This window comes from Lissotriton vulgaris, chromosome 1_1 (genome assembly GCF_964263255.1).
Source record: "Lissotriton vulgaris chromosome 1_1, aLisVul1.2, whole genome shotgun sequence".
In the NCBI taxonomy this organism is placed as follows: Eukaryota; Metazoa; Chordata; class Amphibia; order Caudata; family Salamandridae; genus Lissotriton; species Lissotriton vulgaris.
In genome coordinates this window covers 353,307,753-353,379,841 of record NC_141685.1, presented here as the reverse complement: position 1 = coordinate 353,379,841, position 72,089 = coordinate 353,307,753, and positions in this window count along the sequence as shown.

Genomic DNA, 72,089 nt, shown 5'->3' with positions numbered 1-72,089 from the left:
GAATCCCTTTATGTATATTGCTTAATAATTATTTATCGCTCCTCATCCATTATCACCATTGAACATCCAAGGGTGCTAGAGGACTATTATCCTTACTCTTTTCACCAGTGTAATCTATGTCAATGCACCATCTCCAATAGCACCCTTTGTTCTGCCTTCCATTTGGCATCCTTGTCAACATGGAACTGGTGTATAATTGCCCATAACCTTTTCCTTCACACTACCTCTTTTGCCTTTTCTTTAGCATTCTTCTTCATCCACAAGGTGGCTCTGGCAACATATAATCATACATAAGCCCCCATTGAGGTCAGCTTCTTTACCGGAAGAGAACACAATCATCTGTAGCCTTTATGGGGCACTTATGAGGAGAGTTTGCCGTAATCTTGGATTAAAGCAATGAAACAGCGAACACTCTAGCCTTTTGTGCCACTTAAACATGAACCGCCTTTTTGGCACTCATTCATCTGGCTATCTCTTCCGAGCTCTCTCAGCTATAGGGGGTATCTCTGGGCCCCCTTTAGCATTTGGCACTTTGATTTGAGAAGCTTTTTTTGCTGAATTCTGGACCTGAAAGCATAACTTCTGACTGCACTCTTCCGTGGACGAGTTAGCGGCTACACTAGTATATACTTCTCTCTTTATAGAATGGGTCTCTGCTACAGTGTTCCTTCTTTATTTGTCACCAGAATCCCATCTGCATGTTTACCCTGCAATCTTCCCTAACCATTAATTCCACTTGATAATCCATTAACAGGTGCGTTACTTGCAAAATCTCTGCAAGATAGTAGCTGAGCTGTCTTTTATGAGATGCCTGTGGTTTCATTGAGGTCACTCGCTGGTTCTCCTCCGTTGCGTACTAAAATGGTGGGGATCTTCTCCTAGCTATTTTTATGGTACTTGCTGGAGTTCATAATTGTTGGTATACATTCTTTTCTTCTGATCCAGGAGCCGCTAATCCGCTCTTCCTGCATGCCCAACTACACTAGATTTTCTGGAAGGAGTACACGTATCTAGTGGGGACACATTTCCACCTGTTGACACCCAAAGGATCAGGAGGCATTATAAGGTCTTTCTGATACCTTGTGCAATCTTCTGTACAAATGTCACATCCATTGCTCTGCTGGCGTGATGTTACTGCTGATGTTACCCCTAATGTCACTGGCGGACTGTGATTGTAATGATCATCGCTGATGGGGAATGGGTGGGAGCTGAGACCAGTGTTTTTCTGTTTGATGAAGTAGCACAGCTATTTGTTCTTGTTTTCTTATTGGTAGGTTTTGGCTTCCTTGTATCTATGACTAATCTGGGTTTTGTCATTGATGCTGATGTTAGGGTGTGCTCATGGGTGGTGCATGCTATGCCCCTATTTAAGGCGCATTCGCGGAATGCATCCATGTCGTTGCACTTCAAGTGACCCAGTCTCTTCAGTTTGAAAACCAGTCCTTTAACCGTTGTGCCCTTAAGTTCCCTTTCTTTCCTACAAACAATAGTAATCGCTGTGTAGAAAAAATACGCTTTGCCCAGGTTTCGTAGGTAAAGTTTATAGATCTGCCCCACAAGTCGTCTCCCCTTGAGGTCTGTGGCCTTAAACCTAATTAAAATTTGAAAATACTGACTAAGTCACCCAGCTTTTCTGAGGACAAGAGTTCAGCAGTCTATATTTGATGTCACCCTCTCCTTCCTCATTAGCTTCAGGAACCCAAGATGCCAGTTTTTAGTTGATGCAAGCTGGCACTGGGTGGATAATCAATTACTCTTCCAGTGATGCAGGCTGGGGCCAGTCGATGAACCATGGGTGCAAGGCGCTAAGTTCCAGATGACAACTCTTTTTCTGCCTGAAAAAACAGCCACACCTTACACCCATCCACCATCCCTATCTGTAAATTGTTCAATCTCTCAGCTCTCCGTTTAGTGGTTTCTCTTTATAACACCAGGCCTCAGCAGACAGTTGTCTTGCATGCCTGCACCGGGACATAGCAAACTTAATATCACACACACAAGATATGTGTTTTCCACACTTTTAAATGCAGTTTTAAACCATTCCTTGAATGCATTGTTCAAAGAAATAAAACAGTGACACCTTTCTCACCTTTCTTGATTTAATGGCAGAGATTAGCACAGAATAACAGCTATGCCATTAGCTTCCATAAAAAGTCTCTCTAAAAATACCAGCATAAACCAATGAGAAATGGAAAGAAATACCTCCTTTAGTTCTAAATGGTCAATATACACAGTTAGGTGAATGGACACTGTGCAGACACACTTCCACTAACTTTCTTTGTGCTGTATTCTCTGACATACTTTACATACAAGTGAGAGAGACTGTAAAGGTCTATGCAATATATTGAAGCCTTGATACAGAACACAAATATGACACATATGTAACAATAGATCTAAATTTGAAGAATAGATACAGGGCCAGATTTATTAAGCTCTTACGTGCCAATGTGTTACGCATTGCAACGCAAGGGCTTAATTCAGATTTACTAAACCACCCAAAGCCACTTTGCGTGGCCCTGCATGGCTTGGTAAGTCCAATTCCGGAGTAATGGAAAGCAATGCAAGTTGGTGCCTTGCGTTTCTCTGCGCCGAGAAGGCGTTCCATGGGTGGAGAGTGGGTGTTCCCACGCATCCACCCAGGCTTTTTTTGCGCATTCCTAGATTTACTAAGACTGGTAAACTTGGGAATGTGTCTAAACTGTAAGCCTTTCCCATTGAGGCGCATGAGGAATATTGTTTTTTTTTCTTTTCGTTTTTCCAAACTCCTCCTTTCTGAGTTTAATTTTTTTCTTGTTTTTCCAAACTCCTGCTTTCTGACTTTTTTTCTTCTTGTTTTTCCAAACTCCTGCTTTCTGACTTTTTTTCTTCTTGTTTTTCCAAACGCTTCAGTGCCTTCAGATTAGCCGCTGTGGTGCTGGCTCCTCTGAAGGCACAGAAATCCTCCCCTGCTGGCAGGGATCTTGAAATATGGCAGACAATTTTCTATCAAGGAAGCGAGTAACAACCAGCCACTTTCCTGGCCAGCTGCCAACCCCTAAATAAACCTCTAACTGTCTAAAGACATGAGGAAGAAGAATGGCACAACAAAATGGTAGCAAATAATAGAAGTAAAAAAAGAATGGGCGTATTTGTTAAGGTTTATACCAGAGATAGGAACGAGAGAGGAGGAGGACAGTCATGTTGTACATTTTCCTATTTTGAACTTTAACCAGCGAAGGAAAATTGCACAACCTATATGACTGTGTATATTGCTATATGTTTATCTCACATGTAAAGCGATCTGGCGTCTCGTAGTTTGTGCTCTAGAAAACCACAAATTAAATCATAAGTAAATCACCAGTATTGGCCAATCAGATCTGTTTTCTTGACCACTTACAACAGGTTTGAGTAAAAATCCCGAAGGGACCCATTCACAGAACTAATTTAAGACAAATTCCTAAACTTACGACCAGTGCCGGCCTGAGAATCCGAAGCAGCCCTGGCAATATTGTAGGACCTGCCCCCGGGCGAGGGGGAAGGGCACAAGTGTGAAGCACTGCTGCTTTTGGTACTTGGGCCAATATTTCAACACCACTGCAAAACTGGCCCCCAGTAACAAAAAAAGGGCCCCCACTGTTGCAAAACCAGCCCCCACCCTTCCAGGCTCCCGGGGAAACGCTGGGTGCCCACTACCGCCAGTCCAGTCCTGGTACAGACCCTCCAGCTTATTGCAATTTTGCGATTTGCAAAATAAGCAGGAAATTAGCTGTGAAGCCTGATCCCCACCGTTTTCAAGATGCAGTCCACAATAAAAGCAAATAAAACTTGCAGCCTGTTTATGTGGTGCAGCGGTCAAGGGAGCATGCTGAAAATCTGTCAGCACATTGTATTCCTGTAAAAGATCTAAGGTGCCGACCTGAAAGTATTTGAAATTTTCAAACTTTACTTCTTAGTTAATCTTCCATTACTCAACTGCAGCGGTTGATATTCTCTTTCCCCAAAATATGAACTAACTTTTCTTTTAAAGTGCTCTTTTCTGTGCCACTGCCTCCTATCCAAATCTTGTGGGTAAATAAAGTTGATAGATTACTCCACCTAACGCCTACTTCATCGTTACTTCGACAATGGGTGGTTGATGGCTGCATTCATTCATCTGCTGAAGTAACCCGAGTGGAACTTTTACAGGTTCTCATACATGACCCTGAGCACACAAGACTATCCCTAATAACCAACAATACCGATAAAGCTGGACTAACCATTCACCTTGTGTTCCGAAGCAGCATTCTGTGATTCAACGCCTTTTCTACAGTAGTAAGTGCTATATAAATGCAACTACAGCTACAAGAGCGCCTACTCAGTTCTCCATCCTGCAATAGGTAATAGGAATGCTACAGACTTAGGTAATGTCAGCCCACCCTCCAGATTGTGAAAGACAATTGTCAGTGCCAAGTTATCGCACAGGTTGTACTGAAGGCAACCTACAATGGTTAATGTGCTTGTGGTATGAATGCCAAGAATAGACTCTGTAACTGTTACAGCACTACCTTGGTAGTAGTGGCCAAGTGGTGAAAGACCTATTTCTACGTTCTATAGGGATGTTAGAAGGTTGTTTTTTTTTTATTTTTATTTTTTTATTGAAGTCCTTGAAACATACATATATAACAGCACAAGCCTATAAATGCACCTTGAAATAAAGGGTAATAACAGAAAATACACAAATTATGCGCTGCCTCATCTTAGACCACATTAATCAAAGTAAGATCCTCAAATTTTTTCAAATTTTCTACCCCCTCCAATTCGTAGAGCATACATTTGTTCGTATTTCCTTACACGCTCCATTTTATGAAACCATGCCTGAACCAAGGGGCAGTATTGTGAATGCCAATTTTGTAGTAGCAGCGATCTTGCCACTGCCATTGCTATATACATCAATTTGACTAGCTGTTCTGATAGCGCAAGATCGGGGTCAAAACCAAACAGTATTAATTTAACATTACAAAAAAATCATAATATTGTACTGATTTTTAAAAAAACTCAAAAATGCCCTCCCAGAAGGGCGTAATTTTTGGACAATAAGCTATTATATCTGACCAGTTGGCATGATCATAATTTGAGCACCTGAAACAAATAGATGAAATATTGTTATACATTTTGGCTATGACCGCTGGAGTATAGTACAAAAGCCATTTACTGAAAAATAGCATTCTGCGCCAATTGGCGCCCCTTAATACTGTAAAGTTCAGTATATTAATATTCTTCCAAGTGATTGTAGTTAGCACTAGATTTTCCTGTCTCTGTCATTTACTAATAGCTTTATAGCTCGGATTTTGTTCCCTTTTTGAAGTTAAACAACGCTTCCACTCCCCAGGTTTCCTCTCCAGTAAGTGCACAAAAAGGTCATTAAATAATTGAGTAGAAGAGCTAATCAATGTAGGATCTATTTGTCCCAGGACCCTATATATTAAATTATAAGAGCCTAACAATTAAAAATTTCCTTGAATTAAAGAAGCCATATCTACCAGGGTCATCCAAGCGCCATCTTTAATGAAATCTTTTAACATCTTAAACCCTGCCCGCTCCCAATTATCTAATATATCAGGGCAGATTTCGGTCCCTGTAAATAGAAATACGCTGATCAAAGGGGAGACTAAATTGAGCGTTGGAAGGGAATATCTTTGAAGCATCGCGGAGCGTCTCTTAAAAAAACAATTCAATATCTTGTAACGAACAAACTTAGGCGATTTCGGTATGTGCAAAGGGGAGGGTATCTGAATCTCTAAGCAAATTAGATCAAAGAAAACATTTATAAATAACTTCTGATTGCAACTTTGAACTTTAAATCTGGCTAGATATTGTGCAAAGTATGCGTTGTAGTAGTCTTTAAGATTTGGCAGGGCAAGACCGCCTTGCTCCTTGTCTTCATACAGAGTGCTTATTGCTATCCGCGGTGTCTTGTTGGCCCAAATAAAAGATGAGAACAGAGATTCTGCTTTTGAAAAGAAAGATCCAGGGAGGAAACAAGAAATAGTGGAAAATAAGAAGTTAAATAAAGGGAGAACGGACATTTTAACTAGTGCAACCCGCCCAAGTTAATGGCAATGGATTCCATCTTTCAAACATTGATCTTATCTTATGACGGAGGTGATCAACATTTAATCTGTGTAGGTCTTTAACTGATGAAGAGAGAAAAAACCCTAAATATATTTTTGGTCTATTATTGATACAGCTACTTATATCCAAATGAAGCTCAGGGTCTATGCCCCCGCAAACCAGGATCTCTGTTTTTTTTATTAATCCACCTATAGCCTCAAATTCTTCGAATATCTTTAAAACAAAAATTTGGGATTGCATATTAGGTTTAATTAGTAACATTATACCATTCGCGTATAATTTAATTTTAGACATAGATGTAACAGGAGAAGAAATATTAATAGAATTCCTAATTGCGGTTGCTAGGGGTTCAATAAAAAAAGCAAATAAAATCGGGGACAATGGGCATCCCTGCCTAGTGCCACGTTTAACAAGCACTGAACCCACCGATTGTGCATTAATAATAATGTTTGCTTGAGCACCTGCATAAAGACTCTGAATCAGATTTATGATTTTCTCTGGAATCCCGAAATGCTGTAAAATAACACAAAATGTTTCCCAGACCACCAAATCAAAAGCTTTTTCAGCATCAAATAAAAAAATTAATGCGGGTATACCTCGTGTTTCAAAATAATCTAAAGCCTCAATCAAAAAATGTGTATTGGTCATGAATTGTCGACTAGCTATAAAGCCATTTTGATCAACGTGAATCAAGTCGGGAGCGATGGAATTAAAACGTATGGATAATAATTTTGTGGTAATTTTGTAGTCCGTATTCAACAGTGTAATGGGTCTGTATGAATTCGGATCTTTGGGTGGGTTGCCCTTTTTCTAAAATCTTACCACCGTCCCTTCCCGGAAAGAATCAGGAATTAAGCCACCTTCGAGCATATAATTTAATAATTGCAAAAATAAATCAGAGAAAGAACTCAGAAAAACCTTGAAAAATTCAGCGGGAAACCCGTTGGGCCAGCACGCCTTACCCATAGGAAGCTCTTGTACCACCGTCTCTATCTCTTCCCTTGTGAATGGTTTAACCATTATAATGTGTTCTATAGGAGATAGAGCAGGTGGAGTATTTTTGCTTAAAAAGTTCAGTAGTTTTTTCCGGTCAATATCAAGATGTTTATTATAAATCTTTTATAGTGGGAAAACCTTATTTTCCCTATCTCAGCAGGCACAGATGTTTCTATATGCGTATCGGGAGAATTTAGAGCATGAATCAGGTTAGCAGCAGCTTGCTCTCTGGCCTGCCATGCGAAAAATTTACCGGTAAAATTACTTTCCTCATAGATTTTTTGTGAATATATTAAAAAACTCTCTTCACTTTGATTTAAAAAGTTTTGATTAAGTTCCCTCTTGGCTTCATTAAGTTGTTCCTGTACCATCCTAACTGGATTTTGCTGTCTAAGTTCTGTTAAAACCTGAATTTTTTGTTGAAGTAATTTATTTCTATTTCTGACAATAAGCAAATCTGCTGTATCTTTACCTATAATCAAACCCCTAATAAACGCCTGCAGAGAATCCCAAACAAAATGTAGAAGGGCTGTCTCTATATTACGAGCAATGAAGTCAGAAATTTCTAATTTGATGAATTCCACCCATGCATCATCGTGCAAATACTTTTTGTTGAACACCCAACGCTTAGGAGTTCTTGCCTTATCTACCTGTGCCAGATTGATAATTAACATAGCGTGGTCCGAAAACCCGTTATGAAGGGTCTTTTGATCACAAAAATTAATTTGTCTCGACACAAGAAAAAAATCAATACGAGATGAGGATTTAAACCTGCCGGACCAGCAAGTGTATTCTTTTTTTGATGGATTATAAATGCGCCAGGGATCACAAAGATCTAATGTTATTATTATTAATGGATCTAAGGGATTTGGGCTTAGACTGTTTTTTCATATGAGTAGTAGAGTCCAGTTTTAGGTTCAAGGTAATATTAAAATCCCCACCTATAACGATATCCCCTTGCACCATCAATAGTGATTGAAACAGCTCCTCATAGATCTCTGCTTTGTTCTCTTCTGGAGCATAAAAGCTGACGAAAGTAATTGGGTTTGGTCTATCCCGGGACTTGCATATAACCCAACACCACCGACCTGAACCGTCTTGCTCTGCGTGGATAATTTCGGCGTGTAAATTCTTATTTAAGAAGAGCTCAACCCCTCTCTGGGACTCTGAGAATGAGGAAAATCCCCGGTATGAAGACCATGTTTTGAACATAGGGAACTCCTCAATTTTTGATATTTGAATATGAGTCTCTTGTAAAAGAATAACAGATGGACTTTCAGTTTTGACCCATAATTCAATGGCCCGCATTTTTTTCTTATTGTTTAAACCATTTACATTAAAATAAATAACTTTCAACCCCATTCTAGTACTAGTACAATAATCAAAGCAGAAACCTGAGAAATGAACAACTCGGAATGACACATTCTCTTAAAGAGCACATTGCAAAAGCCTCGTGCGTTCATAAACAGTAGCATCCAGGACTTCATTTTTTGTAATTTTATCCTAACTCCCCCCCACCCGTGCAGCAACCCACTTACACCCCCCTGACCCACCTGACCCTGTGGCACTATTCCTACCCCACTACTCCACGCTAGCCACATCTCCATACCCCCTACCATGAGGTCTTGTGATGTACACCCCCTGACCCTCCTGTGCCCCTGTCCCTCCACCCCATCCACCCCCCTCAGAGTAAATCCTAAGTATCCTAAAGGAAGAAAAAAGAACAAACAATAGTAACATTAACTCTTATAGCTCTTCTCGCCAGGTGATATTTCCTTTAGCAACTCCTGTGCTTCTTCTACGTCAGACAACATATAAAATTTTCCTTTAATCAAAACTTTTAGTTTTGACTGTTGAGCAATCTGCGCTTGTGCCCCTCTAGCCTTGAAGAGTTGTAGTCATTTCACAAACTCCTACAGTGGAGTTTCACGCCTACACGTAGCACTGTGCACCTGATTCCTTTGCTCCTCCCCTCCCCCTCACGAGGCTGATGGTGGCGGCGGCGTTGCGGTGAGCAGAGCGCAGAGACAGAGCAGCGGTGATTGTCAGCGTTTTTGGCATTCCTCCGGCGCCGTTTGTTGATGAATTCAGCGTAGTTGGGAGAGTCGAGGGAGTACGTCGGATGGTGGATGGCAGACGGCGTGCTCCCCATGTACTGCACATTTTCTATGCTGCACTACGCTGAATTTCGAGCGTTTAAGGGCAGCGAGGATCTATGGGCATAAAACCGCAGATACCGCTTCAATGGAAAGAATCAGAGCTCCGAGCTGCAAGTTGTAACCCTGGTGAGTGATGCTTTGTCTGTCCCGGGTTTGAGCTTGCCTAACATTTGGCTATCTTCAGGCTAGCACTGGCTGCTTTGCACTTCGTTCCTGGTTCTAGCTGATAATTTCAGAGGTCTTTCCTTTGGACTGCAGTACTACAGTACCCAGAATTCCTTTGGCCTTCACTTTTTTTTTCACTCTCCCACTGCATTTTCCACGGCAACTTTTTTTTTTTAAGATATCAGCCAGTTTGGGGGAAAGTTTTACGAGATGGGTAAACTTACAAACGCTACAATTAAAGCCAAAGCACGGCGACAGGCGAAAGATGCCGCTGCCAAAGCAGCCGATAAAGAAAATGATAAGGAGGAGGTTTCCTCTGTGAACTCGGACGAGGAAGAAGAATCACCTATAAACATTTCCAACTTAACCAGTCCAGGCAGCCACACAGTATCAGCTGCGTCAACTGACGGGGGTACAGGGAGGAGGCATAACAGTTTGGAAACTGCTCCAACAGAGCAGTTAGCAGCTCCAAAGATTCCTAGACAATTTCCCTTGTTTGAGAAAAAACTTGCATCGATTTTAGTGGGCAATCCAGCTCCGCCGGTGGTTCCAGCTATGGCTCAGATGGGTGGGTCGCAGGTATCTGCGGGATTAAACCATTCTTTGGAAATGCTTACTGTTGCTGCTGATGTCCCGGATTTGTCTACAAATAAGACTGCCAATATAGTATCCAATGCTAATTCGGGCTCTTTTTCTATACCCGAAGTAAAAGGTCCCCCTCTGGTCAGTCAAAGACAAGATGATCTGGTCAACATGGTAACCTCTCTGGATACTACTGGTAGTATGGGTAATACTTCCCTTTCGGGCCCTTCTGGCCTTTAGAGCCTGGTTCTTGATATGGACACTGAGACTATGGGCGGGCAGCAGATGTCAGTCAAAGATAGCTCAATTTGATTCTTGATGAGATCCGTGAAATGAAAAGGTTTCAGAGGGAGGAATTGAGCGCTATACATCAGCGTTTGGACAAGATCGAAGATTTAGTGTCTTCCTTTCCCACTCGTCTTCAGGAGGTGGAGAATAGAGGTCCTCTTTGGAAGACAATATGACTGTAGTTACAAAAGACTTTCAAACCATTTTTAAAACATCCAAAGCATTGGAAATGAAACTGGACGAATTAGAGAACTACAATCGAAGGTCCAACCTTAGAATAGTGGGGGATCCAGAGGGGGTGGAGGGATCCAGTATGGTCGACTGGATCACTACCTTTTTGCAGCAGAAAGTGGTCCCTGATTTTAAAGGTGATCTGACGATTACTCGTGCTCACAGGGTCCCCGCTCAACCGTTTCCTAATTCTACACTCCCCTGCACTATTCTTTTAAATTTTTCTGATGTTCGAGTTAAGGAAACAATCTTGTCCAAAGCCATCCAACAAAGACAGTTCTCTCTTGATGGAACTACTAAGTGCAGAATATTTTCGGATATGTTCGCTGCCGCCGCCCGTAGGCAAAAAGGAGTTTGTGAAATTACTACAACTCTTCATGTTAGAAGGTTGGTACCAGAGGCAGTATAACAGTATACACTAGTCAATGAGCAGGCTTATCCTACCAGTTAAATACATTTTAAGAGTACTATCTTATTTAATTGTAAAGATAAAAGGAGAATGACATAAGAAAACTTCAAGAAGTTTCTTCCCTAACAGTTACACATTTCTGACCCTGTACAGGTTGGCTAAAGCTAGACATAAATTCAGTTGTTAATCAGACATTGAATCTTTCTCTGTCCGAAGGAAGGATGCCAGAAATTTGGAAGCATGGGAACATTCCTCCACTCCTAAAAAAAAAAAACAGTAGCTGATCCTCTGGTAGCTAGCAATATCGCTTCTACCTTATTTCTCCAAAGTTTTGGAGAAATATGTGAATACCATCATCACAGATTTTATTGAGGTCAGCCAGGTACTTCATCCGAGTCAGTCAGGTTTTAGAGCAAACTTCAGCACAGAGACGGCTCTATTGGAAATCTCAGAGACGGTCAAAACCACCCTAGACAGAGGAGGAAAGGCTGTGCTGATACTATTAGATATGTCGGCGGTCTTTGACACCGTGCCACATGACGGCCTCCTTCATTGATTGAGGGAGAGGGGCATTGTGGGTTTTTGGATATCCACCAGCAAACAGTCTGGGCCCCTCCTTTCTCAGCCCTCATCCCACCACTGAATGTAGGGGTCCCACAGGGTTCCGTACCTGTTTAATATATACATGGCCCCTCTTGCTCCTTTAGCTGAACAATACGGGGCAAAAATTATATCATACGCAGATGACACGCAATTGCTGTTCACCTGTGAGAAGGATGAGGTGCTTAATGGTAATGAAGTCAATGTTTGCTTAACCAAGGTGTTCGACTGATTTAGGCAAAATCAGATGCTCTGCAACTCTGACAAGTCAGACACTATCTTTTTGGACACGCTCCAGGCGATGAGTTGCGTCGATGATGGCCTAAAAATCTATCTCCACCTGCGAGACCAGTCTCCACTTCAAAAAATCTATGAGTGAGGTTGGACTCTGACATGACTATGAAGTCCCAGGTTCAATCGGTTGCTGGCACCTGCTTCGGGCTTTTAAAAATGATGAGGAATTTTCTCCCTTTGCTTCCTATCCCTCACAGGAAAACCGTGGTCCAGGCCCTGTTCATATCAAGGTTGGACTGCATAAATGTGTTGTACCTGGGCCTCTGACCCTGCTCGCAGGCAGGTCGCTCCCTACGCTGCTGCAGGGCTCTGCCTGCCTTGGCCTACATTGTCTTTGCCTAAACTAGTATTATTCCTCTGTGCCTAACTTGCTTTCTTGCCTAAACTTGTTTTATTCCTCTTTACCTAAACTTGTGTGTCTTGCCTAGCTTGTCTTCCCTCCTGTGCCCAGTTCTCCCGCGGCCCCTGCCTGTTTTTCCACCCACTGCATCCCTGCGGCCCCTCCCCCCTTAAATCCCATTCGCAGCCCTGCTCCCGCCTCCCAGCTGCTCCTCCCTCCCACATCCTATCATATGGAGGCCGCGCAGCAGACTCACACAGCGGGCACGCCTATGGCAAGCCCGTCTGCACCTGGCCGGCACCCAGCGCCAGAACCCCTGGCCCCCACAAACGCCATGACACCTGCCTCCGCTACGACTCCAGCACCCTCCATGCACTCAACACACGACGCCCACACACCTGCTTCCTGGTCGCCCCAAAGCGCACACAAGGACTAACCTCCTGCTGGAACTGCAGCTTCACCAGCATCTGGCCCGCCAACCCACCTACCAAAGAACCCAACTACGTCAGATGCATCCTTCTCAACACCCGCTCCGCATGCACACAAGCCGTTGAACTCTGGGACCTACTGGACTCCAACACCCCAGATGTCACCTTCCTGACAGAGACCTTGCTGAACCTCTGCTCGGCACCAGATATCGCCATAGCCGTCCCAGAAGGTTACAAGATCACCCGCATGGACCGCACCAACGGAGTAGGAGGAGGAATCGCCATTGTCCACAGGAAAACTCTCAAAATCTCGACAAACACCGACAACACCCTCAGCACCGCCGAACATTTGCACTTCCAAATACACACCGACCTCAACACCACCCTCAGAGGAACTCGATCTACATACCCCCCAGACCCCGACCACAGTTCAGCGACTCCATCGCTGACTTCGTCAGCACACAAGCCCTCGCCTTCACGGACTACATCCTCCTCGAGGACCTGAACTTCCACCTCTAGAACAACAACAAACCCAACTCTTCCACCCTGATCGCCAACCTCGACAACCTCGAACTCAGAAAACTCGTCACAGCACCCACCCACTCCGCCGGCTAGATGCTTGACCCCATCTTCACCGCAAGCCCCCACGTCTCCAACTACACCACCGAACTCCACCGGACCAACCATCGCTGCATCCACTTCACCTTCAGGAAACCCACCACGCACCACCGCACTCAACAGATCCCCCCGCCGCTGCTGGAACAAAGTCACTGAAAGCCAGCCATCCACCACCCTCACCCGGAGCCCACCCGCAGACCCGACCGACCCCCACCGCCGCCCGCAACCTCAGACAGTGAATCGATACCTGCACCAACACCCATGCCCTGCTCAAGGAACCCTTCAACAGCCACACCAGAAAGAAAGCAAGCTGGTTCTCTGAAGGCCTCCAGACCTCCAAGCAAACCTGCTGATAGCTAACGAAGAACTGGATCCATGAACGAACACCAGAAAGCTACACAGCTCACAAGAACGCCAGCCGCAGACATCACCTCCTCATCAGATCCGCCAAACGGGCCTCCTTCAAAGACCGCTTAGACAATAACGCACACAACAGCATAGAGCTCTTCAACATCGTGAAGGAACTTTCCAACCCTAGCTCCAACACCAGCGACTTCCCACCTTCGCAAGACCTGTGCGACTCGCTTGCCACCTTCTTCAACTGCAAGATCACAGACATCCACGACAGCTTCAACGCCACAACCGCCCCGGCAACCACTGAGTCCCCCGCCCCCACGACCACCACCAACACCACCTGCCTGATCTCCTGGGCCAACATTAACGACAACGACACTATCAAGATCATGAACTCCGTCCACTCCGGATCCCCGTCAGACCCATGCCCACACCACATTCTCAACAAAGCCAGCACCACGATCGCACCTCATCTCTGAAAAGCCATCAACATCTCCTTCGAGGCAGCAACCTTCCCAGAGAGCTGAAAGCACGCCGAGATCAACGCCCTACTCAAGAAACCCAAGGAAGACCTGATGTAAATAATTAATTTACTCTCTTAATTTCTATGCAGGTAAGTACTTAATCAATAATAACTCAATCGAAATGAAGGAAAACAGAGTCCGTGGTGTAAGAGTTTCTAAGGGTTTTATTCCTCATAAAGGAATCAGGATATCATGTTCTGACCACCACACAGGGTGTCAGAAGGGATAGATGAGCGCGCTAACGTTTATTGACAATACATAGCTTATATACTTGATTTACATCATAATGTTCAATGTAAGAGGCGTAACAGCTGAGAGAAGACAAGATAACAGTATACACGTGGTGCTAGTACATCATCAAGAGGCGTAAGCTAGGCGTAACTAGGCGTGTGTGCTAGAAACGTCACTGATAGGTGACGCAAGTGGGTGGCACCAAGGGGTGGTGCTAACAGAATGTTGCAATGTCAGCAGAAATCGGAAGCTTGGATGCGCGCGCAGCTGCATGACGTGTGATAGACGGGGTGCAGGGGACTTGACATTTACCCTGACGGAAAGAGACAGAAGTCTGGCATGTCAGATCAACTTGTGCTTCTATCATATCTGGTATCTGATGTTTAGGAACTAAGCTATCTGGGCAGAAAGGTCTCTAGAGCAGAAGCTATTCTATACTTGCTGTGAGTGCGTGTATAAGCGCCTGAGTGTCTGTATGAGAAGCGTGGGGGCATGGGGCCTTCCATGGAAGCATGGCAACAGAGGCTATGAATTACTTGCATAAAGACAGGTCGGCCCTTTAGCCCTGTAGCTGAGGAAGGATGTTTACTGAAGCTAGCAGGCTGGGATGTATCTTCGGGGAGGAAAACAGATAACTCGAAGGTTATAGTCAATCTTGGCAGGCAGCAGGCTGAGCTGAGCACGGAGGGCCGCGCTAGAAGTAAGTCAGAGTTCACGGGAACGGGGGCTGCTTGGGCAGAGGCCCTCGCAGTCAGAAGCCAGAAAAGAGGCTCGATGGCAGAGATTCAGGGCCTTCTTTCAGCCAGGCTGAAAAACGTAGGAGTACACTTCAAAAAGACGTTGGCATACCATACTTAGGAACGGACCATCAAACCCATTCATGGTGGGTCTGAAAGAGGACAAGTTAACGTTGGACGCAAATGTATTTGCGTCTTCATAGCTGGTACAGGAGGGAAGTTACATGCACTTTTAACTCGTACATGGAGTCGGTGGGGTACTCGCTAGGGAACACAACATGACCATAAAATTTATATTACCTCAGACCCCAAGGACCTCAAGAACTTCCGACCCATCTCCCTGCTCCCGTTCCCGGTGAAGGTCATCGAGAAGGCCGTGAACAAACAACTGACCAGATTTCTCGAGGAGAACAGCATTGTGGACCCGTCCCAGTCCGGGCTCCGCAACAACCGCAAGACTGAAACAGCCCTCATCACCGCCACCAACGACATCAGGACCCTGCTAGAGAACGGTAAAACCACAGTCCTTCTACACGGTCTGCCACCGCACACTACGAACACGCCTCCACGATGCCAGGATCCAAGAGAAGGCCCTGGACTGGACCACCTCCTTCCTCTCTGACAGAACACAGAGCATCCGCCTCCCCCCCTTCCACTCCGAAGCCACCGAGATCATCTGTGGCGTATCCCAGGGCTCATCCCAACGCTGTTCAACATCTACATGGCACCGCTTGCCCACGTCGCCCGACTGCACAACCTCAACACCATCTCCTATGCCGTTGACACCCAGCTGATCCTCTCCCTCACCAGAGAACCCCTGACTGCCAAAACCAACCTCCACAAAGGGATGAAGGTCGTCGCCGAATGGATGAGAAACAGCTGACTGAAGCTGAACTTGGACAAGATGGAGGTCCTCATCCTCGGACCCACACCCTCCACCTGGGACGACTCCTGTCGGCCGACCACACTAGGAACTGCTCCAATGCCCTCCGATCACGCACGCAAACTAGGGGTCATCCTCGACTCGTCCCTCTCCATGACGAAGCAGGTCAACGCCATCTCTTATTCCTGCTTCAACACCCTCCACATGCTCTGCCGGATCTGCAAGTGGATCCACACCGAAACGAGAAGGACGGTCACCCAGGCCCTCGTCAGCAGCAGCCTGGACTACGGAAACGCCCTCTACGCAGGAGCCTCGACCAAACTCCTGAAAGGGCTCGAACGCATCCAGTACGCCTCTGCATGCCTGATCCTCGACATTCCTCACCGCAACCACATCACACCCCACCTGAGACACCTGCAATGGCTCCCCATCAACAAGAGGATAACCTTCAAGCTCCTCACCCACGCACAAAAGGCACTCCACAACACAGTTCCAGCATATCTCAACAGCCGACTCAGCTTCTACATGCCCCACCCACCAGCTCTGCTCTGCTGACCACAGCCTCGCTACTGTCCCCCGTATCCGAAGAGTGACCGCTGGTGGCAGATAATTCTCCCACCTCGCCACCAAGACATGGAACACCCTCCCCATCCGCCTACGGCTGACCCAAGACCTACTGACCTTCAGAAGACTCCTCAAGATTTGGCTTTTTGAACAGTAGCAGCATTCCCCCTCCCTTCAGCGCCTTGAGACCCTCAAGGATAAGTAGTGCGCTTTACAAATGATTGATTGAATGATTGATTGACTTAGTGAACCGCCTGCATGTAGTCCAAAATGCGGCAGCTAAGTCCGTGCTCATAGTCGGACCCAGGTCACACATGTCTTTCCACCTTAGATCCTTGCACTGGTTACCAGTGAGACAAATGGCCTTTTTCAAATCCCTGGTCCTAACTTTTAAGGCCCTAAATAACCTTGGGGCCCCATACATTAGGAACAAAATTCAGCCCTACAAACCGCTCAGAGCGCTACGATCTTCTTCACAGCAGCTGACAATTGTACCTACGTTTTACCGTTCTTACAAAAGAGGTTGCTCCTTTGAAGTAGTAGCGGCAAAATTATGGAATAGTTTCCCTTTCTCCCTTAGAAAAGAATGTGATCTCCTCAGCTTTAGGCGAAGCTTAAAGATCTCGCATTTTCAACAGTAGTCGCAAACTAGTTAGCTACCACTGGCTGTTCTTTCATCTACTCTGTTCTAGGGTTAAGATAGCGCCGGGACACTCGTTGGAGTAGCCGTGCGCTTTACAAATACCCCTATACCATAACATAACTAGGGTCCTGATTAGAGGTGGCTCATGCCGGGAAGATGTGCAAATTATCAAATATGATAAAATCCGACACAGTATTCAAAAGTTATTGTGATAGTTATTGCCTACTCTGGCTTTTTGGGGATTAATACATGGATTTTGGTGCATACTGCTCCCAAATTCGCACATTCTAGTAAATATTGGGGGCCTTATTTACAAGCCCATTACACTGCCAGTGTGCCACTTTTTTAGACGCACCTACAGTGCAATGGGACTACCCATACTTACAAGGCCACTAAAGTCGCCCTGCATGACTGTTTATGACCTTGTAAATTTGAGCCCCTTACACAGAATATTCTTTATGAAAAGGGCATTCCATGGGTGTTGCTGTGGGTGTTGCTGTGCAACATCCATGGAACCTGACACAATCCCAGATGTACAAAGTGTCGTAAACCTGGGAATGCGTCAGAATCCTATGCTTCCCCAAAGGAGGTGTAGGAGTGGCGCAATGAGGAGAAATACTTTTATTTCTCCTCGTTTTTTTCGCTTCTATGCGTGCTGAAAAAAGAAAATGTCCCAAATTATTGTTTTTGTTCAGGAAGGCATTCCTTCCTGCACAAAAACAATCAACCCTGCCATGCAGGCACCCTTGCAACATGACACAAGGGGGCCTGCTCTGGTGCATGGCAGCCAATTGTCTGCCAGCATAGGTAAAAGGACACAAATGTTTTGTATTGTTGTTAATGCAACCATCATTATTTTTAAATGACGCCGCTCAGTGCAGAAAAATAGTTTGCGGCATGGCGCAGTGTTATTTTGTAGTAAATGAGTCCCTGGGTCTTTTCCCCTTGTTACATTCTAGTAGATGTGTCCAGCCGAAAAGTAACAAAGGGTGTATTTTTTACTGCACTTCTTAATTATCAGGTGCGACAAACAACAAACCACTTGAGATTACAATCCCTGCACAAACAACAGGCCATATGTAGTCAGACTCTATGGCTCTTATGAAACAGGATACCCACTGTCAGTCACGCCAATGATTTAACAGAAAAACAGATTCATTCTCATCACTATATTTGCTGCAGAAACGCTGCAACAAATGCAGTTGTGTGCCACGAAATTTCCGTTTACATGCTGCAAATTGTTCAGGTCAATGCAGCAATATCCTTGCGTGTCTGACTTAAGGAATGGCACTATTGTGATTTTTTTGTGTGAAATACGATACTTACAATCTGAAATAAGGGAATTATGCAAGATTAGGCTCTAATATTAAAATTGCACCTGTGTCCAGTCTGTAGTCTAGAGGTGTTAGCCTGATGACATGCTGTTTCAGGGGGTCTTAACTCATAAGGACTATAAAACCTGTGAACAAAGTGCCACAATATGTACAATCTACTTGCTGCACATAAAATAACAATAGTAGCAAGATTTCTAAGTGCCTGGTTACACCACACCCATGCTGGGGCCTGACCTACCTAGGCTGCAGAAAAGAAACCTAATCTAGGGCCCGATTCACAGAATGAACTTAAGACTCAATCCTAAACTTACTACTATTTTGGTATTCACAGAATGCACTCACTCATTTCTGTATTCACAGAATGCACTTACTCATTTCGGTATTCACAGAAGTTAGTAGTCCAAACTTTAGGACTCCTAAATGCCTTCTGTGAATACCGAAAGTCTTAAAATTAGGATTTTTCTCAATTTAGTAGTAGTAAAGTTAGGACTCCTAACTTTAGGACTCCTAAACTGAGAAAAATGCTAATTTTAATACTTTTGGTATTCACAGAAGGCATTTAGGAGTCCTAAAGTTAGGAGTCCTAACTTTATTACTACTAAATTAAGAAAAATCCAAATTTTAAGACTTTCGGTATTCACAGAAGGCCACCAAGCTACGGTGAACTAAACAGTGACGTTTTGAGTATGATAATGTCCCTCAATATCACTTCTAAGATTCTGCTCTCAGATGAGCCAGTAAGAGTTCCAGACCTTGGCCACCAGGAAGGAGAAAGATCAAGCCCCTAACCTGGCCCTAAAGACCCGAGGTACCGACACTAGGCTGGCCTTCGTGGATCTCAAATTGTGCGCAGGATAATATGGCTGTATCAGTGTGCGCAAATATTTGCAAACTTTTTGTATTTGTACGCAGGTGGGCACTCATGCAGGCCTGCACTCACTTCTGCCTCCGAGCCCATTTTACTTCCGAAGGTGAGCACATTCTCTTCTGTTGAATACTGTGGGACATGCTTCGCATGCTAACGCTTGAAAGATGACAATGCTTGCTGTTTTGACAGCTGTGCTGTGCCTGGAGGTATGATTTGGGGTCAGGCTGGTGCTGTCTTTTCTGCTGCGTTCCACTTGATTTCCTTCGACTTTGAGGCGATTGTCTCGTGTCACACATTTGACAATGTACTTTCCCACACAGGAAACGTATGCCCGGGCCCTATATGGTCCATTGTTTAGCGTGTTGGCTCTCGTCTATGTGCTTATTCCTAACTATGCTTTGCGAGTTAGCTCTGGACCAAAGTCACATTGGAATGCACGGGGTTTCCTTGTCCCTGCAGCCCTGATGCTCCACCACAGACTGCTCGCGAGCCACAAAATATAAAACGGTTCAACATGAAATCCAAAATTAGAAAACCTTTTGCTACACGCGATGTGCTACCATTGGGACCCAAAAATCCATTAGGAGGACATCCTGGGATTTCTGCCCGAATGTATAGTAATATGTCAATTACCGAATGTGCCATATGTCACAGCGACAAAATGTAATTATGTTTGAGGTAGTGGATGCGCTGTTTTTCTAACATCCAGTGGACATAATATTCACTCAAAGCTAATGTGGCGCTAGGATGCCAATTAACGCTTATGGAAAGAGGAAACGTTTTTTTTTTTGCAGGGGTTCAACACAGTAAAATCCACAATATTTGATGTGCAGTGCAAGAGTGTCTTACTACCTAAGAGACGACTTTAAAAATAAAACTGTGTCTATAGGAAAGAAGCATACTCCAAAATGCCCCAGTGTTTCTAAGATATTTGTGAAGATTGATTTAACCCCCACCCTGGAACAGACTCTCATTCCCTCCTCGAAGGCGCGCAGGGAGGCCTCCGTGTGGAGCAGGGCGCCTCCTGTCGGCCTTGAAGGCTGAGCCAGGGTCAGCGGTCCTTGATAAATCCCCTGAACCTGCGGCTCTTAAATGTGCCACCGCCCCAGGGTGGGCCCCGTACTAGCCTGGGGCCCAATCTAGCGCAGGTCTTTCCTCCAAAGGAAATGCCAGCAAGTAAATATGGGAGGTGATTGGTCCACACCAAGGGTACCAGAGCATCCCTTTCTGCTGCTAAATCCTCCCAACATTGGTGCCCAGTGCCCTTGAAACAGCTCGAAGCTGCCATGAACCTGGATACATTACCATCTGACCCTGCCAGTGCTATTAAAGTGCATGGCCTGTGGTTTTAGCTCCATTGTTTATTATAAGTTTGCTGTGATGTCAATTCATGGATGTGAAAAAGCAACCAGAGTTGAAGGTGGGGGTTTAGCTGAGATGGCCTGAAGGCGGAAGCATCCATGACTGACCACCACTGCCGCCTTTTGTGAGCAGTTCCACATGAGTGGAAGTGCATGGACTGAAGTGCGCCATTGTCAAGTGACGGGCAGACAAGAAATCGAGTTTGACATTTCACAGAAGCTGCTTGTTGTTGATCTAATACTCCCCCCTCCCCCCTCCGCACCTTCCAGCCAGTGTGCGAGTTTCTTGCATCAGGAGACATAGCTGTTCCACTGTCCTCTCTTTTGAAGCATGACGTTTGAGCAGCGACAGAATGCACTTAGTTCTCAGCAAGCCTCGTATCATGTTCAGCCCATATGTCATCACTGGAACTGTGTAACTTTATCAAATAAGGCTCCGTGCAGCAATGATGTTAAAGGTAATAATGCGTTTAACTTTATTTCTGCCGACTTAGATTTGATCGCCATAATGTTCACCTTATATTCTCATCCTGTTGAATTATTTGTATTTTCAAAATAAGTTGAAATAGTGACCAGGGAAGTTGGAGGGAATATTTTGCAAATCTAAGTGTGAAACATTGATTTGTGGAATTATTAGTTAAAGGTCGGATTTGCATACTGAGCAGTTTTAGACCATTGCCATGAAAAGGCTTTGACCCCATAGCAGGCCACACAATCCTGCCACACACTCTAATGTTCAGGAGACACACTAAGATGCATTGTTACCTAGGTTTCATTAATTTGACAAATTTCGCTAATTTCACAAGAATAATTAAAGTTTTGTACTGGCCTATTCTATAACCAGAAATAGCTTTTGTGCTGCATCAGCTTCCAGATGACTTCATCTAGCTGGGCTTAGTCAATCCTCTTGAGCCTGGTGCTGGAAAAAGATTCTTAGTGATTCATGTGAAAACTTGAAAATCCTCACATGTACATTATTGTGACTCCATGGCGGGGGGCTGTGCACGGGGAAAATTGAGTCCTCTGTGCAAACGCCCATCAAATGTGGGGGTGAGCTGTTCTTACAATACTAAAAAGGGAAATTGCACCTTTCCTGCGCTGAAATATATCTTCAACTATTTTCTTGGTAGAAAGGGGCCGAATAACAGTTTAGCAATGCATACAAACGTGCCTGTTTATCGGCATTTCCAAATCTGCAAGGCAAAGTACACCTTGAAATGTGCTTCTCCCACCCTTGGAGCTGGATGTGTGAGTGCATATTCATCTGCACTCAGAATAGAGACATATACATATCTCTGGGAGCCATAAAAATGTAAATTCCTTTGTAAAGTTACATTTACAAGAGGGGCCGCTAGAGGGCGCACAGCAAAATGGCCGCACCGATGTGAGGCTCTCCCTGATTGAGACATAATCCGACAAATATTTGCTGCATTAAGACATATTCGAGCATGCTATGAAACTGGAGATTTCCAACTTACTTGCTGTATTCATTGGTGGCAGTGGAGATCGAGTTAAAGCTGAAACAATGGGTGAAGCGGACTTCCTTGCCCTGATGCGATGTGGCGGCAAATGGCGGCTGTGGTGGTGTGGTAGGCTGCTCGTATGCTGACTGGACCGGGGGCCTGATTCATCATCCTGCGCGACCCCCGTTGCTTCCGAGGGGATGCGCGGTGAGGTGGATGCAGGGTGCCCTGCTGTGACCTGCAGGACAGCTGTCGGAGGCTATTAGCGGTGTGAACAAGACTAATCGGAGTACCGCCACATGTGTGGCCGATCCTGCGTGGTGTCCAGTGTGGAGCACTGACGGCTGTGATCTTGGTCGGCGCCTCTCTAAAGAACTGCCCAGCGCCTCCCGAGAAGATCTCCCAGAAGAGCTGGCGCCCATCGGGGCTGGCGGCGGTAGATGGGGGCTGCGGTCTTACTGCGGTACGGGCCGCGGAGGCAGGATCAGGCCATTGGCTGAGGCTGCGTCCTGCTTGCTGTGGCTGGCTTGGGGCCTGGAAGAAGTGTGGAGACTGGAGGGGGAGCTCTGGGCCCACTGGTAACATCCGGCAAGAGGGGATCGTGCTGTGGGCTCCCCATGCTGCTGCTACCGGCCCTGCAGGAAGAAGGGCTGAAATAAGGACGTGAGCTGCACCTGAGAGATCCTCATAGACTGTGGTGGAGAATGAACAGATAAAGGGCACAGTGAGGCCTGCTGTCAGCTGCATGCGTGAGGCCCTGACAGAGCGACGAGGCAACTGCTAACACTGGTGGAATTATAAAGTTGGTGTCAACTGGCAGGAGGTGCGCAGGCCACTGAGGGGGGTCCTGGAGTACATGCTTCTCTGCGCATTCTGGATCCTTCTACAGGCCTTATCCTGAACATAAGATGCAGGCCTTCTGCTCTTGGACTATGGATATGGAGGCGGATTGAATGACATATTCTCCTATCACCGCTGGCTGTGGTACACTGAACCAAGCTCTGTAGTGCTATTGAGTTGTTCCGGGGTCTGTGGGGCCTGCTAGCTGCTTGACCTGTTAGGTACCCCTGCGGCTGTTAGTTCTGTTGGAGGGGAGCCAATTGGTACAGAACAGATCCCTAAGCCTGTGACGTTTGGAGCTTTTAAGTGACCCCCCATCGCAATTCGGCCTGTGTGTGGGCTGTGAGCGTAGCTACAACTGAGGTACATTCTTCACTGGTGGTATTGAGTTGCAGTTGTAATCATGGGCAGGACGGATAAGTCCCAACCCCGTCTTACCTTTGAGTCAAAGAGGGCCCCCAAGACACCGCAGAAAGCAGCCTCTGATTCTGAAGCGGAGCCGCTCACTGACAATCCTCCCACGTTGGAATCTACATTAGTGGCTATGCAGCGCACATTACAGTCCATTGAGGGTGCAATGGCGGCAGTCATTCATCGCCTCTATCACATGTCCTCTCAATTAGAGAAGCAGAATGCGCGTATGAGGGAGGTGGATCAAAAGGTTTCTACGAGTGAAGATGGATTGACGACTGTATGAGATCGAACCACAGGCATGGAAAAGGTCCTCTCAGTAATCCAAGCTAAAAATGAGGATTTAGAAGCGCGGTCCCGGTGCAATAATATACGTATTACTGGGCTGCCGGAGTCGACCAATGTGGGCCGAATGGAGACCTTTATCGAGCGCCTGATAACGGATATTTTTGGAACAGAACACTTGTCCAGTGTATTCATTGTGGAACATGCCCATCGCTCCCTGGCTGCACGGCTCATTATTGCCAACATTTTGAATTATAGGGACCGGGATACTATCTTACGCCTGGCATGGAGAAAGGCAGTATCACGCATCAGGTTAATGCTTTGGCCTTTTTTCCTGACTTTACGGTTGCTGTACAAGCTGCGAGAAGGGATTTGGTGCAGTGAAACAGTTCCTGAGGGCAGAGGGGGTCCCATATGCCTTGTTATACCCTTCGAGTGGGCGTGATGGGTGACAGCAAGGTTTTCAGCTCTCCTAAGGCCGCAATGGACCATGCTAAAGCATTGAAGCGCAGGAAGCGGTACTCTATGGCACGGTCTGAAGATGTTGCGTAGGGGGGACTCAGTACTGTTGTACCTTTGTTGGCATTTTTACCCTCTCTTTGTTCCACTCCATACTTCTAACATGCTACCTGTAGGGTCACACTGTTAGTATGCTCTCTTAATGTTAGCATTAGGATGCCCGGTCTGAGGACATTAACCGTTAACCTGAACACCTGTAGCCAAATCAGTTATGTAGCCTCTTATTCATTTTGTTCGACTTGATGTCATTTTTTGTGGCTTTGAACTCCGCTCACTTTAAAGCACAGGGATCTGTTCCTATTCTGGATCTTTGTTAGACATTACTGGCACTATACTTAGTGCTATTGCCTATTCTTAAGGCAAGACAGCCACCATATTATTGCTGTAACTGGGACAATGGTTTTGCGATGAGTTGTAAATAATATTGCTCGGTCAACTCCTACTATGTGGGAGTGTCTTGGCTCAGATTCCCCCACATATGGGTATGCCCCAAATATGTTTGGTTATGCCATGGTGGTGGGGATGCTTGGATGGGTGTTGGGATGGCTTCGGCATGATTGGGGTGGTAAAGTGGGAGGGGGGAAGGGGTGTTTGAGGAGGGGAAGGCAGACTGTTCTTGGGACTTGTTGAGGAGTACAATTGGACTGTCTGGCAGCGAAAAATGTCTGGTGCTACTCAGTATGTGACCTTTCGTGAGGTCTTCTAGCATGTTCGGGTGAGGGGGAGATCAGGGAGGGCATTGGTAAGGTTGTCGGAAGGGGGTGGGAGAGGGGGGACTTTTGTGGTTTTGTTTTTCTTGTACAGCAATGTGAACTATATTGGCATTACAAGGTTGCATACATTTGACAGGGGCAATACTGGTCAGCTGCATTGGGTGTTGCCTCAATCTGGTACATGATTTAGGGGGCAAGTAAACTTAAGTGGATCACATGGAACATCAGGGGGTTGAATAGCCCGAAAAAAACTAGACAGGTGCTTGCGTACTTGGACCGTCACAATGTCCAAGTTCCCCTCCTACAAGAGACACATCTTATTGAATGTACTGCGTCATGCATAGCCAAAAAATGGGCTGGCGTTCGCCTTGCCTCTTCATATTCGTCATATGCGAGGGGGGTGATGGTATTAATTAAAAAAGGTATCCCATTTGAGAGCACACATGAAGAGATTGATACAGACGGACGGTATATTATAGTGCAGGGAAGGCTCTGTGGTACCTTGATCATGGTGGGGAATGTCTATGGCCCGAACATAGATAATCCGGAGTTCTATAAACTGCTGTGGAATAGAGTTTATAGGCTGCCGATGTCTGCTATGATCTGTGGAGGGGATTTAAACGTGGTGTTGGATCATGACATGGATAGGCATTCAAACACAAGCACTACTGTTAAAAAGGCGGCACAGGTTGTACATGATGGAATGTCAGATTTGGGGCTTGATGATATTTGGAGACTGCGACATCCTGGGTTGCGGGAGGGAACATGCTACTCATACACACATAACACATGGTTGGACTATTGCCTGGCGACACATGATGTCAACACTTGGGTGTCTCGGGTGACACATCTTCTCCGAATGTTGTCAGATGTTGTCAGATCATGCGCTGGTACTGCTTGAGATGCAACTGCTCACCTATGTGCCAGCTCTGTGTAGATGGAAGCTGCAGCCATCTGCTTTATTGGACACTGTTTTTAAGGAAGGTCTAAGAGAGGCTATTGAAAATTACTTTGCGGACAATCTCGCATCGATGCAAAGTATGGGTACCATCTGAGAGGCGTTTAAAGTAACTATTTGAGGGATCTGTATTGGCCTGCAGGCAGGAGTGCTTAAATCTCTGTGCCACTCTATGGGGAAAATAGAGCGTGAATTGGTACGGTTGGAACAGCAATATAAGGAAGCACCTGATGCGGCTACACTTGCTGCTATAAGAGCACAGGTGACGGAGTACAACGAGTGGACCGATCAGGAAGTACGGCATCTGTTGCGTAGATGCATGGCCCGATACTATGGTGAGGGTGGCCGGCCGGGACGGGCGTTAGCTGAGAGAATTGCGGAGCCATGGGTTAAGCATTGTAATGTGCAGAGAATTACAGAGGGGGGCGAGGCTATTTCTGACACTGCTGGGATTCTGGAGCAAATTTGTCAGGCATTATAAGGAGATGTATGGGAGTAGGCGGACGGCTAGTGAGGAAGAAATAGTACAGTATTTGGATGATGTGGCCCTGTTATGGTTGTCTAAGGGACAACAGGATTTTTTGAGGCACTCGCTCACTGCTGAGGAGATCAAGGATGCCATTGTTGCACTACCTAACGGGAAAGCAGCAGGGTCAGACAGGCTTCCCCCTGAATTTTTTAAAGAATACGCTGATATGCTACTGCCTCATTTAACAGCCATGTATGCGGAGGCGTTTGAGCAGCAGCGTCTTCCTGACTCCCTTAGGGAAGCCTTGATCGCCGCACTATTGAAACCGGGAAAGCCGCCGGATCGGGGTGAATCGTATAGGCCGTTATCACTTATGAACACCGATGTTAAGATTCTGGCGAAAGTCATAGCGACACGATTACGCCTACTGTTAAGTGTGATGGTACTCCCAGATCAATCGGGATTTATCCCTACTCGCTCCACGGCGCACAATCTGAGAGCACTGTTTGTAGTCCTGCATCTTTTAAAACCAGAATTGCCAGCAGTCGCGGTTTTACTAGACGCCGCTAAGGCGTACGATTCCATTGAATGGACTTATATGTTTACTGTACTCCATCGTATGGGGGTGCCGTTCTTTTTCACAAATTGGATCAAGTTGCTGTACACTGATCCGGTGGCTAGGGTGCGTGTGAATGGGTACGTTTCTGATCTGTTTCCGATTAAACGGGGTACACGACAAGGCTGTCCGCTATCACCCTTGATTTTTGCACTCATGCTGGAGCCCCTGGCGTGTGTGCGGAGGCAGAGGAATGCTAGCTCAGCCTTGAGGTTCTATCAAAGGCCCTTAGCAGTGTCCATGTATGCTGATGACATGGTTCTGTATGTGATGGAACCAGCACAATATCTAGAGCAGGTTATTCAGGAGTACATCCGTTTCGAATGGTATTCGGGGTTAGCTATTAATTGGAGCAAATCTATCATACTTCCACTTACGCAGAGCACAGAGCCATTTGAGCTAAATTACCCTTTGGAGTGGGCTACGGATCCTATAAAGTATCTTGGTATATGGATACATGGGGACCCGCAGGAGGTTATCAGGGCCAATTATGGGGTGGAAATCTCAAGCTTGAAGACCAGGTGGCTCAGTGGATTCGGTTACCACTGACCTTTGGGAACAGGGTGGCTCTAATCAAAATGGTGGTGCTTCCAAAATTCTTGTATTTGTTTGTCAACGTACCTGTCAAGCTGATGCAGCACTTTTTTAATATGCTACGCTCCTTGTTAATCACACTTACATGGGGGTCAAGAAATCCTGAATAGGTTGGGAGACTCTGACAAAGCCCTATGCAATGGGTGGATTTTCAGTGCCCGACATGCACTTATACTATTTGTGCGCTCAGGCGCAGTTTGCTTATTATTGGCAGAATGCGCCGCCGTTCACACCACATGTGGCAGTGGAGGCTGGCGCGGTTCACCCTTTGCCCCTGAAGGCAATGATTGTTAATCCATATTCGGTATATGAACGAGGAGAGGTAGACACGGTCAGATGCACGGCTCGAGCCTGGGAGGAACTTAGGAGGAGGGCGCGACGTCTCCCACTGTATGCACTTGCCATGCTTTTACTGCACCATGCTGCAATATCTGTAACAGGGGAAACTGGGGCACTCAAGGTTTTGCAGGCCGCTGGGGTACACACAATGGGTGGTGCTTATGTAGATGGGACATTTATCTCAGTGCAGGAGTTTGTGAAGGAGGGGTCGAACGAGGCGATGTACACATTCATATGTACTAGAATCTGCTCGGCCATGCGCAGTTTGTACTTGGACTTTCCTGTGGAGCCTCCCTTATTGGGGCCTTTGTAGCTGCTATATACCGCACAGAATAAGAATAAATTAGTTTCGCAACTGTATTATGCCTCACAACTGGATGAAGGTGCGGCGCCAAGCAACTCTAGGGCCAAGTGGGATGTTTGTCTGACCCAACCACTCACAGACGAGAAGTGGGAGGAGAGCTGTCGCATTCACCAAAAGTATTATACCTCTGCCCAATTGCATAAATATTGCCTGCAAAACTCCCATTGTTGTAGGAGGTGGGGTGTCGACAACGCTGAGTTTATCCATTTGGCCTGGGTTTGTCCCAAAGTATCTGCCTTCTGGGCTGATGTGACTACAGCATTGACGGAAATGACAGAAGTGCAAATCATGAGAGATGTAAAGATATGCTTATTGAGTATTGTTTCTAAAGTGCCAGCTGGTGTCCGTAAACTGGTGGTGCTGGCTATGCAGTTGGCTAAGCACAGAGTCGCTTTATGTTGAGATGGTAGGCCAGCGCCTTTGTTGAAGCAATGGCTACATGATCTTGCTTACTGCTGGGATCAACTCACCTGTTATGCTGAGGAGTTGCTGAGTGCATCTAGACCATAAGCTATATGGGGCCCCTACACCACATATATGTTAACCCACTCAGTGGATGAATACGTACATATTATCTGATTGAATTGTTAAGAAGGTATTGTCCTGACCTCCTGGCTATGTCCACCTTTGCAATTTGCCTATACACTGATAAATGTATTTTGGCAATGTCACACCTGATGGAATATGTAGGATATTGATTGTATGCACCTGTGACTGCTGTACTTTGTTTCTGATTACAAAATGATAAATAAAACAAAAAAAAGTTACATTTACAATGACATGTATGTTTGTAAATAGGCCTCACTCAAAGACATATAAGGGCCCACATGGATTTTCATTAAAAAGTGCAAGGCATTTAAAAATTCTGATAGTGTCAGGCAGAGGCCAACAGCAAAGTCCAGTCCCCAGCCAGTTGCCACTTGGCCACTGGGATTCTTCACAGGAATGTCTCTTTCACCTTTTATCTTCACAGAAATGTCCTTTTCACCTTTTTTGTGTTCCTGTAGCAAACCAGGAGATCAGCGTTACACGAAAATCCAGTTAGAAGCTGACACTGGGCCCACAACAGAACTGAGACAGAAGTCCAGTAAAACAAAGGAGGGTCCTTCAGTAACCAGTAATACAACAACATACCCAATCCAAAAAGGCGTCAAGGCATATCAGTGACTCTAAAGAATGGGCAGTCAAAATATACTGCTACCAATCGCTCTCTTATACAGTTTATAAGGAGATGATGCACTGTACTCCGCCCACGTTAAAAGACAAACTTGTTCTCCCCGACAGTACCACAGAACAACAACTATTGTGACCCAAAAGAGTTGGTCGCAAGAGTCCACACAGTAGTGTTGGATTGAATTCTTAATAGAAAAAATGTGTGAGAAAACAAGTGACGCCTCACGGAAACACCACCAACGGGGTAACTGGTATGTAATTTCCAGACAAGCCCCTGTCTCATCATCGGTAGTCACTTGCTTCTCAAAGAAAATAAGAAGAAAGAAAAGGAGTGTCCAAAACAAACAACAAAAATTGTGACAAACAGTGGAACGCAGATGTCTCTGCTGGTGACAAACACAAACATAAACAAGTGCCTAAAAAGTCAGCAGCACAGTTCCCTTAACCAACTTTATTCATAGGGAGGTGATTATATGCTGTTTATGTTAAAAAGGCTGGTAGCTATTCATGCATACCATTACCTAATGCCAGTGCCGACATGTTTCACTGCTATAACACCTTAAGCAGTTTCATCAGGGCTGCACTCATATGCTGCCACTCCACCTTTGGACACTAGTTCTGTGTGCACTGCCAAGGAAGAACAGGTGAACGGACATGGTTAAAAACATGTAAACCCATGATTAGCAATTCATATGTAAAAAAGATGGTGTATAAGGAATGTTACCCAGAGTCAGCCAAGTTAGTCATACCAGCCGCTCCAGTATCAGAAAAGTAACAGGGTACTCCAATAGTGAGTTTTCCCCTTCACTTAGTCTTAAGTTTTCTGTAGGAAAGAGAGTATACACAAATATGTAAAATACATCGTGGTCAGAATCACACAGACCATTATGTCACTGTATAACACATGGCCCCTAATCAATTTGTCACCTTCTGTAGTGCAGTCTACAGCCCCCTGCTTGATTCGTGCTGAGTAGACAACACATGGGGACTGTACAATTACTATAAGGACACTAGGCAGCTAAAACTCAATGCCCCCTGCCAGAGTTATTTAGGGAAGCCATATGTAATTCGAGCCCGACTGCCTTATTAAACAGAAAGGTCCTCATTAGTTTGTTCGGCAGGGGAACGCTCACAGCCCCATATCAAAAGTACTGAAGGAAGCCAAATGCACCTGAGCCCGGCTATCTTCGTGAACACACGGGTCCCCGTGTGTTGCCATGCCCGCCTCGTCAGAAAAGAACTCTTGCCCCGCTGTAAAGGGGATTACGAACAGTCGGACCCATCACACTCTCATGCTCAGTACCTGCCGTTACCCGGATACCGATAGCTAGCCTCACTGTAATACCATCGGGAAAATGCTTTTCCTCCACCGTGCATCTCCTTCGCCAGCGCACGTAGAAATACAAGTGTTCAGCAAGTCACCGCTACTGAGTTCATGTCATGTGACCGCGATGCCGGCCACGGCGGCCATCTTAGACTAGTCAAATCGGGTGCGAGCGCCTGTAGGACACCTTAAAAGTATGTGTATAATGTAGATGACACCAATCCATTACACAGTTAAGGTAAAAACCATATTGGGTGGTGCACTGCTCTAAAAACGGGATTCTCCATATTATGTGTGGTAAGTCTCCTTAAAAGTGTGTTTGTGCTGGGTGTGGATTCCTCAGACATGCAAACCCGAGTATCCAGATAGCAACCTTTTTCAAAAGCGACCCGGAACATACGGGAGCAACTGCTGTTATATTCATTTGAAACAAGCACAAACTTAGTGATTGTATACAACAACCTTTGTGGATAGGGCATGAATGGGGCTGTAAACACCATACCTCCTGAATGTATGAATCAGCTATCCTTCCAATCTGGGGGATACTTCATCAACCAAAGGACCATAAAGGAGCTGTATGTGCCCCATACCAATCCGGACCTCAAGCTGCGAGAGCCCCCTAGTTACATCTTAATAAATACCCAATGGACAGGTGTGTGCCTAGCCCTCCCACCACGTCCCGGCCTGAATGGACCATGGTGCAACTGCTACATTCACAGGGGACCAGGAGAGAATGGATGTAACAATTATAGTTTGACCTTGTTCCATTCTATAATTTCATTCAGCCCAATTCGGTCAGTTTTTTCGTTGTAAATCCAAGGGGCTTCCTTAGCCAGTAGGATACCTTCGATGTTATGTGGGGTTCCCTTAATCTTTTCCAACACTGTCCAATTCAAGGTGTGTTTCTCTGTGAAACAGTGTTGAACAAGCTTAGTTGTTAATTTGCCAGCTCTAATGGTGCTCAGATGTTCTTGTACTCGCACTTTAATTTTCCGAGATGTGAGTCCTATGTAGTGTAAACCACACTGGCAAGTTAACCTGTACACTACTTGTGTCGAATTGCAATTGGAGAACTGATCAGAGTGTGATGGGTCCGACTGTTCGTAATCCCCTTTACAGCGGGGCAAGAGTTATTTTCTGACGAGGCGGGCATGGCAACACACGGGGACCCTTGTGTTCACGAAGATAGCCGGGCTCGGGTGCATTTGGCTTCCTTCAGTACTTTTGATAAGGGGCTGTGAGCGTTCCCCTGCCGAACGAACTAATGAGGACCTTTCTGTTTAATAAGGCAGTCGGGCTCGAATTATATACGGCTTCCCTAAATAACTCTGGCAGGGGGCTTTGAGTTTTAGCTGCCTAGTGTCCTTATAGTAATTGTACAGTCCCCATGTGTTGTCTACTCAGCACGAATCAAGCAGGGGGCTGTAGACTGCACTACAGAAGGTGACGAATTGATTAGGGGCCATGTGTTATACAGTGACATAATGGTCTGTGTGATTCTGACCACAATGTATTTTACATATTTGTGTATACTCTCTTTCCTACAGAAAACTTAAGACTAAGTGAAGGGGAAAACTCACTATTGGAGTACCCTGTTACTTTTCTGATACTGGAGCGGCTGGTATGACTAACTTGGCTGACTCTGGGTAACATTCCTTATACACCATCTTTTTTACATATGAATTGCTAATCATGGGTTTACATGTTTTTAACCATGTCCGTTCACCTGTTCTTCCTTGGCAGTGCACACAGAACTAGTGTCCAAAGGTGGAGTGGCAGCATATGAGTGCAGCCCTGATGAAACTGCTTAAGGTGTTATAGCAGTGAAACATGTCGGCACTGGCATTAGGTAATGGTATGCATGAATAGCTACCAGCCTTTTTAACATAAACAGCATATAATCACCTCCCTATGAATAAAGTTGGTTAAGGGAACTGTGTGCTGTGTTTTTAGGCACTTGTTTATGTTTGTCACCAGCAGAGACATCTGCGTTCCACTGTTTTCACAATTTTTGTTGTTTGTTTTGGACACTCCTTTTCTTTCTTCTTATTTTCTTTGAGAAGCAAGTGACTACCGATGATGAGACAGGGGCTTGTCTGGAAATTACATACCAGTTACCCCGTTGGTGGTGTTTCCGTGAGGCGTCACTTGTTTTCTCACACATTTTTTCTATTAAGAATTCAGTCCAACACTACTGTGTGGACTCTTGCGACCAACTCTTTTGGGTCACAATAGTTGTTGTTCTGTGGTCATCATCATCAAAAGCTTTATTTCGACAGCTTGTCATAAAAGCATTGAACACCCTATCTATACAACAATAAATACTAAGTTAAAATACAGTCATATAGTAAAAAACACATTAAACTGATTAGGCTGTCGCTTCATATTAAGCATTTACAAAGACACAACATTAAAAACTTTTTACATCTCTACATCTTGGTTAGTTAATCTGGAATACTCAAAAATCACATTGCAACTCTGGGACACTGCTTGCTAAAGTGCGAGTGCGTATAATCCATGCCCACTTTAAGAATTTGGCTACGGCAATTGCTAGGCGGGGAGAGCAATCAGATTCCAATATTCTAAGTGCCACAAGACATCTGCGTGTTCCCAAATTTAGACATACTGGTTTTAGCCACCCTTTTCTTGGGCGGACGTATAGGGGGCAGACAAACAAAAAATGTGGAACATCTTCTACCTGGTCTTTACAATAGTGACATTTGTTTCATTTATTCGGCGCCCACTTTTGAGTAAAGACATTAAGAGGCAAGGAGCCAATTCTAAATTGTAGATACAATTTCCTATCCATAACTTTTGTAATGAAGTCCCAGTATGCTTCACAAGACGGGACAGATTTAATCTCTAAGAAACGGCAAGTTAGTTTTGGGTTTAGGTTAGAGCATGAGATAGATTCCCAAATCATGTTCCAATACATTTTTTTGAGGATCTCCTTTGAGGGAAAAGCGGTTATATCATCTTCGGTCCATAGGTGATCAAGATGAAGGTTTGCCAACAGTCTCCGAATTTCATGTTCTGTGGTACTGTCGGGGAGAACAGGTTTGTCTTTTAACGTGGGCGGAGTACAGTGCATCATCTCCTTATAAACTGTATAAGAGAGCGATTGGTAGCAGTATATTTTGACTGTCCATTCTTTAGAGTCACTGATATGCCTTGACGCCTTTTTGGATTGGGTCTGTTGTTGTATTACAGGTTTTGAGTGGAGGGCGACCCTTTCCTTATTCCCTCTTAGCTCCTATTAAGAGTTTGATCCTTCAGTAACCAAACATGGGATACAGAAGAATTGCGAACTTTGCCTGTTTGATCCCTTTTAAGGGTCCAAAAGTTTCACATGTGCCTCAGACCGAAATGGCCCTCAGACAGGCTGCCATGCAGGATTTTACGATGTTGTGGCAACAGGACAGGCAGCAGTCTCTACCTCAATATTCTGCTGAGCTCAAATTGGTCATCCTGTTAATCAAAGTGGTCTATTGTGCAGTTCCTGGGAGGAATTTCACAAATCATTACATGCAAGGCAGGGCTGACCAGCAATTGCAGACTAAGGCTAATTAGTCTTTAGTGGCTCAGGCAAGAAAATATAACTTTTTTTAAAGTTATATTTCTTAACCCCTTTGCCGCGTTGCGAATTCGGCTGTGGTGCGGGTGGGGGTGCGAGCATGACGGCTCCACGCCGTCATGACCCCGCCCACCGACTAATTCGCCAGCACAGGCGGGTAATTAGTGCTGCGTGGGTGGAGCGGCAGTTGGATGGCTGGCTCCACGCCGTCATGAGCACACGCCGCCTGTGGCTCATGACGGCGTGGAGCTGTCATGAGCACGGAAGCAGTTAACCAGTTAGAAAGAAATCTGACTTTATCAGTGAATTGGATTTTTAAAAAACAGGAAACTTTCTTTTTCTGTGGCTGCTTCCTACTTGGAAAATAGTGATTTGCTCTGCCCATCCAGTATTTCCTTTGGGAACATCTAATCTCAATACATTGAAAACTGTTTTTGGTCATTTATTAACTCAAGGTACATCATAACATTAATTTAGGCATGTACCACTTCTACGCACAATGCACCTTACGTTATGGGCAGTAAGTTAATTTTAGAAGTTACTTATTTAGTGCTTAGAAGTGGGATTCTACACCTGCAAAATAGTTTATATTTACAGTTCTGTCTGCACACATGAAAGCTTGCAGTTCTGCAGGCTACCAGGCTTCAGTTGAGGTCTACTTTATGTTTTCAGGCACACAAAGTGGATGGCAAAATATAGTGCCTTTGTTCATGTGTGATATTTCATTTTAAATGTCACAGGTGTATTTTGTACACCATGTATAATCACCCTATAATGAAATTAAATATGGCGAATGGAGTTTTAAGCCAATTTCGACTTTATTTATGAGTCAGAGTGTAGTAAACTACTTCTCTATTATTCCCCTCTGTGCTGCTCTGCTGGATTGTGCCATGAAATAGAATGCCTGAGTGCCTCTCTGTGTTTAGAGTGTCAGTTGGTCAACCGAGGCTGAGCGGCTAGGAGTCTGCTCCTGGTGGGTAACTTGTACTCTTGATGCATGTTCAATATTAGTGTGAGTATTTTTATGGTCATGTTTTGATTTTAGGGTCTGTCACAGTTGTATGGCGCTCCCTTTACAGTTTACAAGTGCAGTGTGTACCCATTTATGGGGAGGTCTTGGGGGCGTTGTACCCAGTCATGGGGAGGTCGAGGGAGCAGTCTGTGCTCTAATTAAAGTGTTTTTAGGGTGACATATACCCTACGGTGTACCCTGGTACAGGGAGGTTGTACCCTACCATGGGGAGATCAGTTGTTGTGTTGGTGTACTCTACTTAGGGGAGGTTGTAGTTTTTAGTTTTCCAGGGTGAGTACCTTGTGGTGTACCCTACTTAGGGGAGGTTGTGTAATTTTCCAGGGTCAGTACTCTGTAGTGTTCTCTACTTGGGGGAGGTTGTAAAATTTTCTATGGTGATTACCCTGTGGTGTGCCCTATTTAGGGGAGGTTGTAGTTTTTTTGTTTTTATCAAGGTGAGTACCTTGTTGTGTACCCTATTTAGGGGAGGTTCTAGTTTTTTATTTTCCAGGGTGAGTACCATGTGGTGTATCCTACTTAGGGGAGGTTGTGTACTTTGCAGGGTCAGTAGCCTGCAGTGCTCCCTACTTGGGGGAGGGTGTAGAATTTTCTTACGTGATTATCCTGTGGTGTACTTACTTAGTGGAGGATGTTTAATTTTTCCACGGTGAGTACCCTGAGGAGTTCTCTACTTTGGGGGAAGTTGTTTGCCAGTTCCAAGGGTTACTACTCTTAGGGTATCCTTTCATGTTGACAATAAGCTCCGGTTGAAGTCTAACTGCTTGGAACTCGTGGCCAAGGGTTTCACGTTCGTTGGACTTTGAGTGAGAAGCTTCTTTCTAGTTTTTACACCTCCTCCATTACCTTTAACGGGTCTTTATCCTAAATTTTGGTGTCATCATACCTTCTACACTGATCAGGGGAACTTTTGTTTTTTCAGAGCGTTTACCTTTCTTGGGGAGGTTGCATTCTTCCTATTATCTAGAGTGACTTATTCCCTTTCGGTATCCTTCTCTTGTGGATGTTGTTTTTTTTTAGTCCCAAGGGTTAGTTTCTTAGTGTCAACTCCACCTTTGTTTGCCAGGGTGACTACCCTGTGATGTACCCGCGTATGGGGAGGTTGTAGGAGTGACCACTCTTCTCTTGCTTTGTTTTTTTCTCTAAGGGAATGGGATGGGGTGTGTAGTTACGATATTTGCAATTTTAATGTTTTCAATTAGTTTTGTATTTTAATGCATTTCTATTCATGACAGTGGTACTTCTGATACCTCATGTACTACACCATTAGATATTTTCATCTCAATGCTTTGCATTTCATGCTAATGTTATTTCTGAGATATTGTACTTTTCTTTCTCTTTATTTCTGCTGTCGTTCCCCAAGGAAGGAGGATGTGTAGTAAACTACTTCTCTACTATTCCCCACTGTGCTGCTCTGTTGGATTGTGCCATGACATTGTGGAATGCCTGAGTGCCTCTCTGCGTTTAGAGTGTCAGTGGGGCTGCATCTGTACTTTCTATCTTCTCCTACTCACTTATCCTATAACCAAGCTTCAATAAAGGATTACTCTACTTATACAGCTGGACTGACTGTGTATCATCCTTTACTACACAGAGCACATACACTGGCACTGGAAAGTAGTGTCCCAGTGTTAAAGCTCAAAATTAGCAGCATATGAGTAAAAAAAACAACTTAAAAACTAGGGCTGACCACCCAAAAAGAGGTCACTTTGCGACAAGGATCTGTGTAAATTATAAATGCACACACACATATATATGTGTGCCAGTTGCCAGTAGGTATAGTTAGGTCTGCTGTTTCATCGACGGAGCATTTTTTGGTTTGCTAATAACTTTGGCCTTGTTGGATGAATCTTCAAAAAACTTTCCAAACAAAAGTTCATCCACCTCAACTCCTTTCTGGAAAGTTTCCGGGGGATCCATCCTACGAGGGCAGAAAAAAAAGGGGATCTCAAAATGTAAAACCTCCATTCATTTTCCATCAACTTCTTTAAAACACGTTATAGCAAAAAAAGGCGAATGGAATTACTCCAAATTCAGCAGGAAGCTAGATCTTAGTCTGCGTATTATGCTTTTTGTGATTTACTATAAATTCGTTCAATAGGTTTTGAGATATTAAGGATAAAAAATAATAATGTATTTTGGCAGTTGGGCTCGCAAAAGTCCCACCGCTGTCCCGCAAGAGCATGAAATTAAAAATGGAGCACTCTGATTGGTCGAGAGGCCAATGTTTCCTGTGAGCCTTCACCCTCTCATGGGAGCAAGAGGCTTCCGCAAGTCTTGTGAGAGCTCTGATGGGCTGGCTGTTGGAATGTTAGAAATGAAATGGCCACCATTACGGTATACAGTGAAAAATTGGAGGTGTTGTGGAAAGGAAGTACAAAAGCTATATAAAGGGACAGCAGAAATGCATGCTGTTCCCCTAGATTTAGAGAGGAGGTGTCTAGGGACAACTACTATGAAAATAATAAACATGTTTGTTTTAAACTAATTTCTAGGATCTCACAGGATCGTGAATAGTAAAAAGGAGTAGATGAGTTCACTCTGTTTGTAGCAATGTATATTGTGGCCCTTGTTTCTGAGAGAAAGTAAGTGAGAGATTCATACTGTAATGATTTGAAGGTTAAAACTTTTTTTAGAAATATTTTATCGTCTCACAAGGCTCTTGTGAAAAAGTAGGAAGGAGTAGGTGATGCTTGAATACGCTCTGCTATGCACACTTGTTACTGTGTGGCGCACTTAAGACCCTGCTGTTCGACTGAGTCACCTGAGCCATCATGAACCACAAGCGCCTGGATACTCTATTGGATGATTAGCCACACTATATAAATCCACTTGATTCATTGATGATGTTCATCAGGCTCTGCTATTAATGATCATTGTGTTTGAGAAGAGTTGTGAGTAGGGATAAAGCTCATCCAAACACCCAACTATGCACACACATCATCTGAGATAGAGGTCTGAAAGGAGAGCCCAGTCCCTCCCCAAACCCTACTACACACACCTATAATTACAGAGAGAGGTCTTAGCAGAGAGGCCAGTCCCTCCCCCACACCCTACAATGCACAACCATCATCTGAGAGACAGGTCTGTAAAGAGGGTCCAGTCTCTCCCCACATCCTATTACGCACACCTATTATTAGACAGAGGTCTCAGCAGAGAGGTCAGTACCTTGGCATGACCTACTATGCACTCCCATCATGTGAGAGAGAGCTCTGAAAGGAGAGGGCATTCCCTCCCCATACCTTACTACTCATACCTATCATTACAGAGAGAGATCTCAGCAGAGAAGGCAGTCCCTCCACAAACCTACTATCCATGCCCGTCATCTGGGAGAGAGGTCTGAAAGGAGAGGCCAGTCCCTCCCCACACCCCACCACACACATCCATCTTTACAGAGAGAGGGCTCAGCTGAGAGGCAAGTGCCTTTCAAACCCTACAATGCACACTCGTCATCTGAGAGAGGTCTAAAAGGAGAACCCAGTCCCTCCCCACACCCTACTATGGATACCCATCATTGCAGAGAAAGCACTCAGCAGAGAGTCCAGTCCCTCAACATACCCCACTATGTACACCTGTCATCTGAGAGAGAGGTTTGAAAGGAGAGCCCAGTCCCTTGTCACATCCTACTATGCATACCTATCATTGCAGAGAGAGGTCTCAGAAGATAGGGCAGACCCTCCAAACACCCTACTATGCACACCCATCATGTGAGAGAGAGCTCTGAAAGGGGAGGGCATTGCTTCCTCACACCTTACTATGCACACCTATCATTACAGAGAGAGGTCTCAGCAGATAGGCCAATCCCTCCACAAATACTACTACCCATGCCCGCCATCTGAGAGAGAGGAGTGATAGTAGAGACCATGCAGAGTGGTGGTTGCATTTACATATGGTAATTAACTATTATTAGAAAGTCACTGGAAAAATCAAAAGTTAAAGTAACATTATAGTTAGGTACCTTAGAAATTCCCAGAATAAAGCAAAGGTTAAAGTAACGTTATAGTAAGGTGAATTTGTCAATGTGAGCAGTGCATGGCGGGGGCCTAGGTTATAGTTAGCGCTGCTGTGTTTTCTTTTGTCCAAAATGTTAATTGACTTACCTATAACGTTATTTAACGTTTGTTTATTTCAATCGACTTCTACGTAAAAAAAAAACAATAAAAACAGATCCTTTTATCACACTTTACTATAATGTTACGTTACTTTAACCTTTGTTTTTTTAGTGAATATATATGTGTGTGTGTGTGTGCGTGCGGGTGTGTGCGTGTGTGTGTGTACATATATATATATATATATTGTCGTTCTCCACCCAGACCTTTCTCATGCAGTTAGAAAAAGGATGAACACGCGGACCCAAAGTTCTTTGTGCCGTTTATTTCAAACACCCTGCATCAAAGCCGCCATGACACGTTTCGGTCCCACCTGGACCTTGATCACATGACATGATATATGCAGAACAGCCACGGCCTGTGGAGGGAGTTGCGGTGAGGCAGAAAGGCGGGGCGGGGGAGGGGCAGGGTGGGGGTTGCTAAAAACCGGAATATGGATAATTGGAGGTAAGTAAACAATTTAATAAATAAAACTAATTTCGTAGCGCGCCCTGCATCACAAAATGCGATGCAGCCTGCGCTACGAAATTCGTTTAATTTTAAGGGCTAGTTGGCTGACCTCCTGATCAGAACCCTAGGGACAGAAAATGCTCCAACAATCTTGAACCCAGCACCTGGACTCTGTCTGCTGCGAGTCCTACCCCCAAGTGGTGCCACCCCAGTCCTGGTCCCTTGGAAGTGGACCTGATGGGGCTTTGCTGACTCAGCTCTGGCCCTGTGAACATAACTGATGCCATACAACACATCTCCTCACAGGTCCTCTTCAGAATTGCCGCAGCGCAATGCATCCCTGATGTTAGACTTCATATCCCAGTCTGCAGTCTCCTTAGAACTACCGCTGCATGATGCCGCCTCGACGCAGGCTGTCACCTCTTTATTTATTTATTTGAGGTCTTATATAGCACAAACATGACCTGTTAGGGTATCAGAGCGCTTTACAGGGAAAAAATATGTTATGTACAGGATGTCATAGGCAAAATACAGGGATGGGGGTTAGGGAAATTATAATAGTCGGACAAAAGCCATAGATATATGCAAGAATCAATACAATTCCAAAATCAGCGAGCAACTTGATTACAGTAGGACAAAAGAAAGCGATATATTCTATAAACAGTAAAGTTCCATAATCAGTGAGCAACATGTCAGTGCAAAAAGAGCAGACCAGCAATTGCATACGAGGGAACAAAAGAAGGCGAAAGGCGGAGCTAACAGGCAGAACATTGTAAGGAGTGAGAATTGTTACATGGAGAAGGCCAAGCAATAAAGGAGATTAAGCACAGAAACAAACCAAAAAAAAAGGTGGCCTGCGCAACAAGGGAGCATTATTGGAGGAATTTGATCATTTGGAAGGTTTTAGCATCTTTTTTGAAGCGCACCAGAGAAGGTATTCCTCTGATGGAGGAAGGAAGCGAATTCCCGATTCTTGGTGCAGCCCCAGAGAATGCTCAATTGTATGTTTTTACATTGCGGAAGCGGGGTGGCTGGAGCACACGGTCTCTGGCGGACCGGGAGTTTCTGGAGCTCTCAGATATCACAATTTTCTGGGCGAGATATGCCACGGAGCTCGTGTACAAGGCTTTGTGAGTGATGCAGGCCAGCTTAAATTGGATTCTGCCTTCAAGGGGAAGCCAGTTCAAAGCCTTCAGATGTGGTGAGACGTGGTAACATTTTCTTGGGCCAGATAAGAGTCTAGCTGCTGCGTTGAGGCAAGCTTATAGAGTGGCCGTCGAAGTCTTAGGTAGGCCAGATAGTGTGGAGCAGCCATATTCGATTTTGGAGATAACTAACATCTGCACTGAGGTTTTTAGGTCGGCTGTTTCAAGGAAGGGTTTTAGTTTTCTCAAGTAGCACAGATGGAATCTGGCAGTTTTGACCATTGAGTTGATGTGTTCAAGCATATTCAGGTTGCAGTACCAAGTAATCCTGAGAGATTTGGCAGAATCCACTATGGCAAGGGGGCAGTCGAGTGCTGGGATCGAGATGTCATTGTATTTTTTTGCGGGGAGATGAGAAGGAACTCAGTTTCAGGGCATCATTTAGATAGGTGTTCTCTTCAAGAGAGGAGATTTTAATGTATATCTGAGTATCATTGGCATACATGTGGAAGGAAATGTTTGCCGTGCGAAGAATTTCAGCTAAGGGTTCAAGGTAGAGATTGAAGAGGGTAGGGGACAGAGTAGAGCCTTGCAGGGCACTGATGGAGATCGGGGAGGAAGCAGATAGGTTGTTGTTGACAAGGAATCTCTGGGTGCGGTTCTGGAGGAAGGAACTAAACCATTTGATGACGGTACCTCCTAGACCCATCCTGTGTTCGATGCGTTCAAGAAGTTTCTTATGGTTGACAGTGTCGAATGCCGAGGAGAGATCCAGAAGGATCAAAAGACAGGTTTTGCCTTGGTCAAGGGTTAGGAGGGCATTGTCTACGATGTGAAGAATAGTAGTTTCAGTGCTGTGCCCAGGCCTGATCCCAGATTGAAATTTGTCAAGACGATTGAAATTGGCGCTGTGTTGGCTTAGTTGTAGCTGCACACATTTCTCCAGTACTTTCGCGAAAAGAGGGATATTCAAAATAGGTCTGAAGCTATCTGGAATTTCAGGATTCAGAGTATTTTTTTTACGATGGGGATGACTTGCCCAGTTTTCAGGGATTCTGGTATGGTCCCTTGGAGAAGGGAAGCATTGATAATGGTAGTGCAGATGGGAACAAAGAGTGAGGGGGTGGCTGCCAAGTAGTTGGTGGGGAGGGGGTCGTTAAAGTGGGTGTTCGATTTTTGAGATGGAATGGTCATCATAAAGTTCGAAGTTGGACCAGTGAGCCTTGTTTTTGGATGTTGGTTAGTGGGGATGAGAGGGGAGATGGGTCCCAGAAGAAGGAGGTGGGAAGTTTGAGGAGGCATTGAGTTCCTTACCAAGCAAGTTTATTTTTGCTGTGAAGAAGGAGGAGAACTCATTGCAGGTTATTAGGGATTTTGTTGTTTCTTTTGATGATTTCACTAGTTTGTTTGATTGAAGTTTGACTATTTCGAAGAGTTTGGGTGGTCTGTTCTTGGCATTTTCCAGTTCTGAATTGAAGAACTCTTTTTTGGACAAGTGGATATTCTGGTTGTAAGTATTTCTGGCCTGATGCAGGAGTTTAAGTCGGAAGCCTGAGGGGTGCTGTCTCCAGTTCCTTTCTTTTAGATGGAATGCTCTCCTTTTGTCATTGAGGGGTCAACTGACCAAGGGGTTTTTGTCTTTGATTTGGGACCTTTTCAGCTTTAATGGGGCCAGATCATCCAAAATGTTAGTCATAGTTGAGTTGTAGTGATCCTAGATAGATTCGGGGGGAAGAGGCTCATTCTCGCAGTTGCCTGTCCGCTTCTCGAGGTCTAGGAAAATGTCATTGGAGTGGTGTGAGACCTTAGAAGTGATGATTTTCCGGGGGGTGGTAGAAGTTGTGCAACTTACAATTTGCATAACTAAGAAGTGTTATTACTAATGGAGAGGGCAAGGTATTCACAAGAGTCTGTGGGTTCTGCATAGAGTTCTGTGACGAGGAGGTCTGAGCAGTAGATGCAAGCAATGCCTTCCCCCTTTTTAATTTGGCTGTCAAGTCTGATGATGTTATAGCTAGGTGGGAACAATAGGTCAAGGTAAGGAGATGAGGATTCATTAAGCTATGACTCGGTTAGGATAGCTAAATCAGTTTCATGGCTAATGATGAGGTCAACGATGTCTGAGGCGTGTCTCGCAGCTGCCCGGCAGTTAAAAAGGAGGCCGGAGAGTGGGGCATCATCAGAACGAATGTTGTAAGAAGAGGAAGTTAAGGGTACTTGTGTTAAGGTATTACTGTTTACCCCTCTGTTACCGGTGGATGATAACCTAGTGGTGTTGATTGCGATAGTGGGAATCAGGCAATCGACTTCCTCGTCAGTAGGACAGGGGGCATCTGGGAGGTCATATAGGATGAGAGGAGGGCTAGGATCTCCTCCTCGGAGAGGTCATTTGAAAGTTTGCGAGTGTGAAGGTGTCTACTGGCCAGCGTCAAGCATCACAAGCCCTTTATCAACAGGATCCTCGACAATGATGCAAGACTACCCACCGCAGCATCCCAGCTCCTCTGAACCAAGGCTGCACGACACATCATGAACGCACGATCTCGCAACGCTTCGCAAACCAGGATTTCAGGACCTTTGTTCAGCGGGCCTAACTTGGTCCCTTTATCTGGCCCGCACCCCATTATGGGTGGACTAAACTTGTGACTTTGTCCCGGTCTGGTGCGACTAGATAACCACAGTTGAAGCTTTGTGCTATTGTTACTTAAAACTTTGTAATTTCATATCTCTAGTTCTACTAATAGGATGTTTTGTCATTTTGACTCAAATAATTGATTCACTTTTACTCTATTTTTCTAAATTGGTGTGGGACTATTCTTGTATTTTGTTTCCACTTTATTACTGTTTGAAGTGCTGCATAAATACTTTGCATATTGCCACTAAATTAACCCTGACTGCTTTTGTGCCAAGCTAACAGAGGGTTAAGTACAGGTCAATTTCGGGTTTGCTCGTGTTTCATCCTGACGGAGTGGTGGTTACTGCTTGAGTAGGGTTTCACCCTCCTCAACCCAATTTCCTACAATTCTGTATAAAATATTTACTAAGTCAAAGTTATACAAGCATTGCAAAAAGTAAAAACCAGTGCAGCTGCGTCGAGATTTGAGACATTTGCCCATAAGAATTTTCTACAGGTTAGACTATGGGGTGCTTCCATCTGGTAAGTAGGACTATTCTGTAACCACTACAGCGGCCGTAGCAGGCCAATGAGGCCAAATCATCATTCTCAACACCAATGCCGTAGACTAGACCAGTCTTTTCCCTATTGATGAGTCCCATACCACTATTTTTACTCATAGTATGTGAAGGAATGCTATTACACGTGCCTCTCATCCACCAAAGCAGAGCATTCAACAGTAGATGAATAATACTGAATTTGAAAGATTCTTAAAAAGGATGGTTGAACACAATTATCTGTCACATGCAGTTATAGAACAACTACCCTCTATTAAGCTATGTGTTTTAGATATTTATACAGTCCTCACCCACCACAATAGCTCAGTGCAGAACCATCATCAAGAGCTGATTCACATGCGCCCTTCTGTATTCAAGGCCGCTAGGAGGGGGAAGGAGCTGCTTTGTCTGAGACATTGCCTGGGCCCATCACATGGTTCGACTCTATGGTACACATGTGATCAGAGGATGCAAAAAGAGAACCCTTGTGTGATGTACTATGCACTCTGTTAAAGGTGCTGTTCCCGCTAAACTAAACCTATGAATAAAGAATACATCTATAGCAGATAAATGGGATGAAAGTCTATCCTGGCTCTCCATCTATAGAATGAGTAAGAGAGACCAATCAGTAGTGTGGCACCTCAGGCAGTGGCTGTCTTCAGCCGTCTGTGAGTTTGAAATGAGTAAGTAAAATGGCATTGTTCATAGGTAGACTTACAGGTATAGAGGTTGGCAAAGATGCCTGATACTGGCATTAGGTAAGTAGAAAGGAGATACTGTGTGTGCCCTGAGCTGTCTTTCTCACACTCTCCTAGTTATACTGCTAAAATATTGCTAATAGTTTAGCCAGGACAGCAAAACCGCACCACCAACATCCACAGATGCCAACACCTCAGCACGTAAACTCCACAGCTGGATCTCTGACTAAGCCAATACGCTTGCTCCCCTTAGGAAACCCTCAGGCAAGCAAAACTCCAAGAAAGTCAGCTGGTTCTCCCCCACCCTCCAAGAATCCAGGTGCACCTGCAGACAGCTCGAGAAAAGATATAGAAGCAGCAAGATCGTGGCAGGCCATGCAGTCTTAAAATCTGCCATCACCACACACCACCACTTTCTCAGAACAACAAAGAAAGCTGCTATTCAGAAACTCATCAACATCGATGCACACAACAGCAAAGAACTGTTCGCCATGGTCAAAGAATTTGACAAACCCAGCACAGAGACAGCAGGCATTCCCTCTTCTCAAGACCTCTGCTGCAACCTCATCACCTTCCTCCACTACAAGATCAAGATCTATCTCAGCTTCACAAACCAAGATACACCCATCCCACCCGGTACCACCTCACCCAATGGCTGCAGACACCAGCAAAGCTTGCCCTACTGTTCCACTCCCGCCTCTGACAACACCCTAAGGATCATGTTGAGCATCCACTCCGGAGTCCCCTCGGACCTCTGCTCTCACCACATCTTCAATAGAACTGGCACTTCCATCATAGCTGAGCTCTGCAGCACCTTAAACTGCTCTATTAACTCCACCATCTTCCCTGAAGACGGGAAGGATGCACAGATTAACACCCTGCTGAAGAAACCCTCTGCTGACCCGATGGACCTCAAGACCTACAGACCAATCTCTCTGCTCCCTTCCCAACCAAAGTCATCAAGAAAGCCACCAACAACCAACATTCCTAGTTCATTGAAACGAACCACTTCCTCGACCTCTTCAGAAGCAATCAAAGCACCAAGACCACTCTCCTCGCCGCTACAGAGGCCTCCACACCCTCCTCGACAGAGGCAAAGATGCTGCCATCATCCTCCTGGACCTCTCAGCCGCCTATGACACCATCTCCCACCACACCCTCTGCTCAAGACTCCACAATAGTGGCATCCGTGACAAAGATCTAGAATGGATCCACTCCTTCCTCACTGACCGAAGACAGAGAGTCAGACTACCACTGGTCAACTCAGAACCCACTGAGAACAGCTGCGGAGTGCATCATGGATCCTCCCTGAGCCCCACCCTCTTCAACATCTACATTGCCCCATTTACAGCCATCATCAGAAGCCACAGACTCAACATGGTCTCCTACGCCGATGACACCCAGCTGATTCTCTCCCTGCACAAATGAATCCACAGCCACCAAGAGCAACTTCCACAGCGGGATGAACGCAGTCGCCACCTGGATGAAGTCCTCATTCTGGGCTCCACCCCCTCTTCCTGGGATGACTCTTGGTGGCCAGCAGCGCTCGGAACCTCCCCACACCTCCGCACCAAGCACGAAAACTCAGCATCATCCCGCACTCCTCACAATCAATCAAATAAGAGCTGTCATACTCCTTCTTAGAAACGCTCCATCAGCTTTGTAAGATCTCTAAGCGGATCCCTACTGATTCGAGGAAAACAGCCGCCAATGCACTCGTCAGCGGCAGACTCGCCTACTGCAACGCAATCTATGATGGGACAACCCAGAAACTCTAAAAGAAACTGCAGAGCATCCAGAATGCCTCTGCCAGACTCATGCTGAACATCACTGGCCACCTGAGAGACTTGCCACCTATCAACAAAAGAATCACCTTCAAGCTCTACACGCCTGCCTTCAAAGCCCTCCACAACGCTTGACCTGCATACTCCAACCACCGCCTCTCCTTCTACACTCCCACTAGACATCTCCGCTCTCCCCAACTGGCCCTGGCCACCATCCCACGGATCCGCAAGACCACGGCTGGAAGAAGAACCTTCTCCTACCTCGCTGCAGAGATCTGGAACTCCCTGCCTCTGTGCATCAGGCACTCAGCATCACTGCCGCAATTCAGAAAGGACTTCAAGACCTGGCTCTTCGACTGAACCATGGATCCACCGTGAACCTTCACTCAGCACATTGAGACCTTCACGCGTGAGTTGTCACACTTTATAAGAGCACTGATTGATCGAAAAGCTACTGTGAAAGCAATAGACTATTTTTGTTCAATTTCAAATGTTGGTACCACCCTTTTTTAAAGCCATTTTACTACTTAAATGAAGTTTGATATTTAAATCACTGATGTCCCTTTTTAATCAGTAACATAACATTCTAGCCTTTTGTTTCTCTTGATGGGCCCAAAGAGGAAAACATATTTATAACCCCCATGCGCCTGGAGAAACCTCCCTGTGCACCAAGGCTATTTGTTTTGGGGGGGGTTGTGTTAGTTGCATAAAAAAACAGAAACATATAGTTATGGCAAGCGAGACCATATAAACCAACTTGGATTCCTGCTTTGACTTCACTACATCTGCCGTACTGGTGGACTCTCTCTAAGAAGCAAGATTTCCCGCCAGGTAGGCCAGAGAAAAAGAACAACAGAACAGCAGTAGTAGATAATACCATCTGCAGCAGGTTGATGGTTAACAAAAACCTACATTTTGAGTATGTTATGCAAATAGTACACATTGGGGTATACTTATTAACAAATTGCACCGTAAGGTGAGTCACCTTGCTGCGATGTCCTGCATAACAGGGAAAGCAGCAGGAATTCACATTCATGTCCCTTCCTAGCGCTGGTGCACAATGTGCTGCCTAACACCTACGCAGGCACCCTTGCACCATGGTGCAAAAGTGCTTGCATTGTAGGCAGAATTGTGTTTGTACAGGACAAAAGAATCCTCAGAGGCAAATGCAGCACACTTAAAAAGAGGACACAACGAGGAGGCGTACAATTCTGAAGCCTTCTCAGGTCTTCCATACATGCAACGCCCTCACCACGCAGTGGAATGCAAGGCAGCGACTTGCGCTACCTTGCATTACACTAGATTTATCGAGCCACGCAGGGCCACGCATTAGGGTCTTGCGTGGCCTGATATATCATGCGTGGCCCTGCATTGCTTGCTAAATCTCTTTGTAGGTTTTGTACCCCCCTGCATCGCCTTGCGTGGTGCTGGGCGACGCAAAACCTATGATAAATATGCCCTATTGTTTTTGAGAAGGGGCAAGGAGTGACTGACAGTTCTGCACGAAAATACAAAATGGCTGAAATCTTCAAAGTAAACAAGCATAAAAACAAATGGGTCGCTCTTGTGATAGTTTGTGATTCAATATTAGGCCGGAGTGGCACTTGTGAGATTCCGTAGATGACTCATGTCGCCATTAGGGTGGTGAATATCATACCCAGAAGACGGGAAGTGTTTTCCAAGGCACACAAACTCGTCAGACCTCCAGCCGCCTTCCCAGAATGCTAATCGCTTGCTCTCATTCTCAGAGCCCGCCAAGCACCTGCCGTACCTCTGAAAGTTATTGATAAAGATCTGAAACTGTACATAAAATGTAATTGCAGTTACACTCCAATGCCTTTGATGGGAAAAAGAAGCATTTCTGTTCCGCATTATGCACCCGATGTTACACTTTTAGATGTATGATTCCGTCAATCACAGAAGCACTAATATTTTTATGTAGAGCGTAAACAGAAAATGAGAATACACTTTCTAGCAGAGGGAGAGGGCGGATATAGTCTTTACGTTTGACGACCGTCACATTGAGTTGACCAACGTATGCTTTGCCCCCTGGCTAATGCCAACTTTAACTCTGTAGCATGTACCTTGCTCAGACCTCAACACTCCTCCCTCCCCCACAAGTCTCTTCTCTGGTGTGTTCCTTGATCCAGGCCAGTGTTTCCTGGAGATTTCCTGTCTTTCATTAACAATACTGTTTCTCAAACAGCTTCCGTGGTGCCAGAGAACAAGTCAGTGGGTAGTCCAGTGTTGTATGCACTTTCCTTCAAGTGTCAGGATAGTACCAGCCCTTCAGAAGAGCACGAGGGGGGTAAATAGCAGTCTCTTGTTTGTAATAACATGCATATAGTAGTGTGTGTGTGTATTCTTGCCCTTGGTGCACCTCTGTTGCTAGAAATCGACCTGCTCTGGAATCTAAGACAGTATACTTTCTATAGGGTGTCAGATGTGCTGGACCTTATGATAATTCTATACAATAGTCTTTTATTGGTAGTTTTTCAGGTTTAACAAGTGATGGCAAATGGTTTCCTAGGTGGTGTTACAGTTAAACCCAAGGGCCCTTATTTATGAGCCCTTGCGTCAGTTTTGCGCCGCCGGTGCGTCACTTTTTGTGACGCACCAGGGCGTAAAAAATGCGGCTTGTTGCGCCATATTTAAAAAGTGACGCATCTAGGTAGATGCGTCACTTTTGAAACCCCTGCGCAACATTATACCTGCGTCAGGTATAATGTATGCAGAGGGGGCGTTCCCCCGCCAAAAGCCTCGTAATTGTGACGCAGTGAAATCTATGAGATTTCACTGCGTCACTTTTAGGATGCTGTTGCGTCAAAATCTTGCACCTGCCTCACAGCAGGCGTAAGACTGACGCAAGCCCTTTCACATGGGGCTTTCCCCATGTGAAAGGATGCATTGCTGGAGTTGCGTCACTTTTGTGACACACTCCAGCAATGCGTCACTTTTGCGCTTACAGATACGTCAGAAATACTGACGTATCTGTAAGTCCTTGCGACATGATGCGTCATACATTAAATATGACGCATCATTGGTGTTGCAAGGAGTGCGCAGTGAAAAGTGACGCATCGCTGTTTTCACGCAGCGATGCGTCACTTTTCATAAATGAGGCCCCAGGAATCTTAGTGTTTCTGATGGGGTCCAAGAAGACAAGACCTCTCCTGTCTTTTCTGCCAGATCTGGGAGTTCCAGCTTGGACCCCAGCAAAAAAATGATTCTTACACTCGTCCTCAAACCTTTCAAAATGTATGATCCAGTGAGTTCATACCTTCTGGTAGAAGTGCTCTCAGTATCTGTAAGGGGAGCTAGATAATGCTTTCTTCAGGGCCCAAGTCATGTTGTTGATCAATGCACTCTGTTTCTGCTTTCTAAGTCTATATGTGGTGACCATGTTAAAGATATAGCTGTGATCAGTTATCCTTTACTCAGTCGTCAGTCGAATATGAAGGTTTACACACTGATTACATTTTGATACACATATATATGTTATTACCTAGCATTTTGTTGGGTTTCATTTTCTATCATGGGTACCAGTTTCCCATTGCGCTGTACATCTTTGTCCAGGTTCTATTGGTTAGGGTGGTGTGATTATGGGCTTTCCTTGTTTCGATGGAATGTAGGCTTCTCTGTCTGTGGTGAGTGGAAATCTCCTGCTACTAATAGGTTAATTGTTTCGCTTAGATAATTGTGCACGGCTAAGACACACATCATTGTTTTATCAAGCTTTACCACAAATACTTCTGTCATACAACCTAGAAGATCTTTAGCCCTGTTCGATACTGGGTAAGACCCTTCTCTGGCCATGTTTCAGAAGGTTTTCCAGAACATTCGAAGTACACAAAAACATGCCTCTTTGTCATGATTCAGGAACATAAAGAAAATTCTTATATCGATTAGGTGTGAAAATGTATGGCATAAACCTTAGCAGGTGAGGAAGGCCACCTTACAACTTGTAAAAAATCAGTTCAGGGAGCATGCGAAAGCAAAGGAAGAGATAGTGAGAACACTCTTTTTACAAACTACCCAAAACCAGCGCCTTGCTTCGAGTCCTTTTTGGATGCAATTTTTCCCGTAGAGAAAGAAACCTTATAACTTAAATTTCGGTTTGGAACTCTGCAGGTGTTGCCGTATATGGGCCAAAGGCACCTAACATCACGGAGTTCAGATAACTGCAGTTGTGCACTGGGAGGACCAGAAACAGTTGTTCATTTCATGCTTTCATGTACTAATACATTGCAAGCCGCATGTTCTTCCAGCAGCCACTGCTCTTAAAATATAACACACGGTGCTGTAGAGAAGCCCTTGAGTTCTAAGAAACAGAACCAACCTGAAGGACATTTACTCAACATCAGCAGCGTATATCTATCCTGTCTGGAAAGCAACAAGATCACACGTCAATTAAAGTCCGGTCTTCTAAGTGACTAAATGGTTTTGGTCTAGCGTTATGGCTTTTTAGTGTTTGCACCTACAAAAGTATGATTACAGCGTAGCTACACTAAGGATTACAAGCTACTTTTATGGCATAAAGTTTTTTAATTAGTTTGAAAATCAGGACTGTATTTTTAGCGGTAAGCCTAAAAAGGTCGTACTTAATCATTTGTTTCTAAATCTAGCATTTTTTTGTATTTTTACCTCATATCAACAGTTGTATATTTGTACAGAACATCAATTTCTTCTTTATATTTAATATGAATTTTATATTGTATGGCTTTTAGCTGAACGAATGAAGTTTATATTGATATTGATTTCTATCATACTGCGCCCCACAGAAGATCTTGTATTGCACCAGTACAAATTAAGTGAGCTTCTACCTCTTAGATGTATATTAGCACTTCTTCCCTTTTTAGATCTTCTGAAAGGTTGAGGTGACGTCTTTTACCCAAGTCATATTTGTTCTAAACATTTGTGGGCCCTTATTAATAATAGTTTTGCATATTAAATTTTATATTAAGTTGCTAGTTCTCAGCCAGTTCCCTGTCCTCTATACGCAAGCTGTCCTGTGTATCATCCACCAGGTGCTTTGTCTCAGCAATCCTTGTCAGGTGAACCACAAAAGTCACTACATAAACCGGAGCTTAACACTATGGTAGCTATCGAACAGAGCAGACAGGCTTACCTTAAGAGGCAAGGTGTAAACTTTTTATGCAGTGATAAAACAGTAAAAATGAAAAACAATAACAAAACAAAATTAATTAGAAAAATAGAGTAAAATGTAATAAACAAAATGACAAAACTCCAAGGAGGGGAATCAGATATGTATGCTTTTTTAAAACTTTTAAGTAGGACTAGAACGAGAAGCACAAAGTGCAATGATAGTCAAAAGTTGAAGTAGCCCAGGACGCTGACCGTGGTTGAGCGCAGGTCAGATACACCAACTAGGTTCATTCTGGTCAAAGATTTTACCTTCTGACCTTTAGGTCCCAATCCACCACAGAAGTACACTTCTAAAGCCCTAAGGGCACAGGAGAGGCACTTAGGGGCCGATTCACAGAACTAACTTGAGATAAAATCCTAAACTTACTACTTTTGGTATTCACAGAAGTTAGGATTTTGTCTTAAGTTTGTCTTAAGACAGACTTAAGACAGACTTAAGTTAGGATTTTGTCTTAAGTCTGTCTTAAGCCTGTCTTAAGACAAACTTAAGACAAAATCCTAGCTTCTGTGAATACCAAAAGTAGTAAGTTTAGGATTTTGTCTTAAGTTAGTTCTGTGAATCGGGCCCTTAGAGACTCACAGGGTGTCAGACTGAATCCATTCCAGGTCAGCTAGGTAGATGCAGGAAAAGCCTCTTGTAACCTTTTGTATCCCTGTAGTTTGAACAGGAGGTCCGACTTTTGACCCTTGGAGTCCATTTCTTTGTCTTGGGTACGTGGGGGAGACCAGGTCAAGTCCTTTAGGGCTTTCAAGATTGTTCTGAAATGGGAGTTTGGAGATGCTTCATTCAGGCCTGGCACAAGCGTGTGAGAGGAAATGACCCTAGGCATGCCCTAACCAGTGGGGATAAGTTCCCTGGGCTAACTCTTCTTACTTTGGGCATTTTCAATATAGCCAAAGTCTTTGGCCACATTAAACGTTGGCCCTGGGGGCTGAGCGTGTGTGGGGAGTGTACCCTGGCAATCCTAGTAGCCCAGTGGTCGCGACGAATGGTCTAAGTGTGCTTTAAAGTTAGTAGCACATGCGCACCTTGGAATCACTTGCTACTGGGCTGAGGTAACTCCTTCTGCACCCAATAGGAGCAGGCGCAATCAGACATGACCCACAACAGGATGCACTTCACGCGCTTCCAATTAACATGTTTTTGACAATCAATTAACCTCTTGAGCATAGTACTTAAACACTCTGGTTTGTCAACATTCTCTACTGGCGGGAAGACCGAGAGGACGCTGTTAGAGACAACGGCTGGGAGTGGTGAATTCAGACAGTAATAGGATGATTGTCATGTATGGTTGTGAGAGTGAAAGTTTAGTTTCAGCGTCAGCTGAAATGTTGTGTGTAACTTACCCACGCTGGGCATACAACTTGTTTATTGCATAACTCTGCATGTTAGTCATTTGTGTCACAGCCTTGTGGATACATTAATAGACCCTTACCATCTGTACCTCTCCTTTACAGAAAGCCACAAGTAGGCCCTTCCACCCTTGCCCTCCCAGGTAGTATATAGGATAGTATTTTAGGGTGAGAAATGGATTGCCATCATTTTATTGGTTGTATGATGACATGTACATTTACCACGTGTCTCATGAAGACCACACCATGCGCGCTATAGGGGTGACTTGGCTTGAATGACAAAGATTGCCACTTATAACCATACTTACACTTTTTAGGTCTCGCCTGTTGATGCGCATGCGCATCGAGCTTGCGAGACTATGGGGGCTTAACCACTCTTTAACTAACTTGCAAGGAATCGTGGCGATTCCTTGCAGTGCCCGTGACTTTTAAGCTCAATGCGCATGCTCATTGAGCTTAAAAGCGCGTGCACATCAGTTCCCTCATCCGCACGTCGCATTTCTCCTCCCCCCTCGCCCCCTCCCCTGCCCGCCGTGTCGCATTTCTCCTCCCCCCTCCCCTTATCTGCCTTCCCTCCGTCTTGTTTGTGTCGCATTTCTCCTCCCCCCTCGCCCCCTCCCCTGCCCGCCGTGTCGCATTTCTCCTCCCCCCTCCCCTTATCTGCCTTCCCTCCGTCTTGTTTGTGTCGCATTTCTCCTCCCGCCTCCCCTTCTCTGCCTTCCCTACTTGTACTCGCATCCTGTAGAGAACATAAACCTTTGTGCAAACAAAGGTAAGGGTTCATTCAAAGTTCCTACACGTTTCTTTTGCAACATGTTTTGTCCCCAAAAAATCTGATCGTTCATCACGTAACTCATTCAACGATCACAAAGTCCACACCTTCCTAAACATTATCTGCGACTTTGCATCACTCCAAGATGGCCGCTAGGTAACCCAGAACAGATTGCTCTCTTACATCAACTACACCAGCTATAAGCACAGCATTCTCTTGTTGACAGAGCGGTCCATCTTGTATTAGCAGGACGTGGACATTTAAAAAAGTATAGTAAAATGAACTACAAGGTATGCATGTAGTTAATTACCATTCTTCTCCACTCCAAGCACGTAAACACCTGTTAACATTCAACTTTTTGAATTACGACCACCACTGTTCTGCGGCCGTAAGCAATATTTTGCACCGCTTATTACGCTCATTAACACATCACGGTCACACCCCCTTGACGTAATTCATGAAACTCCAGAACGGTCGTCTGATAAGCAGTCCATTCCAGCCTGGTCGCTTCCATTATTTCCCACAATAAGACGCAACTAGCCGCAGTCGGTTGACATAGATTAACCCTCTGTATCTCTGCCTGCAACTCTGGTCCTTTCTCAGTTTCAACGCTTGAGCGCCGTACAAACACATCCACATTTTCTATGCACCCCTTTTCTCCCCACGATACCTCGCACCGGTGCCACCACCCACGTCGCTTCTCGAAAACGTTGCAGGTCCTCGCTGCTGTCAGAGCCCGAGCCCACACGCGGGCCACGCGCAGGAGCTGCCATCTTAGAACTGGCTGCTTACCGTGCCCCGTAGATATAAATAAGAGGGCTTAGTAAGATTCCCCAACTACATGGTTTGGACCTCGGTATCAATAACCGATCCAAGATGGCCGACGAGGTACTCTACTTAAAGGAAGGTGAATAATTGTTACCGTGCAAGTGTTTCTCTGATTTGCAAGGACAGCAACAGACTGCGAATTTTTTATTACTTTTTTTTTTTTTAAACAAAATGAGTTCTGGTGACGCTACGTACGTTTAATTATGATATTCCGAGTGTTAAAACATACACTGCCAAACGCGCCTTCACATCCTCACCCCCTCATCCTCACACACCCTCACTCACCCTCACACCCCTCACAACCCTCTCACCCTCACTCAGCCTCACACCCCCTCACCCTCACACACCCTCACACACCCTCACCCACCCTCACCCTCGCACCCTCTCACCATCACCCCCTCTCCCTCACACACCCTTACCCTCATCCCCTCACCCTCACAAACACTCTGTCACCCTCTCACCCTCACCCTCACACCCCCTAACCCTCACCCTCACCCTCACCACCTCACACACCCTCACTCACCCTCAAACACCCTCAAACACCCTCACTCACCCTCACACACCCACACCCTCACCCTCACACACCCTCACCCTCACTCACCCTCACACCCTCACACACCCACTCACCCTCACACCACTCAGTGCTACAACACATATTGTGTTGCAATAGGTGTCACATTTGCGAAAGATAAAACTATTGGCATTGTAAATAACAAAGCTATTATTTTCGCAATTTTCAAAACAAGCACATCAATGAAAAACGTGTCCTTTACAATACCAATAGCTCAAACTTTCCTAATGCGAGACCTATTGCATTGCTGTGCTTCTCTCCCCTGCTGCACTCTCCTGCTCTCTAGAGATGTGGCCTAACGACCAGAGCTGCAATCTATGTCACGTAAATACAAATTGCATTCCAAATGCTATAGGTGTCACATTCGCGAAAGTTATAACTATTGGCGTTGTAAATGACAAAGCTATCAATTTAGCTATTTTAAAAACCAACAAATAAATAAAATATTTGTCATTTACAAGACCAATAGCTCCAACTTTTCTAATGCGAGACCTATTGCATTTCCAATGCTTGTTGTTTATATGTCTTTTTTGTTTCTCTTTTCCTACAGAATCACTTACATTGGTACTACACCAAACGGGTAGCTTGACCCCCACTGCCCCGTCCCTTGAGTGGCAGGTTCTTCTTGCATTAGATGTGAAAAGGCAGCGCCATTAGTTAGAAACCCTTTGGTCCTGACGAATGCGACGTACCATTCGGGGACACAAACGCAGAAACATGTTGACCACACTGAACACGGTGAAGGGAGAATAAAGTCCCAGATCACCTTTCACCTATTTTAATACCATACATTTGCTCCTTGAATAAACACAGTCTAGCGACAAATGTAATGTTTTTTAGATCACCTTTCACTTTCACATGGCCACCACTTAGCTTTAGAAGTGCATCCATGTCTTCAGGTGTATGCCGGCCCTCTATCAAACAAAGTTTTTATAGAGCGAGGACAGCAGATGATGAAGCACCGGGCGGTGTGTGAGGCCAGTCCAAAATCTTTTATGAGATGCTCCCACTGGTGCTGCATCTTAATATAACTCTGTAGGAAACTGTAGGAACCCACGCTAGGGGCAGCCCATTTTGTGTATACATATCAGATTGGAGGCTGGCTAGCCCCTAGGCCCCGTGCCTCTAGTTCCCATCCTCAGCAAGGTCTGAGGTTAATGTGTGTGAATCCTAGTATCCTCCCACATTTTACAATAAAATCCAGTTTTAGGGAGTTCCTGAACCCCAACAAATTAAGGGACAAAGCTGTGATTTCAGCAACCAGACAGAGGATACATGCAATTTCTTTGGACATTTTGTTTCCCTCCTTTGAATTGCGCTGCAAATGTCATATGAAAACCCCTAGCAGACCTGTCACGCAGGCATCTCATCAGTATTTGATACTGTGACATCAACAAGAGGCCCACTGCAATGGAGGCCGGTCTGGCAGGGGGAACAAAACAAGGATGCAAGCATGGGTGTTAGCTACAACTGCTTGTGACAAGGTAGACCTCTTCAAAGCTACTCAAGTCCTTGGGGCCAAAAAAACAGGCCATCCTGCCAAGGGCACAACACCATCTCTCCACTACCAAGGTCTTTAGTCTTTGTCCTGGGATCAAGCTCCCACTTTATTTATGCGTGCTGAAATGCTAATTACTTGGTAGCAGAAGCTGGAGCTAAAATTGCAGATTTAGATTCCAGGGACTTCAGGAAGGGCAAAGGTAACTTTTAGAAAAAATCCAACTTCACCATTGACTTGGATTTTGAATAGCTATTAAAATAATTGTTAAATCATTTTACCAGCTGGTCCTATTCCCAAGATACAATATTAGTATTTAATAGTGCACCCTAGTGATTTCTTGGAGAATAACCAACCCTGCTACTGGGAAAATAGCTTTTAGACACAAGTCACTGTAAGGACATGTGGAACATTAAACGTTTATATGTCCTACTTTTAAATACCAGGCACCCAGCCTTTATAGATACTATGGCCTACCTTGTGGGTGGCATATTAATATCTAAAAGGAAGATTTTTAGGACTGTCAACTGAGTTTATTTTGACAGGCCAAATTGGTAGTTCATAAACTGCTCTGCTAGACTACAATGTTAGGCCTGGGACAGGGTTGTTGGGTCACTGCATAGGATGGCACAATGTCTGCTGCAGTCCACTGGTGACATTTAACATACAGGCCATGGGTATATTTTGCAATATAAAGTAGGGACTAATAGGTACGTCAAATGTGCCAATCAGGTGTAAAGGGGAAGGACAAGAGGTTTACAACTGGTTAGCAGGGTAAATTGTACATAGTTCTATGGCCAACAAAAACAGTCAAGGCAAAACTCTTGGGGAATACCACACACACAAAGGGTCCTTTCGAACACCTCTTCAATGATTTGTTGACTTCATCTCCCCCCTATACAGTGCTATGCAGCCTTTTGGCTTGGCTTGCTTTATAAAAGTACCACATATATAAACACATACATATGTTTACTCACAACCCTTCTGATTTCCTGACCGTGAGTACAGCTTTATATGCTTTTCAGCGAGTAACTTCTGAATCTTTCCTCTTTTCCAAATTCCAGTGCAACGGGGCACTACCCTTCCTACAACCTAGTCTCTTCAGTCCTTATCATCTTTATCAAAGGGGAATGATATGATATGCCCACACTGAGTTGAGCAAACCTTAAACCTGTGCACAGTGTTATTGTAGGTAAAAAGGAATTGTTATATCTGTCAGCCTTGGGGTGGCCTTCCCCCAAACATTTTGCCTTACTCCTCCATATTTTTCTGATCTTGTTTATGTTGACTTTAGGGCTCTGTATACTTTACCTCTGCTTAGCAGTGCTAAAAAGTGTGTACTCACTCTTTAAAACATGGTAATATTGGTTTCTCCCCAACTGGCATATTTAATATACTTATGAGTCCGTAGTCAAGTAGTACTACCTGTACCGAGGGTCTCTAAATTAAATGCTATTAGTAAACCTGTAGCACTGAATGTGCTTTCCTTTTTAAGTAGCTGTGCAAATCTGCCTCAGGCCTGCCAATGCAGCCTGTGTGTGCAGTTTTACACTGCAATTTCGACCTGGTAAAATCAACTTTTTGTCAGTCCTAAACCTTCCTTTTTTAATACTTATAAGTCACCCCCAGGGCAGGCCCAACAGCCCACAGGACAGGATGCAATTTATTTTAGAAATAGGAGATGTACTTTTACATATCCTGACAATGAAAAACTCTTGAATTCATTTTTTACTATTGCAAGGCCTACCTCTCCCATAGGATAACATTGGTGTTACCTAATTGCATTTAATAAGGGTAACTTCCAAATGGGAACAGGTAAACAGTTCATGTTTGGTGTCTTTGGAATTATAATCTAAATTTCAATTTTGAAAATGCCACTTTTAGAAAGTTGGAATTTTTGTGCCTTAGCCATTTAGTGCTTGCAGCCTGTCTCTGGGTCACATGACTAGGTATAGTTGGCAGTGGATCTTTGTGAATTCCTCTCAGGCAGACACACACCATAGAAAGATTAGGTGTGCCTGGAGGGACCATGTTACATATGGCTTTTCCAGTGGGTTTATCCCCAGACTTTTTTGCTTTTGGGCCTCCTGTTTTTGACACTGTGTGTGTTGGTTTTAGGACTCTGGGCACTTTATCACTGCTGAAAATTGCTAAAGTGCAAATGCTCTCTATGTGAATTTTTATTATGGGTTGGTGTTACCATGATTGGCTTGTTTGACATACTACTAACTCTGTAGTACAGTGCACTGAGTGTGCCCATGGCCTGTAAGTCAAATGCTGCTAGTGGACCTACAGCACTGATTGTGATACCCACACACACAGCATTTCATAAGGGTCTCAGACCTGCCACAGCAGTGTCTGTGCCCAGTCTCTACTGCCATGTCAACATGGAAAGTGCAGGCCCTAACCTTCTTTTTTATTACATGTGAGTCACCCCTAAAGTAGGCCCAAGGTACCACTGTGGGCAGGGTGCAGTGTATGTGAATGGTAGGCCATGTACAGGTGTGTGCACCATGTCCTGATAGTGAACTGCAGGCAATTTCATGTTTCACTATTGAAAGGCTATCTGTCCATAGGATAGAATGGGGGTTTACTTATAACATCTTATAAATATAACTTCCCATTGGGACAAGATGGGAAAGAGAAGTGTAGTGTGCTTGAATTCAGAATATAAAGATGCATCTTTTAGTAAGGATGATTTTTACTTTATATGTTTGAAAATACCACTTTTAGAAAGTTGGTATTTTCTTGCTTAGCCATCCTGTGTGTCTCTGCTGGTTTGTGGATTGACTGTCTGGATTTGGAGTGACAGGGGCTGGGGATGTACATTCACTGTAGACAGCCACTGAGGGGCTTGAGGTGTGTCCTGCCTTTCCTGGATGAGTCATGGCTGGGCTGAATAGACCCAGGCTGCATTTAAAGTAGGGGGAGGAGATTTCCTTGCAACTGAATGGGCCTGGTCTGCCTTACAACAATGCTGTCTCCACCTCTTGCCGGGAAGCTGTGCCAGAGAAGACAAAACTGGTTTTGACTGAGCATAGAGCCTTTCTGCCACAAGAGAACAAAGATAAATGGAATATAAATATTGGAGCCCAGACTCCAGAACTTAGATTACTTCTGGATTCAAGAGGAACCTCTCCCAAGGAGAAAAGCTGGGAAAGCTGAAAGAGAAGTACTGCCCCTTTGCTGCGTGCTGTCTGGGGTTGGCCGGCAGTGGCTGTTTCTGCCAACAAGAGGATAAAGACTTTGTTGTGTGCTGTGCCTCCTGCGTGAAGAAGATATCCAAGGGCTCGAGGCAGAGCTTGCCTCTTGTTCTGAAGTCTCATGGACACAAAGACTTCACCACCAGCTCCCCTGAACTTCCTTGCTGGGAGTTATGACTTGCCAAGAGGTGCCCGTTGCTGTGTAGGGCCTCTGGACATTGCTCCTGCTCTTGGGAGCAGGAAAAGAGATGCAACTAAGAGAAGCGTGACGCATCCGCATCCGTTTCCGACGCATCACCGCAGTGCTGGAAGAATTTCCACACATCGGCATTGTGCCGCTGAAGAAACTGCCCATGGCTGGAGAAATTGCTGCACGCCGAATCCTGTGCACCAATCTCCGAAGCCCGAGATCACCGCACCGATTCTGAGGCAGGCCCTGCTGTGCGGCTGCAAGAACCGATGCATCATGGCTCCGCAACGGGAGAGACCAATGCAGTGCCATTGCCACCACATCGAGAGTAGACTCCTCCCCGATACCCACGCATCGCACCGGGGCACCAAGTCTACATCAACACTGGGGCTGCAGTAAGAAACCGACGCATCACCTCCCTGCACAGTACCAAACCGACACAACCTCCCCTTCAGTAAGGAACCAACGCACCACCTCCCCTGGAGTAAGGAACTAGCGCATCCCCTTCCCTGGGCTTAAGGAACTGATGCATCACCTTACCTGAGGCTGTTTTTGTTTATGATTTTGACGCATCTAACAGACTTTGTGTTGAAAGTGTCGCATTTATGGTTTGCTATGGACAGAATTGTGTTTACCTCCTAAAAATCATATTTTGATTATTGTATGTTGGATTTTTGTTGTTTTGGTTTTGTTTGGTTTAGATAAAGATGACTTACTTTTATAAGCTGCTGTGGTGTCCATTTGCAGTGTTTTCACTGTATTACTGTATGTGTGCACAAATGTTTTACACACTGCCTCTGAGATAAGCCTGTCTGCAAATGTTAAGCTACCAAGTGGGAGAGCAGGGATTTTGTTTAGAAGTGTATCCCCCTTACCCTGATTAGGACAAAAGGTCACTACTTGGACAAAGGTGCCAACCTTTGCCCACTAGAGACCCCCATTTTTAACAGGCTATCACCTGCAGGATGGGGGGTGGAGCTGGGAACAGCCCTTGTACACCTGATTAGTCTGTGTCCTGACTTCACACAAAGGATTGCATAGCCCCTCTAGTTAGTCTGGAGCCAGGGCAGGGAAGGAAGGAAACCTAAGCACTTCAATGGGGAATCCTCTAGAAGTTTCTCCCACTTCAAAGAAGGAATCGGGGATAAATATTGGACCTCAGACACCAATTTTTCAGTGCACTTCTTGACCTGTGGAAAACTGTGCGAGGAAGAAGGACTGCAGTCCTGCTGAAAGGACACCCACTCTGCTGGACTGCTGCCCTGAAGGACTGCTTCCCTGCTGTGAAGAAATACTGCGGTCTTGCCTGGGCAAGAAGGATTGGATTGCAATCTGTAGCCAAGACCACCACAATAAATACCAGGGCCAGTCTCTTGGAACCATCACCTGGACTCTGCATCTGCTGGGAGTCCTACCCTGCCAAGTGATGTCAACTCAGTCCGGGACTCTTGGAAGTGGGCCTAAAGGTGCTCTGCCAGTCCATCTGTAGACCCAGCAGAACCGACGCGGCTCAACCCCGAGCAGATCCAATGCATTGCCTCTGCTGTGAAGACATTTCCAGTGCCAGGAATTTGTATTGCCAATGGAGCACAGAGCCTCATCGGGACCGCGGCTGCGCAATGCATCTCTGACGCAGGCCCTCTCATTGCAAGCCGAACTGCCAGACCTGGTCCGCTCTGGACTGGAAAAAAGCACCCTAGGACCGGTTTCGGGGGTTCACCCCTCATCAGCCAAGACAGCTTGACTCCAGTGGCTTCGAGAGGACAGGACTCACGTCTGGACATACCCATCCCACTCGGGTGACAAATGCAAAAAGAACAATTGATGGACAGAATTCAGAACAATGTCATACATTCACCTCAGTACAGAGATATTGGCCTAAATACTTAGTTTTTGTTGCTCACCACGCCATTCCAGTCCGAACCTAGCCATATGCAAATCAGTTTTGACCCTGTGCCCTACGGGAACAGTCCAGCCTGAACTGCCAGGTCCGATCCAGGGAAGACATGGCTTGGCGGTTCGGGCTCGACTGTTCCCATGAGGCACAGGGTCAAGACTGATTTGCATATAGCTGTGTCTGAACATGAGTGGCATAGTGATCTACAGAACGATGATGGATTCAACCCAGATCTGTGACTGGGGGGTTAAAGAAAAGTTTCAGCGCTCTGTCCATCATCTCCTTGTGTTTGCTTTGTTCTCCCTAAGTTGGCAGGGTATGCCCAGGCATGGGTCCCTTGCTCACTTTGCAACTGGATTCAAGCTAGCCCTGCTGATGAGGGCTGTTAGCCTGAAACCGATCCCAGAATGCTTGTTGCCGGTCCAGGGAAGACATGGTTTGGCAGTTCCGTCTGGACTGTTACCATGAGGCATAGGGTCAAGACTGATTTGCATATGGCTGGTTCGAAATAGGGGTGGCGTAGTGGGCAAAAGAACGATGGATTTAACCCTGATCTCCTGAATGGGGGTGAGTGTCTGATAAGTGTCAGGGCTCCGTCCATCATCTCTTTGAATTTGCTTTGTTTGCCCTAAGTTAGCACGGTATGCCCAGACGTGGGTCCCTTGCTCACTTTGCCTCTGGATTCAAGCTAGCCTCAATAGAACTGTTGGAATCCCCTGTTTTCTTTATAAAATATAATTTTGACAGTTTGATAAATTGTTGTTATTTGTGAATATTCCTCTGGCATCAAAGCCATTGAAAGGATCTTAATCTGTGTTTTACAGTTTTGAATGCGTAGTGTAGTGAGATTTCAGCTGGTACCCATGTTTTATTGGTGAAGAGACATTATTGACCTAGTCTCCTTTAGATTAAGTTAAGAACTGTGATAGAAACATTCATGACAAAAACACCAGGGTTCATATCCTAGAAAGATGTGTGCATGAATTGCACTTGTGCAAACAGCTTTGCACTAGTCTAAGCAGCACATTTTGTCCCTTTCGATATCAGGAAAAGTTGTCCATGTCTCTATTAACTTTTTAATTTAAATTGCATGTGTGCAGAATTTATGAGCTGTAATGTGGAATAACTGTAACATAATTGCGCATTTCCACATTTCTGTTAATGCACATGTGTATTTTGTACATGTGCTATTGCATAATTCATGCACACTCAATCTTAATACGGGGCACACATGAAAAAAGATACATCGCAATAAAATGGGTTTTGCACGTAATTTTGTTGTGCAAACGTTGCTGCTAAGATATGCAAAAAAGTAATTTGCAAATGCACATCTTATGCATTCGTTTCAGTGATTTGAGCGCGGATTGACTCACAACCAGCCAAAGAAAAGCCGCATTGTCCATAGTAGCCTAAAGAGTTTCACATGGTGTCACTGCTGAATCTTTGCTCGCTAATATGTTGAACCTTCAACTGTTCCTACAACAGTTCCCCTTTCTCCTCACTGAAACAGCCAGTACCAAATATTAACAAATTAGAAAGCCGATCTTTCTAATGCACTCATCCTCATAAATTATGAGAGTGGGATTTGATTGTTTTTTTAATAATTGTGGTCAACAATAATACGAAAAATACCCTTTTCTGATTAAAAGAAATTGAATTAAAATGGTACACTTTGGGAAAGTTCGCCCCGTTGGCAGGTTCCCATTTTCTCTTGAGGAAGCTGGGGACAAATGTCTCAGTAACATCACATGGAAGAGTTACCACATTTCTAAATTTATAGTTTTCCTCTGAGCCGCCTTCATTTTCCTTTGGGACAGCTATACGGTTCTATATAGCAAGAGAGTTGGGTGACATTGGTCTGGGCACGTTAAGACTTGACTCTTTCATGGATGTTCAAGTTGTGCAGCTAAGGGATGACTTCTGCTTCCAATGCACTGATGTTTTTTGCTTCTGTTTCCCGCCTTTGCACAAACCAGCTGATTCTAGCACGACACTCGTTAGTTCACACACGGCGTCCTTGCTTAAATAATGAGACTATCTTCATTGCCAAATATATCTCTTCTGGCCACCAGAAACCACTTTATCTTATGTCGCTTTGAAGATTTCGACATTTACCTTTGAATTTGTGGGTTTGGCGTAGAATATGGACGAGTGCTTGTAACATATGGCGGAAGAGAACTGTCAAGTAAATTGCCCAGATCTGTGAAACTTTCATCCTCACCTTGAGTTATTTCTATATTAACCTTTCCTTTAATGTACAGGTTACTTGCTCAAGGCAAAGCAGGATTCACATTACAAGCCCGTCTGCTGGGTTCCCGGCGTCCATATCAATGGGGAGGGATGATTCAGTGATGCCAGATATGGCAGGAGATTTAACAAATTGCAAACTAGCTGTAAGAAAAGACAGCTAGCAAAGACTGATGAGGCCGACAGGAGTTATATTTCTTATAAGAGAAAGCGTGAATGAATTCCAGAAGCAAAAATAGACAACCTGCAAAAGAAAAAAAAAACATAATGTGCATAAAGAAGACAAGCAAACCAGGTTTTACTTCAACGGAGACTGCATGTAAGGAATACTTTGATGGTTTTATGTTGCTAAATGCAAAGGATTCTGTTCATCATGGTGAACAGTTAGCAGCAGAATGCAAAGTCATGTGCTACTGTCGTTTACTGACAGGTAAATAAAATGTACATTTTCTAAAAAAAAGATAACGCCTCCTACAAAATGGATTCTCAAGTTAAAATGTTGCCTCGTGCTTTTAAACTTTGCAAATGTATTAAACGTCATGAAGTTGGCAAGATTTTTTTTATCGGAGTTACTCCTCTTCAACTTTTTTCCCTTCCCCACTTAGGTTTTTATTTACCCTCCTTTTATCCACTGTCCTTTCCGTGTTTCCCCTTGCAGTCATACTTTTTCTTATTTCTTGTGCTCCCTTCACCATTGTCTAGATTTATCTTAAGGCTTCTGTTATGGAGACTTGCTGCCTTTATTTATGATCATTCGTTGTGCCAATAGGTATGGCTTTTATTTGCTGCAGTCTCACAGGCACCCCACCCACTGTCCATTCTCTTGGGCACAGTCTTTTATCTCTGCTGTAATGGGGATAGCAGCAAAAACCAAGAAAGGGCACATGGCTGTCCTGGTTTGATAGAGCATGGGTGCAACCAATGGTTCGTGATAAGAGGAACGCAATTCGATCCATGGGTAACCTGGAAGAGCAGTCCATGGCTGACTCAGGAATGTGCCAGGAGCTAGAAACACAGGACAGAGCAACACACATTAACACTCAATGAATCAACGTACGACCAATGATTTTTATTTATAAAAGTAAAGTACTTTAATGCACATATCTAAATACTATAATGAAATGAGAAATATTTGCAAGATTTCTGGTGGAATTAGAAAGGGGCCTTGCAGATAGCCAAAGTGCAAATCCTGTGCAGTGCACAAATATCATGGGCGGAAGCTTACCATGTAACTCTAGTTTACTCCCATTATCTGTAAGGTACCAAATGTTAATTTGCGCTGCAGGAGGCTTGTAGTAAATACTCAGAAGCTTCCAGTGCATAACAGCGGGTTTATTGTCATAGAGAAACAGCAGGACATCGAGGGGAAAACATGGAAACAAAGGTAGGAATAATATACAACAAGGCTCTAATCATAAAAACCAACAGCCTATTGGAAAAAGTGGGGCTATTTCCAATCACAGTCAACAGACTTTGTCATGTTATTCACTATGCAAAATGGTATGCCTTCTACCTGTGTGAACACATTTGATAATCAATAAAGCAAGTCTCCCAGCTTTTCCTTAAGACATGACCATCTCGTCTCACCGTAGAAAGACCCATCATGGAATTTAGGCAGACCTAAAGCACACACTGACATGAATATTAACTCTACTTCTGCTGGCACTGAGGCCCAGATGTACAAAGGGCTTGTGTTCCACTTGTGGCATTGAAGGTGATGCAAGGCAACAAAAGCCCTTTAGTGGGATTTACTAAGCCATGCAAAGCCACCTTAAGTAAAAAAAAATGTAAATCCGTATTTGTAGCGCGCAAGCTACTCACCCTTATGGATCTCAATGCCCTGGGGGCCGTTGTGGAAATTAAGTGAGCAATTGCCCGGAGTCACATGGTGCTGAGCTGAGCTGCCGCCGGAGCCGGGGATTGAACTGTGAACCCTGTGCTCTGAAGTCAGCTGCCCTGGCCACTGCACCACACCTCTCCACCTTGCACGGCTCTGCATGGCCTAGTCCTCCAATGTAACACAAGGAAGCACAAACCGCTGCTTTGCGTAACTCTGAATTAGAAAGGTATTTCATGGGTAGAGCAGGGCATTCCTATGCACCCACCCATGGATTTTGATGCAATCCCAGCTTTGCTAAGGGTAGTACACCTGGGACTGTGTCAAAAGGTACACATTCTCAACAGAGGTGTAATGAGGAGAAATTATTGATTTCTCCTCCTTATCTCCTCTTACTAGGTGTGCTGCTTTCTGCAGCTCACATAATGCCTTAAAAGATTGTTTTTGTGCAGGAAGGTATCCCTACTGTACAAAAACAATCCTGGCTGAACACAGGCCCCCTTGCATCATGGCACATGGGTAGCTGTGTTGGAGCAAGGCAGCACTCAGTGCTCCAGGACAGGCAAAGAGCAGCAATGCCTCATATCTTGATATGGCGCATTCCTATTGCATTTGATCAATACTCCAAAATGTATAATCTCTTCCTATAGCTCTTCCGCATTCAACGCGAAGACTGGAAAGGCAGATCGCCGGATTCGCGGTTTCCACACGGCCCGAGGTCCAGGGACATACGGACTGGGTGTAACAAACGCAGGACACACGCTGTTAGATGATTACCTCGCCTGCATTTAAGCACATATTGATCAATAGTGAAGAGCGGATTATACCGATTATGTTCTGTTTACCAACGCGCTTCTAGATACGGCCACCAATGTAATAACACGGATTTTTATAGATATTGTGACTGCGTCCCAATCAAAGCTACCGAAGATTCGTAGGAAGACTTTTTTCAACCATTGAACGTCCACGATACCCTTACCGGGTTGGAATTATCACCGGTCAAGCGGGATTACAATATTCCCCATCATTACAAGAAAGCCCTGAAGAGTCAGAGCAATCTGTACTCTGACGAAACACGTGTCGGCTGGCGAAAAGATTTTTGTGGGCAATAAAACAGCGGAATATTGCTCAAACAAAAGAAGCGGAAAATATTATTTTCTAGAACGGAACTTACTGGATGTCTGTTTAAAATACATTTTGTACCTAAATTGATTTTTGTGTGCATAGGAAATTGCGTTGTATGTAGTGTAGGTGTTCTTGGACACCGTATAAAAGGGTTCAGAGGGTTTCCCTTTTTCCTGTGGCACCATTGTTTAACACCATCTCTAACTTGATTAAGTAGTCAGTACCCTAGTAGAGCGCAATCAGTCCCTGTCGATACAAAACCCATTGCCTTTGAGAATACACATGGGTAGCTGTGTTGGAGCAAGGCAGCACTCAGTGCTCCAGGACAGGCAAAGAGCAGCAATGCCTCATATCTTGATATGGCGCATTCCTATTGCATTTGATCAATACTCCAAAATGTATAATCTCTTCCTATGGTGTTTGCTATGGAATTCACCATGTAAATCTCCTTCCTATTGCATTTATCAAGGAGTTCACAAAATAAACCCCCCACTTGTTGCATGTGTCAAAGGGTCCTTCCTTGCCTTAGAGAATTAACTCCCACGGATATGATCTCAGGACAAGTTATAAACGCTTTAAAACATATGTCTTGGTTTCCCCCACATGCACTCTTAAAATAGGGGGGCCTGTTGCTTTGTTTAATTTTTAGTCTCTGTGTGACATTTCTTTCAGTGGCCGGTATGACACCCAGTTCATTTGTATGTGAGAATAAGGCCAAAGAAAAACCTAATCACAATTCTTCATATTAGCTACTGCCCTACCACTGCTGAAAAAGCAAACAGAAGTCTGCTCCTCCCACTCTTTACCATGCTCCCCGTCTTTGCCAAAGCATTGAAGGGTCTTGCATTCTGTGGTCTCACTCAGAGTCACTACACAGTCTACTCAATCCTTAGCCATCTGACTTCCGAGTACTTTGTTATACAGGGCCCCCGTTATGTAGTCTGCAGTTTGCCCTGGAATATTTACATTTTTCCAATGCTTTGGAGACTTTAGTGACTTCCAGTGGTAGGCCGGATTTGGTTTGAAAACTTGACAAAAGGGACTTCCAGGGATAGGCCGTATTTGGTTGAGAAACTTGACCACAGTGACTTCCAGTGGAGTGCCAGATTCAGTTTAGGAACTTCACCACAGAGACTTCCAGTGGTAGGCCAGATTCGGGTTAGGAACTTGACCACAGTGACTTCCAGTGGTAGGCCGGATTCGGTTTAGGAACTTGACCACAGTGACTTCAGTGGTAGGCCGGATTTGGTTTAGGAACTTCACCATAGTGAATACCAGTGGTAGGCCGGATTCAGGTTAGGAACTTGACCACAGTGACTTCCAGCGGTAGACCGGATTCAGTTTTGGAACTTGACCACAGTGACTTCCAGTGGTAGACCGGATTCAGTTTAGGAACTTGACCACAGTGACTTCCAGTGGTAGACAGGATTCAGTTTAGGAACTTGACCACAGTGACTTCCAGTGGTAAACAGGATTCAGTTTAGGAACTTGACCACTGTGACTTCCAGTGGTTGGCCGAATTCAGGTTAGGAACCTGACCTTAACCCGCAAAGAAGTCTGTGAAAAAGGCACCAGCTTTCATTAATCAAAAACTTTCCTGTTGTCACTCCGGTAAGAACCCTAGACTAGCAGACACATTTTTTCCTGAAAAGCAGACAAAAAAGGCGATCAGGTAGCTTACCCCAATACCCCTGGCCCTTATGGAAAAATATGGCAGAAGACATAAGGTATTTGAATTCACATTATGATTTACAGAAACATTGAAACATCTATATTTGTGTAAAACCCTTTGTCAGCTGACTCAGCGTTTACCAAATTGTTTGGTGTTTTATTGCTATGTTACTACTACTTCTGAGCACTCTGATGTCAAGAGTATCATCTGGCTCTCCGACTGATCCAGCCCTGCCATGCCATCTCATTTTAGTCTCTGATGTAATCCTTTGGCTGGGATAGTGCACCCATTCGGCATTGAAATTGTCACCTACGCTGATGACACCCAACTGGTGGTTGCCTTCAACCACCCTGAGGGAGCATCTAGTATCCTAGGCAGTTGCCTAGGAGCAGTTGCCGACTGGATGGCGCTCTCCCACCTAAAGCTAAATGGGGACAAGACAGAACTGATGTTCCTGGGCAAGTCCCCGTCACCCAGAGCAACTATAGACTGGTCGACATGTATGGGCACTATGCCCGAGCCTAAAGATCAGATCAAGAGTCTCGGAGTATGGCTGGATAGCAGTCTCTGCTTCAACCATCAAGCTATCAAGCTCTCTGCCACCTGCTTCGGCCTGATGAGGCTGCTGAGAAAAACTCTGCCCCTCCTCCCTTTACAGGCCCATAGGATTATGGTGCAGGCTCTGATCTTGTCCCGTCTAGACTACGGGAACGCCCTGTACCTGGGTGCTCCGATGACTACCATAAATAAACTTCAGGTGACCCAGAACTGCGCGGCACGTTTACTTTTGAAGCTGCCTCGGAGATACTCGGGGTCAGCTGCTTTGAAAAAACTTCACTGGCTGCCTATTCAGGCTAGGATCCAATTTAAGGCGATGTGTATAGCCCACAAATCTATGTGGCAAGCTGCCGCGGCTATGATTCACTCCTTAGTGACCCCCCTATTACCCTTCCAGAAATCTGCGCTCTAGCACATCTTTTCTTGCAGTCTCACGGAAAGTGCAACGAGCTAGATGGGGAGGTCGCTCCTTCTCCTGGAATGCTGCCTCCTTCTGGAACGCCCTCCCCCCACCATGCACAGCGAATCTGATCTACAAAAGTTTCACAAACTTCTGAAAACCTTTCTTTTCCACTAAATTGTACGGCCTGATTGCTGGCCTTGCTCTCCCATCCTAAGCGCTACGAGGCCTCAGGGTAGAAGTGCGCTTTATAAAACTGAATTTCATTTCATTTGAGTTCATTCTATGATTTGTTTTCATTTCATTTGATTCATGTATCTATAAGGGTGGGCAGAGTTCATGGAGTTCTACTCCACGGCCTCAGCAGAATAACATAACTCTGTGCAATTCTGCAGAGTTCGACACATGCATCGTGATTAACCAGTGTCCCAGCCAGCAGCTACAGAAATGCAGATTTTCATTCCTTTAGCAAACATTAAGATGCCATTGATGTCCCTGCACCTGTTCCGACATGACTGCCCGAACAGCTCCAATGTAATCACTCTTTTGCAGGAGGCAGAAGATGCCCAAAGACAGCATCACCATAGTAAGTAAATCAATAAACACCATTACTGTATAATTTCACAAGTTATGCAAATGTGCACAGAGCTCCGGGGCCCTTACCTTGCCGCTGGGCGTCGCTGGCTCCTGGTACACAAACTGCAGTAGCTCGGCTGTCTCCTCGTTACACCAGGGCGAACAGCCACCCCAGGCTACAGTGGGCACCCATCAGCAGGTACAACTTGTCGGTCACCAGCCAGCGACCTGCTGCATGTAGAGCAAACACTACACTTGAGCACTGCCTTAGGGTGCCCACGAGCCAGGTCAACCTGATCAGCCCACCCTCCTCCACTGGGAAACTCAAGTCCGTCTTCCTCCGCCTCTTTTCCAGTCTTCTACTTCAAGGACTGAAGAGTAAAGACACGGAGAGGACCAATCAGGAAAGCTGGTTTGCTGACTGATGGACCATGGGCGATCCTGGGAGGTTCCTTCAAACTTCTAATTACTGGAATGAATTGGAAGCTGCTTGGCTGCTCCACAGAAATGCGAAATTCATTCAGCCAGAAAGACCTGGTGAAACACTGTACATTAGTGAGGCTTACAGACTTATCATGTCGACCTCGAATATATGATTTTTCCACGATTACAAGTTCCACGCATGGCATTACCACGCGAAGTTTACATCGCAAGTGGCTTTACCACGCTGGAATTTACAACTAAGGATTATACCACGCGTAGAAACGTCTTACCTGCACGTCTTTCTCCAGCAGCCCTTACTTCCATCCACCATGGAAACAAGCGTCAAAACACGTCTTCCAAAATAAAAAAAGGACTGCTTTTTTGACGTACACTGCACGTCTTTGGGGGAGGCTCTTTCCTTTTACTTCATAAATACTAAAGAGCGTTTTTTTTTATTTATGTAACTCGCTCCATAATTGTTGTTATTTTTGGGGGGGGAGACCCCCCCAGCGCCCATTCCCGATGCGGCAGGGTTGTGGACCAGGGTCAACGGACTCGATAATTCTCGCCTCGGTGCCTACTCTAACCAGGGATCACACTGAGCAACTCTGGGCATTAAGCTTGCCTCATCTCTACAACGGCCCCCCACAGACGCCGTGGATGCCTGGTTTCACCTTGGAGATACCCAGAAGGGACCATCTCACAGGGAAAGCCAGGACGGGTTCACCAGCGGTCTTCAGCGCCAGGACATCCCGAGATGGGGTAACAGTGCGTTTACAAGTATCATCATTACATTATATATGTACAGCACATCATATCACAAACCACTCAAATCAATATTATTTTTGTATCTTTTTTTTTTTTACTATGTACAGTGTTTGTTATGAAGGCTAAAGGGAAGCAATAACCATAGACCACAAACACACATTGTACGTCTCACAGATATTTTTTTTTAAATGTTCAGATTTTGCTTCCAGTATTTGACTGGCAAACAGTGAGTTCTCCACAGAATAATCTGAGTTTCTATGTACAACGGGAACCTCTTTAC